The sequence below is a fragment of the Oncorhynchus masou genome, chromosome 29, assembly GCF_036934945.1.
Source record: "Oncorhynchus masou masou isolate Uvic2021 chromosome 29, UVic_Omas_1.1, whole genome shotgun sequence".
NCBI lineage: Eukaryota > Metazoa > Chordata > Actinopteri > Salmoniformes > Salmonidae > Oncorhynchus > Oncorhynchus masou.
Genome location: NC_088240.1, coordinates 52723094 through 52795182, shown reverse-complemented (window position 1 = coordinate 52795182; position 72089 = coordinate 52723094). Strand labels below are relative to the sequence as shown.

Genomic DNA, 72089 nt, shown 5'->3' with positions numbered 1-72089 from the left:
GGAATGGCTGTTACTCAATCCGCATGTTCTCATCCCCGACCTCCACAAACACAGACTTGCACACAGAGACGTATACACACACGAACAATCACCCACACACACATACAAACGCACATACGCGCATGCACAAACACCCACGCATACAACATGCACGCACACACACACAGATACGCACACACACATAGCCCTGGGCTACGCTTCTCTGCGTGGCCCACCCGCACCACACACCAGGAGTTTCCCTTACACACTCACCCTGGGAGAGAACGTGGAGCCAAAGTCTTCAGCAGACCCCGGTTCTCAACCCAACTCAACAACAGGCTGGAATCCACAACAGCAAATCACTCCAACAATGAATGCAGCCGTCTACCGGATCTACTCTGAGAGTATTTGGATGTGGGTGTTATGTAAAAGTGTGTGTGCCCATTTTATACTGGTATAAATGTAAATGTAAACGAATGAAGATGGCGAGGGAGTGATTGAGTAACTGAATGACTGACTGACTAAATGTGTGACTGTGTTCTTACATACTGTATAATGTATGTGTGGAGGGGGGGGGTGTTCAGTAGCTTGGTTTAGAGCTTTGTCTGGCGAGAGAAAGGCAGGCAGAGTGAGTGAGTGAGTGAGTGAGTGAGTGAGTGAGTGAGTGAGTGAGTGAGTGAGTGTGTGTGCGCGCGCGCGCAGGCCGGGGCTAGAGGGATTGAATGTCCGGGGCTCCAGGGTTCCCTTCCTGCCTCTCTCTATCGTGATATCTCCAAGACGCTTGTCAAACTCAAGGGGAAGGGAGACAGAGGGGGAAAAAACACTTTGTACTTGGATTCTGTGTGCTACTTCAATCTGCCTCCTTTTGTGCCTCTTTCTGTCTGCTCACAAAGAGAGTTGCTAATCCGGAGCTCAAAGGAGAGCTGGCTTTTCCTGTGTAATTACAGACACAACACAACACTCTATCTGCCAGGCAATTGCAGCTGCCACACGGGAGAGATGGAGGGAGAGAAAGTAAGGGGTAAAGGGGGAAAAGAGGTTGAAACTGAGCAATATTGAGTTCAGTCAAATTGCTATCAAAGGAATGTCTTGGCCACACACACACATGAACCCACACGCACGCACGCATGCACACGCACACACACACAATCATTGTGGGGACTTAAAATTGACTGCCATTCAACAACTGTTGCTTTCGGCACAAAAAATAAATAGGTACTTGCAAGCTGACGTGAATGAATGGTTATTACAGGGAGGATCATTAGCTAGCTACCTTTTGATACCCATTCTCAACTGGATCCACCTTGACAAGGTCAGAACTGCATTCTGAAATCTCTCTGAATTCTGAATATTGTGGTTTGCTTACAGCCAGGAAATGTAGATGGCCCGTTTCTATCAGTGAGATGCAGAAATGCTTGTATTTGCATGTAGGGAGGACATTTTCGATTTATATGACACATATATGTCAATAGCATATTAATGGACATATACAGTGAAAGAGCAGCAGGTGAAATTTCCCTTTAAGGTTAGGGTTAAGGTTAGGGTTAGGATTAACCTGAGGTTTAGGGTTAGAGGTTAGGGAAAATAGGATTTTGAATGGCAATCAATTTTAAGTTAATGACAGCAAGACACAGACCATGTTTATGCCCAGCTCCAGTATATTTATTTGCTCATCATGTAGTCATGGAAAGATTTAGCAAAGGTTCCTGGTGCTGAGCTCAATGTTTAATGCCACTGCAGATGTTGATGGAATCGGACTCTGTGAATAGAACACATAGGGCAGTCACGTTAGCCTCTGCGGTAGTTAATTAGCTAGCTTAACGGTTAGATATGTTCTGGTAGTCTGTAGCTAACGAGTCCAAGGTCAGCTGCTATTGCCCAACACAAAACGAGGTTCACGTTGCCAGTAAGATTCAGCCAACACAACATCCATATTCAGTTAGACTGATGTTGTAGTATAATATATAATGCCTAGTATACTCACAATAACATTGTGGTATAGATATTGCTAGCTATTGTACATATAGTGTCTTCGGAAAGTATTCAGACCCCTTGACTTTTTCCACATTTTGTTAAATTACAGCATTATTCTAAAATTGATTATATTATTTTTTTCCTCATTAATCTACACACATTACCCCATAACAACATAGCAAAAACAGGTTTTTAGAAAGGTTTGCTAATTTATAAAATGTAAAAAAAAAACTGAAATATAACATTTACATAAGTATTTTCAGGTCTCTTTTAGAGATGTTCGATCAGGTTCAAGTCCGGGCTCTGGCTAGGCCACTCAAGGACATTCAGAGACTTGGGTGTGTGCTGAGGGTCGTTGTCCTGTTGGAAGATGCAGGTTTTCATAAAGGATCTCTCTGTACTTTTCTCCAGCTGTTCTCTCATTTTCCCTTGATTCTGACTCATCTCCCAGCCCCTGCCACTGCTATAAAACCTTTTTCAGGTCTTACCACAGGTGTTCAAGTAGATGAAAGTGAAAAGTGAAAACTGTGAAAGTGAAAACTGTAACAGCCCCTCAGGAACGTTCACAGACTTCTTGATGAGCAACTACAGTGCTCATTGCCTTGGGTTTTATGTTGTGTCCTGCTGATAGGTGAATCCTTCTCCCAGTGTCTGGTGGAAAGCAGACTGAACCAGGTTTTCCTCTAGGATTCTGCCTGTGCTTAGCTCCATTTAGTTTATTTTTTATCCTCAAAACCTCCCCAGTCCTGAACGATTAGAAGCATACCCATAACATGATGCAGCCACCACTATGCTTGAAAATATGGAGCGTGGTACTCAGTAATGTGTTGGATTGGATTTGCCCCAAACATAATACTTTGTATTCAGGACAAAAAGTGAATTGCTTTGCCATATTAATTGCAGTATTGCTTTAGTGTGTTGTAGCAAACAGGATGCATGTTTCGGAAGTATATTTAATCTGTACAGCCTTCCTTCTTTTAACTGTCAATTAGGTTAATATTGTTATATATATACAGCAATGTTATTGATCCATCCTCATCCATTCTCCTATGACAGCAATTAAGCTCTGTAAAGTCTTAAACTTTTAAAGTTGCCATTGTCCTCATGGTGAAATCCCTGAGCGGTTTCCATCCTCTTTGGCAACTGAGTTAGGAAGGACTCCTGTATTTCGGTGTTGTCACGACTTCTACCGAAGGTAACTCCTCTCCCTGTTCGGGCGGCGCTCGGCGTCGCCGGTTTACTAGCCGCTTCTCAGAAATCCCTGCTCTCCTGCGCCTGACTCCTACACCTCTCACCGAGACGCACCTTATCACAGAATCCTGCACCAATAAATTATGGAGTCAGCAGGAGCAGACGCACTCCCAGGGTCCGTGGAGGAGCGAGTGCAACACCACACGGCAGTGTTACACCGGCTGGGGACTGCCATGGATCAGGTGATAGCGACGATGGAGAGATGGGAGAGAGGTGGCCTTCCCACACCTTTATCAGCCACACCCCAACCAGTACCACTACCCTCTCCTTCATTGCCTGAGCACAGTGGTATTTGACTCGCTCTCCCGAGGGAGTACGATGGGACGGCGGCTGGGTGCCAGGGGTTCTTACTCCAGATGGACCTATACCTGGCGACCGTTCGTCTGGCTCCTTCGGGGGGTGAGAGCGTGAATGCCCTCGTCTCCTGCCTCTCAGGTAAAGCCCTGGAGTGGGCCAACGCGGTATGGAACGATCCTGACTCGGCGAGGGACCACTACCCAGAGTTCACCCGCCGCTTTCGGGCCGTGTTCGATCACCCACCTGAGGGTCGAGCGGCGGGTGAACGGCTGTTCCATCTGAGGCATCTTGCTCTAGAGTTCCGGACCTTGGCTGCTGGCGCAGGATGGAACGACAGGGCCTTGATCGATCACTATAGGTGTAGTTTGCATGAGGACGTTCGTAGGGAGCTGGCCTGTAGAGACACCACCCTCTCCTTGGACCAGTTGATCGACATGTCCATTTGGTTGGACAACTTGCTGGCGACCCGCGGACGTCCAGATCGGGCTCTGTCAGTTCCATCCCCCAGCTCCACCACTCCAACACCCATGGAGCTAGGAGGTGCTGCAGCGAGGGCGACCAGAGGAGGGGGACTTTCCTGTGCCAGCTGTGGTCACAGAGGGCACACTCCTGAGCGGTGCTGGGGGGGTCCTCGAGGGAGTCGAGACGCCAGGCCGAGCACTGCCCGGACACCTCAGGTGAGTCAGCACCAGGCTCACCCAGAGCCCCCTGTTGGTCACATGTATGTATGGATTGTTTTTCCTGAATTTTCCCCTCTTTCCAGGCATAAGGCGCTAGTAGATTCAGGTGCGGCGGGGAATTTTATTGACCGCGGTTTAGCGCACAGGTTAGGGATTCCACTTGTTCAGATTGACAAACCCTTCCCAGTGCACGCCTTAGATAGCCGACCATTAGGGTCAGGGCTAGTCAGGGAGGCCACGGCTCCACTGGGTATGGTCACGCAGGAGGGTCATGAGGAGAGAATTAGTCACTTCATCATTGATTCTCCTGCGTTTCCGGTGGTGTTGGGGATCCCCTGGTTGGCCCGGCACAACCCCAGGATTTCGTGGCAACAGAGGGCTCTACAGGGGTGGTCGGAGGAGTGCTCAGGCAGGTGTGTAGGAGTTTCCATCGGTGCTACAACGGTGGAGAGTCCAGACCAAGTCTCCACCGTGCGCATTCCCTCAGAATATGCCGATTTGGCTATCGCCTTCTGTAAAAAGAAGGCGACCCAATTACCACCTCATTGACGAGGGGATTGTGCGATAATTCTCCTGGTTGGCGCTGCACTTCCCAGGAGTCACGTGTATCCCCTGTCACAGGAGGAGACGGTGGCTATGGAGACATACATATCTGAATCTCTGGGGCAGGGGTTCATTTGGCCCTCCATCTCACCTGCCTCCTCGAGTTTCTTTTTTGCGAAGATGAAGGAGGGAGGTCTGCGTCCGTGCATTGACTATAGAGGTCTAATTTCCATCACGGTGGGGTATAGTTACCCACTACCTCTCATTGCCACGGCGATTGAGTCATTTCACGGAGCACGGTTTTTCACAAAACTGGATCTCAGGAGTGCATATAACCTTTAGTACCACATCCGGCCATTATGAGTACCTCGTCATGCCGTACGGGTTGAAGAATGCTCCAGCAGTCTTCCAATCTTTTGTAGACGAGATTCTCAGGGACCTGCACGGTCAGGGTGTGGTGGTTTACATCGATGATATTCTGGTCTATTCCGCTACAAGCCCCGCACATGTGTCTCTGGTACGCAAGGTACTTGGGCGACTGTTGGGGCATGACCTGTACGTCAAGGCTGAGTAATGCTTGTTCTTCCAACAGGCCATTTCCACATTGGGGTTGGTGATGGAGGGTGACGGCATTGCAGCCATGCGTATTTGGCCGACTCCAACCACGGTAAAGGAGGTGCAGCGGTTCTTAAGGTTTGCCAACTACTACCGGAGGTTTATCCGGGGTTTTGGGCAGATGGCTGCTCCCATTACGTCACTGCTGAAGGCGGGGGGCGGCGCGTCTGGGATGATCGGCTGAGGCGGACAGGGCTTTTGGTCGCCTGAAGGCTCTTTTTACCTCGGGTTCCCGTGCTGGCGCATCCGGACCCCTCTTTGGCATTCATAGTGGAGGTGGACGCATCCGAGGCTGGGGTTGGAGCCGGGTACGCCCAGCGCTCGGGTACGCCACCGATGCTCCGCCCCTGTGCTTTCTTTTCTCGGAAGCTCAGCCCGGCAGAGCGAAACTATGACGTGGGGGATCGGGAGCTGCTTGCTGTTGTCAGAGCCCTGAAGGTGTGGAGACATTGGCTTGAGGGGGCCCAACACCCTTTTCTCATCTGGACTGACCACCGTAATCTAGAGTACATTCGGGCAGCGAGGAGACTGAACCCTCATCAGGCAAGGTGGACCACGTTTTTCACACGATTTAGGTTTACCATCTCCTATAGACCAGGCTCCCAGAACACTAAGGCAGACTGTCCCGACTATATGATACGGAGTAGCGGGCCATTGATCCTGCACCCATCCTCCCGGCTTTTTGTCTAGTGGCACCTGTGAGGTGGGAGGTGGACGCAGACATTGAGCGAGCATCACGTGTTGAGCCTACTCCACCACAGTGTCCAGCGGGATGGGTGTATGTTCCGCTGGAGGTTAGAGACAGGCTAATTTGGTGGGCTCGCACGTCCCCCTACTTTGGTCACCCGGGGATCGGTAGGACGGTGTGATGTCTTAGTGGGAAGTACTGGTGGTCCACTTTAGCCAAGGACGTGAGGGTTTAAGTGCCCTCCTGCTCAGTGTGTGCTCAGTGCAAGGCTCCTAGGCACCTGCCCAGAGGGAAGTTACAACCCCTTCCCATTCCACAGCGGCCTTGGTCACACTTGTCGGTTGACTTCTTGACCGATCTGCCACCATCACAGGGCAACACCACGATCCTGGTAGTTGTAGATCGGTTTTCTAAGTCCTGTCGTCTCCTCCCTTTGCCCGGTCTCCCTACAGCCCTACAGACGGTGGAGGCCCTGTTTACTCACGTCTTCCGGCACTACGGGGTGCCTGAGGATATTGTTTCGGATCGGGGTCCCCAGTTCACGTCCAGGGTGTGGAAGGCATTCATGGAACGCTTGGGGTCTCGGTCAGCCTTACCTCTGGGTTTCACCCCGAGAGTAATGGGCAGGTGGAAAGAGTGAACCAGGATGTGGGTAGGTTTCTGCGGTTGTATTGCCAGGACCGGCCAGGGGAGTGGGCGAAGTACATCCCCTGGGCAGAGATGGCCCAGAACTCACTCCGCCACTCCTCTACGAACCTGTCGCCCTTACAATGTGCGTTGGGCTATCTGCCGGTCCTGGTACCATGGCATCAGAGCCAGACCGAGGCTCCTGTGGTAGACGATTGGGTGAGACGCTCAAGGGAAACCTGGGAGGCCGCCCACGGGTACCTTAAACGGGCCGAAGGGCGGCAGAACGACCGTGCCGACCGCCACCGCAGCGAGGCCCCGGTGTACACACCGGGGGACCGGGTCTGGCTCTCAAACAAAACCTGCCCTTCCACCTGCCTTGCCAGAAGCTCGGTCCGCGGTTTGTGGGGCCATTCAAAGTCCTGAGGAGAATAAACAAGCTGTGTTATAGGTTACAGCTCCGCCCTTATTACCGTATTAACCCCTCGTTTCATGTGTCTCTCCTCAGGCCGGTGGTGGCTGGTCCGCTTCAAGAAGATGAGGTGCGGGAGGTCCCTCCGCCCCCCCTGGACATAAGGGGGGGCGCCGGCGTATGCAGTTCTGTCCATACTCGACTCGAGGCGTCGGGTGGGGGGTCTTCAGTACCTCGTGGACTGGGAGGGGTACGGTCCGGAGGAGAGATGCTGGGTGCTGGTGGAGGACGTACTGGATCCACCTATGCTAAGGGAGTTTCACCGCCTCCATCCGGATCGCCCTGCGCCTCGTCCTCTGGGTTGTCCTCGAGGCCGGCGTCGTCGCGCTGCGGGAGCCGCGTGTCAAGGGGGGGGGAGGGGGTACTGTTACGACTTCTACCAAAGGTAACTCCTCTCCCTGTTCGGGTGGCGCTCAGCGCTCGGCGTCGCCGGTTTACTAGCCGCCACGATCCCTTTTTCCTTTTCTGGTTGTTTTGTCTGTGTTCCTTTTCACACCTGGTTTCAATTGCGTGTATTTCTGTGTGTATACAGGGCACCTGTAGCCTGCAGGATTAAACTTGTGTGTATTTGCGTTCAATGATCTATGATGTTTATTGTTTTCGCTATTACGTACGTGTAGTTAAGTTTCGGGCCTGAGTTTGTTCCTCCATGCGTTTGGCACGAGTTTATGTATTGTCTTCACTATTTAGGCACTTGTATGTATTGTTGAAACTGTGGTTGTTCCTCCGTGTATTGGCACGAGTTTCTGTTCCTTCGAGAGCGTCGTTTTGGATTTTCATCTGTGCCAATTTTGTATTGGTAGACTATGCATATATATATAGATGAAGATGACTGCTATGGTGTGTGGTCATCCACACCCCCTCCCAAAATGGGTGCTGTGCCATTTTTCCCCCTTGCATTACTTGACATAGATCCAGAAAAACTTGATGTGTAAACCTAGTAAGTCCAGAACTGGCATAGTCCTTTAATGGGTCCTTTATATATATATATATATACATACAGTTTGCGACATTTTGCCACATTTCAGGCTTCAAACATAAAGATATAAACCTGTATTTTTTGTGAAGAATCAACAACAAGTGGGACACAATCATGAAGTGGAACGACATTTATTGGATATTTCAAACAAATCAAAAACTGAAAAATTGGGCATGCAAAATTATTCAGCCCCCTTAAGTTAATACTTTGTAGCGCCACCTTTTGCTGCGATTACAGTAGTAAGTCGCTTGGGGTATGTCTCGAGAGAGAATTTTTTCCCATTCCTCCTTGCAAAACAGCTCGAGCTCAGTGAGGTTGGATGGAGAGCATTTGTGAACAGCAGTTTTCAGTTCTTTCCACAGATTCTCGATTGGATTCAGGTCTGGACTTTGACTTGGCCATTCTAACACCTGGATATGTTTATTTTTGAACCATTCCATTGTAGATTTTGCTTTATGTTTTGGATCATTGTCTTGTTGGAAGACAAATCTCAGTCCCAGTCTCAGGTCTTTTGCAGACTCCATCAGGTTTTCTTCCAGAATGGTCCTGTATTTGGCTCCATCCATCTTCCCATCAATTTTAACCATCTTCCCTGTCCCTGCTGAAGAAAAGCAGGCCCAAACCATGATGCTGCCACCACCATGTTTGACAGTGGGTATGGTGTGTTCAGGGTGATGAGCTGTGTTGCTTTTACGCCAAACATAACGTTTTGCATTGTTGCCAAAAAGTTCAATTTTGGTTTCATCTGACCAGAGCACCTTCTTCCACATGTTTGGTGTGTCTCCCAGGTGGCTTGTGGCAAACTTTAAACAACACTTTTTATGGATATCTTTAAGAAATGGCTTTCTTCTTGCCACTCTTCCATAAAGGCCAGATTTGTGCAATATACAACTGATTGTAGTCCTATGGACAGAGTCTCCCACCTCAGCTGTAGATCTCTGCAGTTCATCCAGAGTGATCATGGGCCTCTTGGCTGCATCTCTGATCAGTCTTCTCCTTGTATGAGCTGAAAGTTTAGAGGGACGGCCAGGTCTTGGTAGATTTGCAGTGGTCTGATACTCCTTCCATTTCAATATTATCGCTTGCACAGTGCTCCTTGGGATGTTTAAAGCTTGGGAAATCTTTTTGTATCCAAATCCGGCTTTAAACTTCTTCACAACAGTATCGCGGACTTGCCTGGTGTGTTCCTTGTTCTTCATGATGCTCTCTGTGCTTTTAACGGACCTCTGAGACTATCACAGTGCAGGTGCATTTATACGGAGACTTGATTACACACAGGTGGATTGTAATTTATCATCATTAGTCATTTAGGTCAACATTGGATCATTCAGAGATCCTCAATGAACTTCTGGAGAGAGTTTGATGCACAAAAGTAAAGGGGCTGAATAATTTTGCACGCACAATTTTTCAGTTTTTGATTTGTTAAAAAAGTTTGAAATATCCAATAAATGTCGTTCCACTTCATGATTGTGTCCCACTTGTTGTTGATTCTTCACAAAAAAATACAGTTTTATATCTTTATGTTTGAAGCCTGAAATGTGGCAAAAGGTCGCAAAGTTCAAGGGGGCCGAATACTTTCGCAAGGCACTGTATATATATATATATATATATATATTAAACATGCTTCTCAGAAATCCCTGCTCTCCTGCGCCTGACTCATACACCTCTCACCGAGACGCACCTTATCACAGGTGTATTCATACACAATCGAAAGTAATAACTTCCCAATGCTCAAAAGTACATTCAACGTCTGCTTTTCCTTAACCCATCTACCAATAGGTGCCTTTGTGAGGCATTGGAAAACCTCCCTGGTCTTTGTGGTTGACTATGTTTGAAATTCACTGCTCGACTTAGGCACCTTACAGATAATTCATTCAAAAATCATGTTAAACATTATTAGTCCATACAACTTATGTGACTAAGCAATTTTGCACTCCTGAACTTATTTGGGCTCTCCATAAAAAAGGGGTTTAATACTTATTGACTCGATACATTTCAGATGGTCGGCTCCTTTCCTTGTTCAGGCGGCGTTCGGCGGTCGACGTCACCGGCATTCTAGCCATCGCCGCTCCATTTTTCATGTTTCCATTTGTTTTGTCTTGTTCCCTGCACACCTAGTTTTCACTCACCAATCAATCCATACGTATTTATTCCTCTGTTCCCCATCATGTCTTTGTGTAAGATTGTTTGTGTTACGTTTTTTTTGGAATTGTGGATATTGTTATGCGCATTTGTTTTTGTCTACGTTCCGTGTTTGGGCACGTTATGTTACTTTGTGCTGTCATTTTGGACCGGAATAAAAAAGTGTGCCTGTTCACTACACTCTGCTCTCCTGCACCTGACTTCGCCTCTAATACACACTCCTAACACAGATTTTCATTTTTATTCATTTGTAAAAATTGTGAAAAACATAATTCCACTTTGACATGATGGAGTATTCTGATTAGGCCAGTGAAAAAACATCTACATTTATTCAATTTTAAATTCAGGCTGTAACACAACAACAACAAAAAGTCAAGGTGTGAGTATACATTCTGAAGGTGCTGTAGCTACTATCTTACTGCTAAAAAATTTGGTTTATCATTTCAACTTGTATTTCTTGGCAAGTAAACATATTTCAATAAAACAGTAGCAAATAAATATAAATAGATTGTATTCAGATAATGCTCATTTGCTCAGGAGACCGAGGTGAGTTTACACAGCGATTTTATGGCAAACCCACATTCAACAGTTATGGCAAACCCACTGGCTCCAGGTCATCTACAAGTCTCTGCTAGGTAAATCCCCGCCTGGTCTCAGCTCACTGGTCACCATAGCAGCACCCACCCGTAGCACGCGCTCCAGCAGGTTTATCTCACTGGTCACCCCCAAAGCCAATTCTTCCTTTGGCTGCCTTTCCTTCCAGTTCTCTGCTGCCAATGACAGGAACGAACTGCAAAAATCACTGAAGCTGGATACTCGTATCTCCCTCAATAGCTTTAAGCACCAGCTGTCAGAGCAGCTCACAGATCACTGCACCTGTACATAACCCATCCAACTACCTCATCCCCATACTGTATTTATTTATTTATCCTGCTCCTTTGCACCCCAGTATCTCTACTTGCACATTCATCTTCTGCACATTTACCATTCCAGTGTTTAATTGCTATATTGTAATTACTTTGCCACCATGGCCTCCCTTATCCTACCTCATTTGCACATACTGTATATATAGACTTTTTCTACTGTATTATTGACTGTATGTTTGTTCATTCCATGTGTAACTCTGTGTTGTTGTGTATGTCGAACTGCTTTGCATATGGTGTGTTCGTGGATGCAGTGAGGTGTTCGGAGTCACTTTGATACAACAGGAGATTTCACATCTTATTTGTATCCAACATACTGTCCATTGTGTGAGGGATGTATGGCCCCAACAGGCAAGGGGATTCGGTGTCCTGTGCGTAGCTTCTCCCCACATAGAACTAACTCCAAAAAGAATCCGTAGGCCATCAAACGGTATTGCCTGTACGAGAATGACAATTAAACGCTACTAGACTTTCCTACTGTTGCAGCACAATGGTATTACACATCTCACAGACACACGTTAGTAATCTAGCTACAACATACAGGTATAGTTACTCAAAGACTAATATGTGTCATAAAACCAAAGACATTCCATAACTCTTCGTCGTCGTCATCATCGTCAAAACATTTCTCCAGTTTTGCTAATAAGAATCTCCTAATAAAATGCACTGAGGGTATCTAGGCTTGCTAATAACGTTAGCTAGCTATGTAGCTATAACATTAGGCTACAGTATATTTTGGGTATAGCAAACAATTCTACCTAGCTCAACTTGGCCAGCTTGCCTTGTAGTGGTACTAGCAAGCCCCGTTACGGCCGACTCAATCACGAAATTACACTGCACTGGAGAACAATGCCTCAGGTGAAAAGAGAGATTATAGTGCTAGCTAGCTACTGACAGCAAAACAACTTACTCATTTGTCATTTAACCTCCTGGTCAAGCTGGTCTAGGCTGCTGCCGCCAGTTGATCTTGGAGGTTCTGAAGAACGTCTCCAACACACCTCTATCTATATCTGCATCTGCAACTTTTGGGGATTTCCAGTACCCATACCCGGCCAGGTCGCAATTGTAAATGAGATCTCGTTCTCAACTGGCTTACCTGGTTAAATAAAGGTGAAATAAGAAAATAAATAAAAAATTAGGGTAGCAATACAAGCACACACATGCGCGCGCACGAACACGTGTAAGCACGCATGCATGCACACACACGCACACACAAACTGTCAACAGACATACATTTTCTGACAAGTAGCCTGAGATTTTCTCTGTGATAATCAGGGCCTGTGCATTGCTTCATGCTGATGTCACCGTTCAGAGTGCCTCTCTCTGATTTCATATTATTGTGTGCCGCCAGCTGCGGCTGAATCACCAAATCGCTTTACTCCCTCAGGAGGAGGAGCCCTTTCACCCCAAAACCCCTCGCTCTGATCTGCTAGATACTCTCAGGCTTTCATTCTGTGTGTGTGCATGAATGCCAAGGAGGGAGAACACTTCTGAGGTATTGCAGACATCTAAAAGTGTGTGGTGTGTGCAGTATGGGTGTGTGTGTAAGAGAGACAAATAATGCATGTGTGTATACGCGTGTGAGAAAGATTGAATGTGTACGTGTAGCAGAAAAGTGTGCATGTGTGTGTGTACGTTTGTATATGTGTGTGTCAGCGGGGGGGAAGCTGAGAAGCAGATAAGACATTAAACGGTGTCTTTAGAATTGCATGTGAAATCTCCAGCATTCCTCCTATGTTACAAACCCTGAGAGAGAGAGAGAGAGAGAGAGGGAGAGAGAGGGAGAGAGAGAGAGAGAGAGAGAGAGAGAGAGAGAGAGAGAGAGAGAGAGAGAGAGAGAGAGAGAGAGAGAGAGAGAGAGAGAGAGAGAGAGAGAGAGAGAGAGAGAGAGAGAGAGAGAGAGAGAGAGAGAGAGAGAGAGAGAGAGAGAGAGAGAGAGAGAGAGAGAGAGACCACACCTGGACACAGTAAGACGCGATGTGGAGAATCAAAGAAGGAAATTACAACCCAGTTAGACTCTGCTGTTCACTGCTCGTCCTGCCGCCACAGCTGGTCAATGTCTAAAGCCCAAGAGCACTATACTCACTGAGCTGTGTGTTAGTGTTTCTCAGTTGAATCCCATAGCCCTGCACCTGTCAACCATTGGTAATCTTGTGCTGTTGTTCATCATGTTTATGACTGCCTATAACAGATGTCATAATGTCTTATGTAGCTATTATAAAGACTTTATGAATGCATACATATGGGAAGATGCATTAAAGTGTTCCCAACCCTAACAGGTTAGAAGTTCTTAGCTACTGTAGGTCTGGCAATGATCGAAATGCTATCTACTACTTTAGAAGAAAACTGATTATTTCTAATGGTTTCAACGGTTAGTCACTCTGTTGTCCTCCGTTTGACAATAATTCCTGAGTAATTATGATGCCATCTTGATGCTTAGGAATGATTAGGGTGGGCAGGGAGGGACTGCTGGAATAAACTCAGTACTGTTCAGTGATTTTTGCACTGCTGTGACCTGTGACATCATCAGTTAGTGGAGCATTTATCTTTCCAAGCACAACTGTCTCAATCCCAGGAAGTTCCCGTTTAGCTTCAAAACATGTTATTCTCTACAGCCTATGTTCTCCATAAAGACCATAACACTACTATGGATGGTATCCTATACACGTGCCTAAGAATTGGTTTGTAGATATTTGACAATGAGTGATAAGGATGTTGTGTACTGTAGTTGGTGATATATTGTTGCATATTATATCTAAATAGTTGTAAATAGTTAATTGAATGTTGCAACTTATTCGTTTCAAGTTTTAATGTTACTTGCACAAGTGCAGTGAAATGTCTTTCTTGCAAACCAAAAACCCAACTATGCAATAATCAATAACAATGTATTACTAGAAAAAAAAACGAGAAATAAGAATAAGAAATATGAAATACACAATAAAGTAAGTAAGCATACTAAACTCAGCAAAAAAAGAAACGTCCTCCGCGTTTATTTTCAGCAAATTTAGCATGTGTAAATATTTGTATGAACATACTGAGACAACTGAGACAAAAACTGAAGAAGTTCCACAGACATGTGACTAACAGAAATGTAATCATGTGTCCCTGAACAAAGGGGGGTCAAAATCAAAAGTAACAGTCAGTATCTGGTGTGGCCACCAGCTGCATTAAGTACTGCAGTTCATCTCCTCTTCATGGACTGCACCAGATACAGAGCAGTATGGCTGGTGGCATTGTCATGCTGGAGGGTCATGTCAGGATGAGCCTGCAGGAAGTGTACCACTTGAGGAAGGAGGATGTCTTCCCTGTAATCACAGCGTTGAGATGACCTGCAATGACAACAAGCTCAGTCCGATAATGCTGTGACACACCGCCCCAGACCATGACGCACCTTCCACCTCCAAATCGATCCCGCTCCAGAGTACAGGCCTCGGTGTAACGCTCATTCCTTCAACAATAAACGCGAATCCAACCATCACGCCTGGTGAGACAAAACTGCGACTCGTCAGTGAAGAGCACTTTTTGTCAGTTCACTCCTGTGTTCCAATGGCACGTTATGTTAGCGAATCCAAGTTTATAATTTTAAAAGGCTAATTGATCATTAGAAAACACTTTTGCAATTTTGTTAGCACAGCTTAAAACTGTTGTTCTGATTAAAGAAGCAATAAAACCAGCCTTCTTTAGACTAGTTGAGTATCTGGAGCATTAGCATTTGTGGGTTCGATTACAGGCTCAAAATGTCCAGAGACAAAGAACTTTGCGAGAAATTGCCAAGAAACTGAATAGGTGACTCCGAGATACTGGCCTTCTAGGCAGAGTTGCAAAGAAAAAGCCAAATCTCAGACTGGCCAATGAAAATAAAACATTCAGGTGTGGCAAAAGAACACAACAGACACTGGACAGAGGAAATCTGCCTAGAAGTTCAGCATCCCAGAGTCGCCTCTTCACTGTTGACGTTGAGACTGGTGTTTTGTGGGGTACTATTTAATGAAGCTGCCAGTTGAGGACTTGTGAGGTGACTGTTTCTCAAACTAGACACTCTAATGTACTTGTCCTCTTGCTCAGTTGTGCACCGGGGCCTCCCACTCCTCTTTCTATTCGGGTTAAAGACAGTTTGCGCTGTTCTGTGAAGGGAGTAATACACAGCATTGTACGAGATCTTCAGTTTCTTGGCAATTTTAAAGCAATATCAGTGGGTTTTGTGACAAAGGAACCATCTGATTCAATGAATGATGGAGCGGAGTTTTTGACCAAAATTTCATTTAAGGTGCTCCAAAGCTTCTTACTATCATTCTTTATGTAATTTATCTTTGTTTCATAGTGTATTCCTCTTATCTAGGTGGGTGAGGGCACCGTGGAGAGCAATTGAAATTGCGTCATCTATGGATCTGTTGGGGTGTTTGCAAATTGGAGTGGGTCTAGGGTGGCTGGGATGGTGGAGTTAATGCATGCCATAACTAGCCTCTCAAAGCACCTCATGATTACAGAAGTGAGTGCTACAGGGCGGTAGTCATTGTGGCATGAAGCCTTAGAGTTCTTAAGAACAGGGATGACTGTGATCATCTTAAAACGTGTGGGGATTACAGACAAGCAGAGGTTTAAAATTACTGTGAATATATATGCCTCCCAGCTGGAACGCGCCCTGGAATACTGCTAGGGTCCGCGGCCTTGCGGGTGTTGACCTGATTAAAGACCTTTCTCACGTCGTCCTTGGAGAGCGAGATCACCCAGTCCTCTGGGTCGGTGACGGCCCTCACACCCGACTCAATGTTGTGATTTTCAAAGCGGGAATAAAATGCATTGAGAACGATGTGTTGAACATTGCAGTCGTATCCAACTTGATAATTTGAGAATAGAACTGTCCCCCCCCCGTTCAGGCTCAGATGATGCCAGAGTCTCGTTGGGTCCAGCAGAGATGTTGAGACATGTTTTATGAGGGGCCAGATGTCTTTAGAGTGGAGCCAGGCACTAGGTTGGTCTAGAGGGTGTGTGTGTGTGTGTCTTCCTGAGTTACCACACAGAAAGTCCAGCTCTGCCTAGGACCACACTGTCTTTATTTATCTCAGCGGTTACTTAGATATCTGCCATGTCATATTTCTACCTGGGTAGCCTGCCTGTCTCCCTTTCACTCTCAAGGTGAGAAGCGTCATACCAGAACGGACTGACTCAAACCTCCCACGTCCTATTAATACTGTTCATACTCCTTCCATCTCTCTTTCCTTTCCTGCACCCTATCTGTGCACACACTCCCTCTTTTCTCCTCATCTGCAGACTCCCTTTCGTTCCCTTCTGAGTCCATCTCTGGTAGTTACCCTTCTGGAGAGTTATTCAATTCTGACAGACACTGTAAATGTACATTCGTGGAGTACTAACAACGTGCCATTCTAGCTTACCTCCGTAGCTTTTCACAGTAAGAAATAGAGAGAGATGCATTAGGTGCTTGTGTTGGAGATGTAAATGACAGCCCACTCATGCAGCATAAGAAAATCATATGGTTATTGTTTTGCTCAATGGGAGTGGCAAATTAATCTGTTTTTGAAACTTCTCTCTCAACATCTTTCTCAAGGTTTGATAACATTTATGTAATATCCTGCTTTGATTAACACAGATTAACAGCAAAAAGGAAAGGCGAATTGCGTTATTCCCTTGTAATTTAAATAATTTATTTACCACTAGAGTACAACAACAATAATGTGTTACAATACATCATAGTGGGTCAACAACAACAAAAACATAATCATCATAAACAACAACAACAACAAAAATAATAGCTCTATCATGACAATATTGGTGCCTCGCTCCACTTCCTGGTTTTCCAGGAAGTCCTCTGGCGCGGGTGCACAAAGGGGGGTGGGGTTAGGGGCAGGGTAGTGTCACCTACACTTCCTGCTCTAAGTCACATCATCAACACTCCTCATTTAATAAGGGGGAAGTAACGACTATTAAAAAATACAAAAATAAAAAACAGAATCAAAATAGCGTCAGTGCAATTCTTTGTATCCAACAATTTTTATTCCACAAAAGGACAAAAACCTATGACTGAATAATGGCTTTACACTATGAGGGAGGCGGGCGAGACAAAGCTTTTCGGATGCAAATGAGCAGATACAATGCTGGTGTCCATAACAACTACTGCACACCTGTAAATATGACCTTTTGACCTCTGACCTAAAGTAATTTCAGACCTAATGGAATGGTCTCAAAGGTACATGGATAATCTCTGAACCAGGTCACATCTACTGTCCATTCTCACCTATTGTATCCCTTCTCTCTAATTGTCACGACAACTCTAGTATACCTCCCTAACTAACATACTTCCACATTCCCATACCACTGCATCATATAGACAACGACAACCCGGTTCTACTCAGAAAAATCCAACATATCCACAGAAATCTTAAACGTGTGTTTATGATGACATACCTTGTGTAGTTGATGGAATCACTGTTGGGCTTCCTAAAGCATTCAAGATTCAATGCACAAGGTAAACAGAGTTCAACATTACTTTGGGACACTTTTCTTGTTTAGTTGTTTTGTTATCAAAATGTCAGGACTGTTCATTCCAGCAGAGTTTGAATATGTTGCCTACTGCAGTGTTTGGGATGGGTGTGTGTGTGTTTTCTTTTTGAGTATGCCTGTGTGAGGATGAGTCTCTGTTGAAAAGGTAGGCATGCAAGGTGTGCTTATTTTCTTTTGTTCTCTGTCTCTCTTTTACAGTCTCCTAGCCTCTTTCTGCCTAACGTGGCTGTTACAGCACATATAAACAGCATATGGGATGCGATTATAACATTACTATGTTATAACATATTAATAAACTGACATTGGGAAGTGGATTCATCCACCACTTCTCGAGAGAGTTGAAAATGTGTTGGGGGCTAACCATAAAACACAGGATATTAAATAGGCAATACAATTATCAAAAATCTAAACAAAATATAAAATTACAATAGTTTCAAAAGGATGCAAAACGAGACAAACAAAATCAAGGAGATGGCTTGCTTTGAATGTTGAAACCGGGGGGGTCGTCTTTGTTTCTCAGACACGTATTATTTCACATATAGACACGTATACTTTTTTCCAGTGTTTGCCGTACTCTTGTGTCTTTGTGTGACAAGTGTGTGAGGTGAGGCATGTTAACAGGGCCTTTCTAAACACAAAAACACAGGCACACCTGTACAAAAGCCACAGCTGTGTGTGTGTGTGTGTGTGTGTGTGTGTGTGTGTGTGTGTGTGTGTGTGTGTGTGTGTGTGTGTGTGTGTGTGTGTGTGTGTGTGTGTGTGTGTGTGTCTGTGTGTGTGTGTGTGTGTGTGTGTGTGTGTGTGCGCATGGATGTTTCGGGAGACATGTTTTCTGTACCTAGATCTGCTCAGCACCTTTTCCACTTGTGCTTGTAGGAGATCAAATATGTCTGTACAATAGTGCAGGAGACTAATAGTGTAACGGACTGTGTGAATGTACAGTATGTGTTTGTTGATGAATGTGTGTATGTGTATATGTACAGTATGTGTATTTATATGTGTGGGTGGGTGGGTGCATACACGCGTGTGTGCATGTGTGTGTGACTGAATGTGTGTGTGTGCATGTGTGTGTGTGTGTGTGTGTGTGTGTGTGTGTGTGTGTGTGTGTGTGTGTGTGTGTGTGTGTGACTGAATATGCACAGTTCCTAGCTGCACTTGCAGGACTTGACGATCATGTTGGAGAGCTGCTCTATCTTGGGGGTCTTGCCGATGTAGTAGAGGATGGTGAGAGGTTCCAGATCCTGAGACACACAGCAGGGCGATGCTGACGCCTCCGGGTTGATGGTGTTGTACAGGCCTAGCACCTGAAGCGAAGAATCACACACAGAGGTATGAGTATGAGGCTTGATGTTGACAAAGGCAATGGTCTTTGACCAGTGCTGCTTTGAAACTATGAACAAACTAAAAAGAGGAATGAGACGATCTACAGAAGAACTCCACTGCACAATGCTGCCACAATGACCACTACTCCACACTGCTACTCTCACCACTTCTCTACTTCCACTCTGACCTCTGCTGGCTCTAAACCAATCCCTTTGGATTATTTAACCTTTGACCCTTGACTTCTCACCTTGGAATGCTGGGTGTCAGCGCTCCATAGATAGGGACAGGCCCCGGCACAGAAATTAGCATTGTAGCCCTTGGGCTCATGGATCCACCTCCAGCCCAGATCTTTCTTGAAGTCGATGTAGAGCGACCGCAAGCAGCAGTTATCCTGGACATTTCTGTGCGTAGGAAGACAGAGAGAGTTAGGAGTGAGGGATGGATACGGTTCTGTGGGAGCCACACGTGTGTGTGTGTGTGTGTGTGTGTGTGTGTGTGTGTGTGTGTGTGTGTGTGTGTGTGTGTGTGTGTGTGTGTGTGTGTGTGTGTAAGAGAGAGTGAATACATGCATAGCTGTGAGCAGAGAGAGTTCTGCAATAAGAACAACTGCCAAGTGTGTGTGTGTGTGTCACTGAGAGGGTGAGCTGCTGACAGAGAAGGTAACAATTTACTCGGTGTGTACAGTATCTATTAGCTGTGAGTGTGCATGCACACCTGCTTGTGTATGTGTGTTGAGTTCCCCCCAGCAGAGTGGTGTCGAGGTCAGGTGAGGATCAGTGGGGTCAGTAGGGGTCATTATGGGGCAGTACCTGGAGCAGAAGGCAGCATCCAGGGCTCGTTTGGAGCGGTGGCTCTTGTGCTGGGACTCTAGGCGGTAGGAGGGCAGCAACATCATGAGCAGGTGTGGAGCCTGGGCGCTGTGGCGCCGCTTCCGATACACTTTCAGGTCTCCGCTGTGGTGGAAGCTGTCATCTATACCTGTCAATCACACACATACATATCATCAAAATCCATCATGTTCATACAATGTCAAATCAAGTTAGGGGAAATCAAGTGTGACATTTTAAAGTGGAAATTACACTTTTTAAAAGCTTTTTAAAACCTTTGGAATATACTACAATTTGCATTTCCTGCTGTGTAGAGTGATCAAATTAAGATAGAACATCTGTGTAGGACCCATAGGGCTCTGGTCAAAAGTAGTACACTATATAGTGACTAGTGTGCCATTTGGGACATACTCCAAATCATCTGTACCAGTGAATCACACAAACTGCATATCTGCTACTTACTGCACTTCTTATTTACACTTGCCAAACACATTGCTGCATAAGTATTCATGTCAGTTAGCTACATATGAAGGAAAGTAAAATACAATGTACTTATCTCTCAATGTACAAATATTCTATCTTTATTTGATCACTCTGTTGTCGCAGAAAATGTTCCTGCACTGCAGGAAATGCAAACGGTAGTGTTCAAGGCTTCTAAAGTTTTTAATTTCCACTTAAACATTTCAGACTTGATTTTCTCGAATGAAAAATGTATCATCCCCTTCAAAAAATGTCCATAATAATTCACATTTCCTTTAACTGCAGGATTCTTCCCATGCCGTGAGAAACTAGTCGAATTAAGACAGCATCTGTATGCCTGTAGAGTAACACACATATACTGTCCAATACATACCTGCAAAGCGGGTTTCCAGCTCCTCACTCTTATTGGGGATGATGTAGTTGTTTGAGGGCACAAATGTACAGCACGGACAGTGCAAGCTGATCTTGAATCCACTGTTTCTGTCTGGGGGGAAAAATAGACAGGATTGTTAATATACAACAGGCCAATGAGATTTCCGCATCATGTATGATCAGTGATTCAGCTGTAGTATAGGAGGTCAAAACCTCTGCGTCCTACCTCTATGAAGCAACCATTCACTGACTGCCTCTGTCACGTCAAAAGACAGCCACTCCCCCTCCGTGCGCGTACGCACCACCTTGCTGTCAATGTAGCGCTGCGTCGGGGACGCCAGGTCCTTGTGACTCAAAATCTGTGGAAACAACACGTGTCCTATGTATGAGAACAACCTGGAGGGAAATTCTGGCAAGAGTCCCAGAAGTCACTCCTGGTTCAGTTACTCGGGTCTAGTAGTGGTCCCCCCAGTCTCCAAGACTGCTCTCTCCCTGATCGATTGAGCAGGTCTAGGAGGAGCTAAACTGGGCCGGAAACAGATGCCGGACAGAGCGTTGTTATTCTGCTGTCCTTCATAACCATGTATTTATGTTGGCCATGCTCTCCTTAATGTGAGAAACACTGCTTCTCTACTCCACCACTGTCTGCTACACCACTGTGATCTACTGCTGCTGCAGGGAAGCCTAACGAGAGAGGGAGGGAGAAGAGATAGGGGAAAGGCAAGAGAGAGGCAGAGAGAGATAGAGTGAGAGAAAAAGGAAAGAGAGGTTGAGACTAGTCAAAATCTCTGAAAAGTAAGCTTACAGAGACTGGGGCCAATTGCTTACAATTGAGATGTAAGAGATGAGAGACTGACAAGGGGGCCCATCTACCTGGATGGTCACTTACTTCAACATATATAGGTCCTAGCTATCTTTCCTCTAGGCCCTGGCTAGTCTTCACTAGGCCCTGGCGAGTGAACCATCTCAGGGCCCGATTACTCCTCAACAGTCATGGCAAAGAGAGAACCTTCCTAGTAGTTAATGTATAATTACACTGTATCTCTGAGACACACATCATCGTGTATCGGCTCAATTCCACTCTGTATCTGAATGTGTGTGGAACTACACACGTCCGTGTAATGTTTTGGGTGTCCAGTTCATGTACAGAACGACTTGAATGTATTACTGAAGGTTATCAGTTCATCTCCTTGGAGAAATTCTCCCTGGTTGCACCGGCACTATCTGTCCTCCCTCACACGCTTTCAACCGCCTGTGTTGGCGTGAGAAAGTCCACCATGTTGAGCTGTGTTTAGGTCACCTGTCATTCCCCTGGCTGGACATAAACACCACCACGTCCTGGGAATGGGCTGGTGCCGACGGTCCTACACCGTGTGGAGGCAGGAGACGCTGGGCCGGAGCGCAGCCCCCGGAGACTCAGCACCGGCTCTAAATCACCGCTCTGCATTCCACACTCCTCTCTCCACTCACAAATAACGCTGGACTGATCCATGCGCTGCCCAGCTCCCGACACTACTGACTCACACATTTCTAACAGGCCCACACTGAACTTCATAATGTGTGTGTGTGTGTGTGTGTGTGTGCGTGCACACATGTACACTCAAGTATGGCATATACTCATTTAGTGGTAAGCATTTAGTCATCTATTTCATACTGGTCTCAAGTGGTAAAACTTAAAAAACTAAAGTTGTATATTTGTGGAATGCACCATATTATCATTCATCCTGTGTCAGGTGTGCTAATAGTGCTAATTGTTTTTATTTGTCAAATGGCAGCCAAGCATCGATGATCATGTCACCAGAATAAGACCCTCAATGTTTATTGGAAAGGAGCATCAAGCTCATCACATTGCACTTTCACAAACCTGTGAAGTTCATCATCATTTATTTAATCTGTAACTTAAAGACTCCGGTTCTATTTTGTGGGTTTTTCTTCTGAACTTGGGCCATGATTGAGAGGGACGGCTGGGGGCATATGTATTTTGCAGCTCGAGGTGAAATTCTTGGACCTGCGCAAGACAGATGAAAGCATTTGCCAAGAATGTTTTCATTAGTCAAGAACGAAAGTCGGAGGTTTGAAGACGATCAGATACCGTCGTAGGTCCGACCATAAACGATGCCAACTAGTGATCCGGCGGTGTTATTCCCATGACACGCCGGGCAGCATCCGGGAAACCAAAGTCTTTGGGTTCCGGGGGAGTATGGTTGCAAAGCTGAAACTTAAGGAATTGACGGAAGGGAACCACCAGGAGTGGAGCCTGCGGCTTAATTTGACTCAACACGGAAACCTCACCCGGCAGGGACACGAAAAGTATTGACAGATTGATAGCTCTTTCTCGATTCTGTGGGTGGTGGTGCATGGCTGTTCTTAGTTGGTGGAGCGATTTGTCTGGTTCATTCTGATAACGAACGAGTCTCCGGCATGCTAACTAGTTATGCGGCCCTGAGCGGTCGGCGTCCAACTCCTTCGAGGAACAAGTGACGTTCAGCCACACGAGATTGAGCAATAACAGGTCTGTGATGCCCTTAGATGTCCGGGGCTGCACACGCGCCACACTCAGCGGGTCAGCGTGTGTCTCCCCTTCACCGAGAGGCGTGGGTAACCCGCTGAACCCCACTCGTGATACGGATTGGGGATTGCAATTATTTCCCATGAACGAGGAATTCCCAGCGCGGGTCATAAACTCGGGTTGATTAAGTCCCTGCCCTTTGTACACACCGCCCGTCGCTACTACCGATTGGATGGTTTGGTGAGGATCTCGGATCAGCCCCGCTGAGGTCGGTCACGGCCCTGGTGGAGCGCCGAGAAGACGATCAAACTTGACTATCTAGAGGAAGTAAAAGTTGTAAAAGGTTTTCCGTAGGTGAACCTGTGGAAGGATCATTAACGGATTGCCAGCCGCAGGCATGGGGCTGTGCTCCAAGAACAAAACTGCTGTATATTGGGTAGGGTGCTGACGCCCCCTGGCTCTCCCTTCCCTCGGCATGGGGCTCTTGACCTGGAGGGTGGCTTCGGCCCCAGCCTGAGCCCGGTTCCCCGCATCACCATGTCGCCTGGGTTGCACCTGACCGGCTCCATCCCCCCTTTCCCCATTAGGCACGGCCACATGGGCAGGTGCGTCGGTCACGTCCAAAGGGGATTGGGGGTTGCCGGTGAACCGGGTCTTCATGACTCGGTCTCCATATTTAAACTGCTTGGGTCTCACCCAGGGCCCTCGCGAGGCTCTGGAAACCCAGCCAACCGCTCTGCGCCCCGGTGCAGGTTTAATGTCTCTCCTCCCGGATGTTTTTCGTTCAACCTCAAACCTTTTTGCTCCGTAAACTGTGGCCTCTTGCTCTGGCGACAGCCCGCCTCCGGGCCTCGGCTGTCTCTCCTCTCCCCCGTGCTCTCTTCTTTTCCCTTCCCACCTCGGCGGGAGGCGCCCAGGTTCCCAGCATGGTCGGGCGCTGCTGCCGGTAGACTCTGTCTTTCTGTGCTGCCCACATTACGCATGCAGTTCCCGGGGTAGCGCTCGGGGTTAGGTTTGGGCCGTGGAGCTCCGACCGCCGACCTGATCTGGATTGAGAAGATGACCCCGAAAGCCCGGCCACACTCCATTCACTTTGACTACGACCGCAGATCAGACGAGACAACCCGCTGAATTTATGCATATTACTAAAGCGGAGGAAAATAAACTAACCAGGATTCCCTCAGTAGCAGCGAGGGAAGAGCCCAGCGCCGAATCCCCGTCCGTCCTGCAGGTGTGGGATATGCTTTTCCGGACAAGTCGTAGTGTGAGTACCACACAACATGTCATTGCGTGACTCCAACTTTACTTCGATATGATGGTTATTATATCAATATTTGTGAATAAAAGCATTTCCACTGACATTTCTCGCATAATTAATTATACTGACACAAAAAGATGCCAACTTGTCTAGCATACTTTGTTTAGTCTACATCTGGAAAGTTTACCAACAAATTTTCTGTTTACATCAGGCAGGTCCTACTTTTTTTATCCAACATGTACTTCACTCACATCAAAAGGTTGGATTGGCCTACCGAGTGGCGTCACTACAGACCTAGGTTCGATCCCAGGCTGTATCATAACCTGCCTTGATCGGGAGTCCAATAGGGCGGCACATCGTATCCGGGTTAGGGGAGGGTTTGGCCGGGGGCGGCTTTACTTGGCTCATCGCGCTCTAGCGACTGCTTGTTGCGGGCCGGGGGCCTGCAGGCTGACTTCGGATGTCATTTGAACGGTGTTTCCCCCGACACATTGGTGCAGCTGGTTTACAGGTTAAGTGGACGGGTGTTAAGAAGTGCGGTTTGGCGGGTCATGTTTCGGAGGACGCATGACTGGACCTTTGTACTTCCGAGCCCGTTGGGGATTTGCAGCGATGAGACAAGATCAAAATTGGGGAGAAAAAGGGGGTTAAAAAAGTTTTTACTAAGAAAATAAAAAAAGGTTGGATGGAAACCTGGTTAGAGATGAGGACAGGAGGGAGGTTTACCTGGTACAGTTCAATCCTCTGTTCAGACACGCGGGCCTTGGGGTTCTGGAGGCGGAAGACTCGTAGCTCAGCCTTGACCAGGTTAGAGGCATTCTTCTCCATGGAGGTCACGTCGAAGGTGAGCCGTCTGTAGTACGGGTTGTAGTGCGTGGGAGAGATAACATCTGAAACAAAGGAAGGAGGACGGAATTTAGCAACACGACTGACGATTTTGTTTATGTGTGTGAAAAGACAGACCAATCCAAATGTAAGGGCTGACAGGGTGGAAATTCTTCCCTACTTTTACTCTTCCCCACTCACTGTGTTCAGTTGAGAGGTTATAAAAAGACAAAGAATGGTCAAATTCTCATAGTTTCACAGCATTTATCAAAATGGCTCACACACCAGATTAGAATTTGATGCCATTCGCTCACTTGCAATGTTAACACACACATTTCCCTGTCTCCCGCGTGGGTCACTTGGGGGTAATGCTGCAGTTCACATGGTTCCTATAGGAACCCGGTACCATGGTAATGCTCATTGAATACTCCCGAACATGTGCGTAAGTATCTGATACGGGACCTGCACAGTAGTACTGTAACGCTCACACAACTCAAAACCATGTGTGGTGGAAGCGTGTGTTTGACAGAAGCTTACACAGTAGAACCGGGTGACACGCTTAGCACTGACAACCTTGTGTGTAGTGGTGTGCCTGACAGTCGTGTGCTTGGGCGCAGAAAGTAATGCAACACACGTAATGCTGGGAACCATGTGTGCGGTGGTGTGTGCTTGACAGTTCCCTACACCACGGTGTATTAGGAGGCCCGGAGCCTTAAATTGATGGCTGCAACGTTAGGCAGAAGCCCAGGATTAGCCAGCCACCATTGTTTGTTTAAAGAGAGTATACAACCGCAACGACCATCAGGACAGGATGGAGAGAAGGGGGAAAGAAACTGCTAAGCAGTTGTACTTGGAGCCAGACCTTAAAGGACAACGACAGCCAAAATACCATTTACTTTACTCAACACTGAAATGAATTAGTTGAATTATAATAGCTTGCGTGTGTGCGGTTTGTGTGCGTGTTAAACACAAAGCTGTGACAATGCTCTTGTGTCAGAGGGAGCATGTGTGAGGTGACTGTGTCTAATGACCCATTCAGGTCTCTCACAGGCACCTACCAAATACCCGTCACAGGGTCATGTTTCAGAGCAAATCCTGTCTCTTTTTTTTTATCAGTCTATCAATCTTTTTTCTCTCTCTCATTTTCTCTCTCTCTGTGTTGCGCCAGTGACCAATGGTCTGGGCGCGCCAACACTAACCCTTCTCTGTGTGACCAGAGAGTCAGATGAGCCAAGACTAACTATGCTCTTGCTCGCTTCCTTCCCATCTGTCAACAGAGAAAGTCACACTTCCAAGTCCCAATGGGCCAGCTTAAGGCAGTGTGTAACTTCTACACAGCGGCGCTGCCTCATGAATGATGCCGCTGTGCTTAACACAACACTGGCCGCATTGACTGAGGGCACAGGAAATAGGGCAGCTGGACTAACCACAATGAACATACACTCACCTAATGTACAGGTCTGGATATCCATTCGCACACATACAATCTATTTGCATACACTTCAAACAGACATATACTACAAGTCAAAAGTTTTAGACCACCTACTCATTCAAGGGTTTTCCTTTATTTTGACTATTTTCTACATTGTAGAATAATAGTGAATACTTCAAAACTATGAAATAACACATATGGAATCATGTAGTAACTAAAAAAGTGTTAAACAAATCAAAATATACTTTATATTTGAGATTCTTCAAATAGCCACCCCTTTGCCTTGACGACAGCTTTGCACACTCTTGGCATTATCTCAACCAGCTTCATGAGGTAGTCACCTGGAATGCATTTCAATTAACAGGTGCGCCTTCTTAGAATTTAATTTGTGGAATTTCTTTCCTTCTTAATGTGTTTGAGCCAAGGTAGGGGGTATACAGAAGATAGCCCTATTTGGTAAAAGACCAAGTCCATATTATGGCAAGAACAGCTCAAATAAGCAAAGAGAAACAACAGTCCATCATTACTTTATGACATGAAGGTCAGTCAATAAGGAACATTTCAAGAACTTTGAAAGTTTCTTCAAGTGCAGTCGCAAAAACCATCAAGCGCTATGATGAAACTGGTTCTTATGAGGACCACCACAGGAATGGAAGACCCAGAGTTACCTCCGCTGCAGAGGATAAGTTCATTAGAGTTAAAAACCTCAGAAATTGCAGCCCAAATAAATGCTTCACAGAGTTCAAGTAACAGACACATCTCAACATCAATTGTTCAGAGGAGCCTGTGTGAATCAGACCTTCATGGCCGAATTGTTGCAAATAAACCACTACTAAAAGACACCAATAAGAAGAAGAAACTTGCTTGGTCCAAGAAACACTAGAAATGGACATTAGCCCGGTGGAAATTTGTTCTTTGGTCTGGAGTCCAAATTTGTGATTTTTGGTTCCAACCGCCGTGTCTTTGTGAGACGCGATGTGGGTGAAGGGATGATTGTGTATTTCCCACCGTAAAGCATGGAGTAGGAGGTGTTATGATGTGGGGGTGCTTTGCTGGTGCCTCTTGTCTGTGATTTATTTAGAATTCAAGGCACTCTTAACCAGCATGGCACAGCATTCTGCAGCGATACGCCATACCATCTGGTTTGGGCTTAGTGGGAGTATCATTTCTTTTTCAATAGGACAATGCCCCAAAAACACCTCCAGGCTGTGCAAGGGCTATTTGACCAAGAAGGAGAGTGATGGAGTGCTGCATCAGATGACCTGGCCCCCACAATCACCCGACCTCAACCAAATTGAGATGGTTTGGGATGAGTCAAATCAAATCAAATTTTATTTGTCACATACACATGGTTAGCAAATTTAAATGCGAGTGTATCGAAATGCTTGTGCTTCTAGTTCCGACAAATCAATAATAACCAACAAGTAATCTAACTAACAATTCCAAAACTACTGTCTTATACACAAGTGTAAGGGGATAAAGAATATGTACATAAAGATATATGAATGAGTGATGGTACAGAGCAGCATAGGCAAGATACAGTAGATGGTATCGAGTACAGTATATACATATGAGATGAGTATGTAAACAAAGTGGCATAGTTAAAGTGGCTAGTGATACATGTATTACATAAAGATGCAGTAGATGATATAGAGTACAGTATATACGTATACATATGAGATGAATAATGTAGGGTATGTAAACATTATATTAGGTAGCATTGTTTAAAGTAGCTAGTGATATATTTTACATCATTTCCCATCAATTCCCATTATTAAAGTGGCTGGAGTTGAGTCAGTGTGTTGGCACCAGCCACTCAATGTTAGTGGTTGCTGTTTAACAGTCTGATGGCCTTGAGATAGAAGCTGTTTTTCAGTCTCTCGGTCCCAGCTTTGATGCACCTGTACTGACCTCGCCTTCTGGATGATAGCGGGGTGAACAGGCAGTGGCTCGGGTGGTTGTTGTCCTTGATGATCTTTATGGCCTTCCTGTAACATCGGGTGGTGTAGGTGTCCTGGAGGGCAGGTAGTTTGCCCCCGGTGATGTGTTGTGCAGACCTCACTACCCTCTGGAGAGCCTTACGGTTGTGGGCGGAGCAGTTACCGTACCAGGCGGTGATACAGCCCACCAGGATGCTCTCAATTGTGCATCTGTAGAAGTTTGAGAGTGCTTTTGGTGACAAGCCGAATTTCTTCAGCCTCCTGAGGTTGAAGAGGCGCTGCTGCGCCTTCTTCACGATGCTGTCTGTGTGAGTGAACCAATTCAGTTTGTCTGTGATGTGTATGCCGAGGAACTTAAAACTTACTACCCTCTCCACTACTGTTCCATCAATGTGGATAGGGGGGTGTTCCCTCTGCTGTTTCCTGAAGTCCACAATCATCTCCTTAGTTTTGTTGACGTTGAGTGTGAGGTTATTTTCCTGATACCACACTCCGAGGGCCCTCACCTCCTCCCTGTAGGCCGTCTCGTTGTTGTTGGTAATCAAGCCTACCACTGTTGTGTCGTCCGCAAACTTGATGATTGAGTTGGAGACGTGCGTGGCCACGCAGTCGTGGGTGAACAGGGAGTACAGGAGAGGGCTCAGAACGCACCCTTGTGGGGCCCCAGTGTTGAGGATCAGCGGGGTGGAGATGTTGTTGCCAACCCTCACCACCTGGGGGCGGCCCGTCAGGAAGTCCAGTACCCAGTTGCACAGGGCGGGGTCGAGACCCAGGGTCTCGAGCTTGATGACGAGCTTAGAGGGTACTATGGTGTTAAATGCCGAGCTGTAGTCGATGAACAGCATTCTCACATAGGTATTCCTCTTGTCCAGATGGGTTAGGGCAGTGTGGTTGAGATTGCATCGTCTGTGGACATATTTGGGCGGTAAGCAAATTGGAGTGGGTCTAGGGTGTCAGGTAGGGTGGAGGTGATATGGTCCTTGACTAGTCTCTCAAAGCACTTCATGATGACGGAAGTGAGTGCTACGGGGCGGTAGTCGTTTAGCTCAGTTACCTTAGCTTTCTTGGGAACAGGAACAATGGTGGCCCTCTTGAAGCATGTGGGAACAGCAGACTGGTATAGGGATTGATTGAATATGTCCGTAAACACACCAGCCAGCTGGTCTGCGCATGCTCTGAGGGCGCGGCTGGGGATGCCGTCTGGGTCTGCAGCCTTGTGAGAGTTAACACGTTTAAATGTTTTACTCACCTCGGCTGCAGTGAAGGAGAGTCTGCATGTTTTTGTTGCAGGCCGTGTCAGTGGCACTGTATTGTCCTCAAAGCGGGCAAAAAAGTTATTTAGTCTGCCTGGGAGCAAGACATCCTGGTCCGTGACTGGGCTGGTTTTCTTTTTGTAGTCCGTGATTGACTGTAACCCTGCCACATACCTCTTGTGTCTGAGCCGTTGAATTGAGATTCTACTTTGTCTCTATACTGACGCTTAGCTTGTTTGATAACCTTGCGGAGGGAATAGCTGCACTGTTTGTATTTGGTCATGTTACCAGTCATCTTGCCCTGATTAAAAGCAGTGGTTCGCGCTTTCAGTTTCACGCGAATGCTGCCATCAATCCACGGTTTCGGTTTCTGGTTTGGGAATGTTTTAATCATTGCTATGGGAACGACATCTTCAACGCACGTTCTAATGAACTCGCACACCGAATCAGCGTATTCGTCAATGTTGTTGTCTGACGCAATACGAAACATATCCCAGTCCACGTGATGGAAGCAGTCTTGGAGTGTGGAGTCAGCTTGGTCGGACCAGCGTTGGACAGACCTCAGCGTGGGAGCTTCTTGTTTTAGTTTCTGTCTGTAGGCAGGGATCAGCAAAATGGAGTCGTGGTCAGCTTTTCCGAAAGGAGGGTGGGGCAGGGCCTTATAGGCGTCGCGGAAGTTAGAATAACAATGATCCAAGGTTTTGCCAGCCCTGGTTGCGCAATCGATATGCTGATACAATTTAGGGAGTCTTGTTTTCAGATTAGCCTTGTTAAAATCCCCAGCTACAATGAATGCAGCCTCAGGATGTATGGATTCCAAAGAGTCAAATAAAGTTTGTTCAGAGCCATCGATGTGTCTGCTTGGGGGGGAATATATACGGCTGTGATTATAATCGAAGAGAATTCTCTTGGTAGATAATGCGGTCAACATTTGATTGTGAGGAATTCTAAATCAGGTGAACAGAAGAATTTGAGTTCCTGTATGTTTCTGTGATCACACCACGTCTCGTTAGCCATAAGGCATACGCCCCCGCCCCTCTTCTTACCAGAAAGATGTTTGTTTCTGTCAGCGCGATGCGTGGAGAAACCCGCTGGCTGCACCGACTCCGATAGCGTCTCTCCAGTGAGCCATGTTTCCGTGAAGCAAAGAACGTTATAGTCTCTGATGTCTCTCTGGAACGCTACCCTTGCTCGGATTTCATCAACCTTGTTGTCAAGAGAGAGAGAAGAATGCTAGGGAGTGGTGCACGACGTTTCCCTTTTTTACGGAGTCGTTTTTTTGGGTCGCCGACTGGGATCCATTCCGTTGTCCTGGGTGAAAGGCAGAACACAGGATCCGCTTCGCGAAAGTCATATTCTTGGTCGTACTGATGGTGAGTTGACGCTGATCTGAAACCTAAGATGACCTGGGGTACTAATGTAAGAAATAACACGTAAAAAAACAAAAAACTGCATAGTTTCCTAGGAACGCGAAACGAGGCGGCCATCTCTGTCGGCGCCGAAAGTTAGACCACAGAGTGAGGGAATAGTGCTCAGCATATGTGGGAACTGCTTCAATGCTTATTCACCTGGAATGCTTATTCCAGGTGAATAAGCAGCTGGTTGAGAGAATGCCAAGTGTGTGCAAAGCTGTCATCAAGGCAAAGGGTGGCTATTTGAAGAATTTAAAATATAAAATGTATTTTGATTTGTTTAACACTTTTTTGATTACTACATGATTCCATATGTGTTATTTCATAGTTTTGATGTCTTCACTATTATTCTACAATGTAGAAAATAGGGAAAATAAAGAAAAACCCTTGAATGATGAGTAGGTGGTCTAAAACTTTGACTGGTAGAGTACATACCTCACCAGACACGCCACAACGGGTTTCTTCACGGTACACAAACCAAAAACAGATTTAATGCATTGCTCAGTTATGTATGGAGCCATGTCATCGTGAAATGCTCTGCCACCAGATGTTACTCAAGCAAAACGCCAATTAAGCTTAAAAAAAACGGATTAAAAATACATGGTGTATCACAGCACCTCCTCTTTCTAAAGATGTAATTTAACTGTACTGTGTCTAAGAATATGAATATGTATATATGAATAGTGTGTAAATAGTATTTTTTGTTGTCTCCATATGTCTTTCCTATATAACATTTATTTAATATTTTTTATATATAATTTTGTGATATCTCATGTTGTTCTTGTCTTTAACTGTTCTGTACTTCGTTACGTATTTGTAGGTTTTATATGGAGTAGTAGTACCTGCTGCATGTACAGTAACTAATGGGGATCGTAATAAACTAAACACCACACGCAAGCACGCACACACACAAAGCTACTGTATATCCGTTATATACATTTGGAATGCTCTCTCACACACAACTACTGCACAATAGGTCATTTTACTCAACAAAACATAAACAGTCAAGCAGACACGCACACGCGCGTACACACACACACACACACACACACACACAATACAGTAATACATCCTCCCTCAAGTCAACTGGGGAATTCTGGGTGACTCAATAAGCCAACCACTGGTTGACAATGAGGTTCAGTGGCAGAGAGAGCGAGAGAGAGAGTCAGTCAGACCACAGTAACACTGATTTATACAAACGTGACACCAAAATGATCCACCACAACTGGCGCCGCTGTGGTCTGTCTGTGTGCACTGCACCCGGGCTCATTTAGGGAATTGAGAAGCGAGGAGGCAGTGGTGATGTCACACACGGGAACGGAACACACCAAGCGCAGGCTCATTGGGAGGGGGTGAGTAGGTTGGTTAGAGGGATGGCACTATACTTTCATTAACCAGACCAAGGCCTCCGTTCCCTCTTTCCTCCCAGAGCAGCCTGATGTCACATGAGAGCTGTCACACACAGCGTATAGACAGCCCCCTGATCCCTCTAATCATTCCCTTCATTCATTACTCATCACTTCCATGACATCACAAGCCAATGGCAAAATAGTCAGGCATGTGCTGCTGGGAGAAAAAGACTATACTGCCCCCTCAGAAGCCAAGCAATGATTGTCACAGACTTTTCAAAAATAAACAACAAGCACATACTCTTTACATATTTATTTATTATCACATTTTTCAACCGGGCAAGTCAGTTATTTTTAAAATTGTTATTTTACCTTTATTTAACTAGGCAAGTAAGTTAAGAAAAAATTCTTATTTTCAATGACGGCCTAGGAACAGTGGGTTAACTGCCTGTTCAGGGGCAGAACGACAGATTTGTACCTTGTCAGCTCGGGGATTTGAACTTGCAACCTTCCAGTCACTAGTCCAACGCTCTAACCACTAGGCAAGTCACACAAGCAACTGAGGGAGGAAAAGAAATAGGCCCATCTTTCAGGGATCATACTGTTTCATAATAATACAGCAGGAATTTCTTCCTGAGCGGGGAGGAAGAAACTTGTCCTAGGATACTTCAAACATCAGCTTCCTTCCTGAGAGGAAAGAGAGGGCAGTGTGCTGGGCATGGCTGGACTCTCTCTCCACCTTGTGCTGCCGACACAGAGTATTGCCATGGCAGGTTAAAGCAACACCAGTGGGCTGGTGTGGTTACAATGGCTGAGTTAGCTGGAAGAGGGTGCCTGTGACACCAGGGTAGTGGGGTGGGTTCTTGTATATTAGGCCACATCCAAGACTTAGACAATTTAATGTGCCCTATTATAACAAGCATTGATTCCAACCTATATACAGTGCCTTCGGAAAGTATTCAGACCCCTCGACGTTTTCCACATTTTGTCATGTTTTTCCTTATTCTAAAATGGATTAAATAAATAAAAAATACTGAGCAAATCTACACACAATACCCCATTATGACAAAGTGAAAACAGGTTTTTAGAAATGTTTGTACATTTCCTACAATGAAAAACAGACATACCTTACTTACATAAGTATTCAGACCCTTTGCAGTGAGACTCGAAATTGAGCTCAGGTGCATCCTGTTTCCATTGATCATCCTTGAGATGTTTCTACAACTTGATTCCACTTGTGGTAAAATCAAATGATTGGACATGATTTGGAAAGGCACACATCTGTCTATATAAGGTCCCACAGTTGACAGTGCATGTCAGAGCAAAAACCAAGCCATGGGGTCGAAGGAATTGTAGAGCTCCAAGACTGGATTGTGTCGAGGCACAAAGCTGGGGAACGACGCCAGGACAGCGGAGTCAATCACCACCTTCCGGAGACACCTGAAACCCCACCTCTTCAAGGAATACCTAGGATAGGATAAAGCAATCCTTCTCAGCCCCCCCCCCCTTAAATGATTTAGATGCACTATTGTAAAGTGGCTGTTCCACTGATGTCAGAAGGTGAATTCACCAATTTGTAAGTCGCTCTGGATAAGAGCGTCTGCTAAATGACTTAAATGTAAATGTAATGTAATGTAAATGTAAGGGTACAAACAAATGTCTGCAGCATTAAAGGTCCCAAAGAACACAGTGGCCTCAATCATTCTCAAATGTAAGAAGTTTGGAACCACCGAGACTCTTCCTAGAGCTGGCCGTCTGGCCAAACTGAGCAATCGGAGGAGAAGGGCCTTAGTCAGGTAGATGACCAAAAACCTGATGTTGACAGAGCTCTAGAGTTCCTCTGTGGAGATGGGAGAACCTTCTAGAAGGACAACCATCCCTGCAGCACTCCACCAATCAGGTCTTTATGTTAGAGTGGCCAGAGGGAAGCCACTTCTCAGTAAAAGGCACATGACAGCCCGCTTGGAGTTTGCCAAAAAGGCACCTAAAGACTCTCAGACCATGAGAAACCAGATTCTCTGGTCTGATGAAACCAAGATTCTGAATTTGGTCCTGAATTCCAAGCGTCACGTCTGGAGGAAACTTGGCACCATCCCTACAGTGAAGCATGATGGTGGCACCATCATGTTGTGATGGTGTTTTTCAGCGTCCTACGACTGGGAGACTAGTCCGATCAGGACAAATATGAACGGAGCAAAGTAGAGAGATCCTTTATGAAAGTTTGCTCCAGAGCGCTCAGGACCACAGACTGGGGCGAAGGTTCACCTTCCAACAGGACAACGATCCTAAGCACACAGACAAAACAAAGCAGGAGTGGCTTCGGGACAAGTCTCTGAATGTCCTTGAGTGGCCCAGCCTGGACTTGAATCCGATAGAACATCTCTGGAGAGACCTGAAAATAGCTGTTCACTGAGCAAAGGGTCTGAATACTTATGTAAATGTAATATTTCCTGGGGTTTTTTAAATCTAAAAACCTGTTTTTGCTTTGCCATTATGTGATATTGTGTGCAGATTGATGAGGGGAAAAAAACAATTCAATACATTTTCGAATAAGGCTGTAACTTAATAAAATAAGTCTAAAACCTAATAAAAACCTAATAAAAGTCAAGGGGTCTGAATACTTTCTGAAGGCACTGTATATACTTGCTCACCAAACATCTAATTCCAAAATTATGGGCATTAATATGGAGTTGGTCCCCCCTTTGCTGCTATAACAGCCTCTTCTGGAAAGGCTTTCCACTAGATGTTGGAGCATTGCTGTGGGGACTTGATTCCATTCAGCCACAAGAGCATTAGTGACGTCGGGTACTGATGTTGGGCTATTAGGCCTAGCATGCAGTAGGCGTTCCAAATCATCCCAAAGGTGTTCAATGGGGTTGATGTCAGGGCTTTGTGCAGGCCAGTCAAGTACTTCCACAACAATCTTGACGAACCATTTCTGTGTGGACCTCGCTTTGTGTACAGGGGCATTGTCATGCTGAAACAGGAAAAGGCCTTCCCCAAACTGCTGCCACAAAGTTGGAAGCACATAATCAACTAGAACATCATTGTATGCTGTAGCATTAAGATTTCCCTTCACTGGAACTAAGGGGCCTAGCCGAACCATGAAAAACAGCCCCAGACTATTATTCTTCCTCCGCCAAACTTTACAGTTGGCACTATGCATTCGGGCATGTAGCGTTCTCCTGGCATCCGACAAACCTATATTTGTCCGTCGGACTGCCAGATGGTGAAGCATGATTCATCACTCGCGTTTCCACTGCTCCAGAGTCCAATGGCAGTGAGCTTTACACCACTCCAGCTGAAGCATGGCATTGCGCATGGTGATCTTAGGCTTGTGTGTGGCTGCTCAGCCATGGAAACCCATTACATGACGCTCCCAACGAACAGTTCTTGTGCTGACGTTGCTTCCAGCTACACCATGGTGCTACCCTAGAAGGTGCTGTTGAGGCTTCTGTAGACATTCATTGCAAAACAGTGAGTTTTATCAGTTATTTGGTGACGTGATTATATTTAGTGTAGTTTTATCTAATAAGGATAACTTGTTATTCAGCCACACTATTTAAATTTCTATGAAATTCACTGAGTATGATGGTGCCCCCTTCCTCCTTTGAAGAGCCTCCAGGAGCGTTAATCTTGGGGGAATTACATTAAATGTGCATCTTTCCCACGGCTCCAGAGGCGGGAGGCCTGTGAACTGCTCAATGTCTGCCGTGCAGTTATCAAAACAGCAGAGTCACAGGGACCTGTGCCAACCAATGCAACCCCTCCCAGCGTCCTTCACTCCTCACACTGTCACTGACCTCCATTGACCCTACACACACTTCCTGCGCCCTGGCTCCACCCACTTGCTTCCTGTCCCCGGATCGGTTCCAGAACTGCAGCTAAAACTGGCCTTAATTGCAGACTGTTTGACAAAGAGCGATGTTTCAAGCTGTGTCTGGCTCCTACTTAACAGAGCGACATTAAGGAGATTTTGTTTTACATGAAAGGGACTTCACGGTGCTTGGCACAGCTCAGTGAAACACCTGCAGTGGGCAAACATTTGACCTTCGAGAAAGAAAAAAAAACAATTTAAGGCCAAACTGTTTCATTTGGAGTTGGTCTGTGCTGGTTTCGGCTGAGCCCACTGCTCCAGCATTACTAGACTCCTTTTGCTAATGGTTAGCCAATAAATATGTCTGTACAGTTTTTTACTTAGGATCTACACACTATATTAAAATCTCATTCAACAAGCTCTTTCGTCTCCTTAACTGAAGACAAGTAGATTTTTCCTGCCCTCACTCCCTGATAATAAACAGTGCAAATCAGTGAAAAACAGCTGAAGAGTGCCTACACAAGTTAAAATACCTAACTCACAAGGTTCTGCTCCGGAGAAAACTTGCCTGGTCCCAGATCTGTGTGTGCTGTCTTGCCAATTCCTATGATCATTGTCATGCCAAACATTTAGCATGACAACAACCAGAAGTTAGCTATACAGCACAAGCAGATCTGGTACCAGGCTAAAAACTGCGGTTTCAATAAAATCCTGTGATATTAGCACAGGCTATTAGGATTTCATAACAACACCTGCAAGTGTTTTAGCAGATAAATTGGCATGGCGCATGCAAACACAGTCGCACACACACACTGGGGGATATTACAGGGTGTTTTGTGTAATATTAAAACATTTGAGTTGCCTGGAGACCTTTATGGCATAACATGTGGCTTTAATAAAATATGACATTAAGTGGTATATATTTTACGAGGAGACATTCATTTTCTTCATTGTTGGAATGGTCCTACAAGCCATGAATTACGAGGAAAATATCAAAATGTTTGTTCAAATTCCCCAAAAGTCTGATTTATGACTTTTGTAAAATTACCGGATGCAACTGTTTGCTACCTCAGAGTCATTTTTACCATTTGAAAATGGAAATTGAGACCAAATATTGGTTTGCAGGGCTGAGATATCCCGGGACAGACCGAAGGGGAAATTATTTGACCTACTTTGGAGCATTTCTCACTTCTATAAGACATGCTCTCAGATTCCCCAGGTTTCCTCTATGCACGGACAGTCTGTTCTCTCTCACACACTCTGGACCGGCAAGTGGTACCGATGCACCGAGTCTGGAACCAACAGGACCCTGAACAGCTTCTACCAGGAGTAAGCCATACGACGACTTAATAGTTAACTAAAGAGCTACCCGGACAATCTCAGGACTTTACAGGATGACCATTTTACTCACATATGTGCCTAAACATTTTCCTGTGCAAACTGGAATTTTTATTTGAGGAGCACCAGTGCGCCTAGAAAAATGAAGGAATCTAGCTTTATTACCTTAAATATTTATCATTGTGTTCCAACATTTCTTTGTGCCAGTCTACATTTTCCCACTTAGGCACACACGTGTTCCTTGTAAAAGAAAAGTCAGCATAGAGCCCTGTATCTGCATTTGACTCTCTTCGCACTAACTCTTTTGACTCATCACATACACTGCTGCAGTTACTGTTTATTATCTATCCTGTTGCCTAGTCACTACCTATATGTACATAAAGTGCATTCAGAAAGTATTCAGACCACTTGACTTTTTCCACATTTTGTTACGTCACAGCCTTATTCTAAAATTGATTAATATGTTTTTCCCCCCATCAATCTACACACAATGCCCCAAATGTATTACAAAGGAAAAACTGAAATATCACATTTACATAAGTATTCAGAACCTTTACTCAGTACTTTGTTGAAGAATCTTTGACAACAATTGCAGCCTCGAGTCTTCTTGGGTATGACGCTACAAGCGTGTCACTCCTGTAATTGGGGAGTTTCTCCCATTCTTCTCTGCAGATCCTCTCAAGCCTTGTCAGGTTGGATGGGGAGCGTCGCTGAACAGAAATGCTAGATCGGGTTCAAGTCTGGGCTCTGACTGGGCCACTCAAGGACATTCAGAGACTTGTTCCGAAGCCATTCCTGTCGTTGTCCAGTTGGAAGGTGAAACTTCACCCCAGTCTGAGGTCCTAAGCGCTTTGGAGCATATTTATTTAATTTCTGTTTATTCAGTTTTACACACAAGACAACACAAAACAATATAAATAATATACTCACCTAGAACAAATACAAATAAAAAAGAATAGCTTTAAAGATACCGTACTTTAGACAAGTTAAACACACCGGGCAGAAGGCTACAAAGGTTAAAGGGCAGTAGTACAGGGACAGAGCAGACACCTCACCATTGTTCCATTGTTCCTGACAGTTTAGTCTCCGACCGGGCAAGATGAACAAGGCATCCGCAGGTAACAATCAATAAGCACATCATCAACCTTAATGCCCCCCCCCTCACAGGGGACTCAAATACAGTCTTATTTTCGTTTTAATATGAATGCCATCAGAGGATGGACTGTTTAAAGTAAGACTGGAATGGAGCCCAAGCCTCATAAAACAGTTTGGGGTTCCCACGTGTATTGAATATAATGTTTTCTAGTTTCAGAGAGCACAACACATCTCTCACCCAATATTTATAAGATGGGGGAACTGCCATCTTCCAGTTCTGTAGTATTAGCCGTCTAGCTAAACGAGTTGTATAAGCAACAGTGTCCGACTGGATTCTTGACAGGGGGCAGTGGGCAGTACTCCAAAAAGGGCTGTAAGGGGAGACGGATCTATAACAGTGTCATATATATCAGAGAAACATTTAAATATTAATTCCCAGAAACCTGACAGTTTGTGACAGCCCCAAAACATTTGATACAGTCTGGCTGGTTCCATTTTACATCGGACACAGGTAGGATCAAAATCAGGGAATATTCTTCCTAGTTTGGCCCCGGACCAGTGGATACGGTGAACCACATTGAATTGAATGAGGCTGTGTCTAGTGCTAAAAGAGGATGAATGCACCCCGTGCAGCACAGATTCCCAGGTGTCTTCCCCAAGTTCCTCCCCTAAAATCCTTTCCCCATCGAATCTTTAAAGGCACCAAACGGGGGTTCTGTAAGTCATTAATCATTGCATATACATCTGATATTGCGCCCCTAGGAAGCTTGTTCAGCACCAAGATGCTTTCTGTAGCTGTATTCGCAGGCCTATGGGGAAATTCAGGTGTGTTAGCTCTAATAAAGTTCCTAGTCTGGAGATAGCGGAAAAAGTGGGATTGGGGAGGTTGAACTTTTCCTGTAGCTGAGCAAAAGAGGCAAATGTATCATCAAAGAATAATTGGGCGGGCGAGGAGAGGCCTAGTGAGTGCCGGATGCCAAAAGCCCCATCATTTAAAGATGGAGGAAATAAAATGTTCTGATTGATTGGGCCTGATAGAGAAAAGCTTCAGAGGCTGAAGGCTAAACGGAACTGACACAAAATTTTAAGAGACTGCTTTACAATTGGGTTTGACACACCTTTTGCCTGGGGACACTGGGAGAGACGAGCACAACACAGAAGAAAGTGCAGCAGGTTTACACGATTCAGACTCCATCTGGACCCAGAGTGGTCTAGGTCCAGTAGGCTCAGTCTGCAGCCAGTACAGAAGGGCTCTGAAATTTGCAGCCCAATAGTATGTCTGAAGGTTTGGTAGAGCTGAACCACCCAATGCCTTAGGCTTCTGTAAATGTTTTCTACCAACCTGGAGCAGATTTTCATCAACGACCTCTCTGTACACCATCCATCTTTCCCTCGATCCTGACTAGTCTCCCAGTCCCTGCTGCTGAAAAATCCCCACAGCATGATGCTGCCACCACCATGCTTCACCGTAGGGATGGTTCCAGGTTTCCTCCAGACATGACGCTTGGCATTCAGGCCAAAGAATTCAATCTTGCTTTTATCAGACCAGAGAATCTGGTTTCTCATGGTCTGAGAGTCCTTTAGGTGCCTTTTGGCAAACTCCAAGCGGGCTGTGCCTTTTACTGAGGAGTGGCTTCTGTTTCTCCCATCTCCACAGAGGAACTCTGGAGTTATGTCAGAGTGACCATCGGGTTCTTGGTCACCTCCCTGACCAAGGCCCTTCTCCCCCGATTGCTCAATTTGGCTGGGCGGCCAGCTCTAGGATGAGTCTTGGTGGTTCCAAACTTCTTCAATTTAAGAATGATGGAGGCCACTTTGTTCTTGGGGACCTTCAATGCTGCAGAAATGTTTTGGTACCCTTCCCCAGATCTGTGCCTCAACCACAATCCTGTCTCGGAGCTCTATGGACAATTCCTTCAACCTCATGGCTTGGTTAAAAAACATTTTTTTCTTTGTCATTATGGGCTATGGTGTATAGATTGATGAGGAAAATGTTTTATTTAATCGATTTTAGAATAAGGCTGTAACATAACAAAGTGTGGAAAAAGGGAAATGGTGTAAATACTTTCAGAATGCACTGTGTCTTCCGCAATTACCTCGTACCCATGTAGATCAACTCGGAACTGGTACCCTGTGTATAAAGCCAAGTTGTTGTGACACATTGTGTATTCATCACTTATTATTTATTCTATATTTTTCTCTGTATTGTTGGGAAGGGCCCATAAGTAAGTATTTCACTGTTAGTCTACCCCTGTTGTTTACGAAGCATGTGACAAATAAAATGTGATTTGAGATGAGGAGACGTGGACAGGAGAGAAAAGATAGAAGGGAGGAACGCAAAGGTGAGCGGGAGAGAGGGAGAGACAGATCCTGTGTGGAATCAAGACGACCATCTGAGGATTAAAAAAAAGCATGCGCAATAGGAAAGGAGAGAAACGTTAGTCAAGAAATGGTAACGAAGAGGTCAAGGAAAGGAGAGGAGAGGAGAGAGGAGAGGAAAAGGAGAGGAGAGGAGAGAGGAGAGGAAAGGAGAGGAGAGAGGAGAGGAAAAGGAGAGGAGAGGAGAGAGGAGAGGAAAAGGAGAGGAGAGGAAAGGAGAGGAGAGAGGAGAGGAAAAGGAGAGGAGAGGAGAGAGGAGAGGAAAAGGAGAGGAGAGGAGAGAGGAGAGGAAAGGAGAGGAGAGAGGAGAGGAAAAGGAGAGGAGAGGAGAGAGGAGAGGAAAGGAGAGGAGAGAGGAGAGGAAAAGGAGAGGAGAGGAGAGAGGAGAGGAAAAGGAAAGGAGAGGAGAGGAAAAAAGGCGACTGGCTGAGAAAGTCAAACTCGTCAGGCGGAATAGGAGAACAACGAGACAGCGATAAAGAGAGAAGTTGAGAAGGAAATAGGGACAGACAGACAGGAGATCACAGAGGAAAGAGTGGGGGAAGAGTGAGAGTAAAGGGGGGGGAAGAGTGAGAGTAAAGGCGGGGAATAGACGACAGAAAGAGCAAGAGGGAATGTGAGACGGAAGAGAGCTCCCGCCTGTCTCGTTCCCTGCAGACGCCTCCGCCCAGCCACTCACCTGCCAATAGCAAATTGAAAACAACTCTGCACATAATCCCTGGGAACTAAAAATACCCGGTGCTTTGAAGCCCCTTCCACGAAGGCCTGTCAGTCTCCACAGGCCTCTTTCCCAGTAACAGACCAACACACACACACAGAAACGTATATACACACATACACAGAAACACACAGTGTGAGAGTGTGAGAGAGAGAGACAAAGACTCTGAGAGGGGCTTTTGGGCTTCAGCCAAGAGACAGACACATGGTCCCTCTCCACTGTTGCTGTATGGCAACCAGAAAACAAGCAAGCAGCATAACAGAGCAGCGAGGGAGGAAGATGAGGTGAGATAGTGTAAGAGGGAAGGAGAAAGAGAGAGACCCCATGGCGGTGTGTGTATGTTTGTGTTTAAATGTGTGTATGAGAGAGAAAAGCGAGAGCGAGCAAGAGAGTGAGAGTGAGTGAGAGTGAGAGAGAAAGAGGGTGTGCATGCATGCTGGGTAGCAGTGGCCTGGTCCAAACTCAGTGGGAGAATACCTCACCTCATTAATCGCTGAATACATAAACCTTCGGAACACTATGACACACACTGCAATTCACTATCCTCTGCTCGACGATTGCATAACATTACAAACCGCAATCACACATTCAACAATCCCATAAAACGTGCCTCTCTGCAGTACACATTCACTAAACTGCCCTCCACTAATAACAGCACTAGCTCTCACTCCCTTCTATCACTGTCATGTTAGAGTAGCATCTTACACGGGAACCTGTCCCATTGTTGTAAACAACACCAAACGTCATTGGAGGAACCGTGGTTACTCTTTCTCTCTCTTTCCCCCGTTTCTTTTTCTCTCTTTCCCTCGGTTACGCAATGCTGCTTGGCCACGGTTGTCCTCCAATTCAAATGGCAGCAGCGTCCAGGTCTTGCGTAAGTTTAGCGGAGGATCAAGCCCCATTCTCAACAACAACCCCACAGTGCTGCTGCTGCTGATGCCTCCTGGCTCTCTCTCTCTCTCTCTCTCTCTCTCTCTCTCTCTCTCTCTCTCTCCCTTCTCCCTCTCCAAGAGCACCAATGAGACATCAACAGGGTGCACAACAGCAGAGAAACTGAACACTGACAAAGACCTACTGTAGACCTCAAAGAACTACACAACACCAAGGCTACATGGCATTATGATTACATAGCAAACACAGTTTCATTATGATAGAACTCAGCTCCATGACACAGCAACAATAAAGCCCCCAGTACAAAGAAAGACATAAGATTATCTATCACAGCCATATACCTAAAAACAGGGATACAGGGGCAACACGTTGACTATAGGAGTTGCTTTCGGACAATATCCCTTCAAGACCGAAGTGCAATTGCTTGAGGTACCGTGGCACCAAACCCAGGAAAGTCCCTCTCCCTTGAAACAGCTTGGTGAAAGTCAGATGCGGCTAAAAAAAATAGTGGCAAGCAGCGTGAGGCTTTGACCTGCCACAAAATAGTTCAAACGGGCCCGCTCTCCACAGTGTGTTTGTGTTCATCTGTTTGGCTGTTGTTTGTACAGTCCTCTCCTCACAAAGCAGCAACACGCGCGCGGACGCACACACAGACACACGCCCATGTTTTTTTACAGCAGTGCAGGGGAGACAGGCAAGAGTGGTCACTTACACTAAACACAATCCATCACACACATCGAGCCACACCAGGATCAACACATACGAGGCCTTCAACATACTGAGCTAACACATCCGAACACACAAACACCAGGAGTCAAACACAAACTAACAACGATGCTGATATTATAGAAAAGGTCCAGTGCAGAGTCAAAATCTAGATTTGTCTGTACTTCATATTTCTGCACTACGAGGGAATAATACTGTGAAATTGTGCAAATAGTGTAAGAGCTGTTTCAAAAGACCGCCTGAAATTTCTGCCTGTTTTGGTGGGATGGATTTTTGGCCTGTCTGGTGACATCACCAGGTGGTAAATTAGTTAATAGCCCAATAAGAAAGATAGTTTCAAACCTCTCTGCCAATAACAGCTTGTTTTCCCTCTCCCCTCTCAGCCCACTGCCAGACAGTCCTAGCGAAAATCTTGCTTGAGAAATTGCTCTTTGCTAAGATGCTATTTTAGTTTATTTTTGACCATTTTAATTTAAAACAATCTCAGTAATGTACTTAATTGTTACCCAAAAAATTATTTGATATTAAGATATAAACCGGCTGTATTGGACCTTTAACATACTAGACAGGCACACAGACATACTGTACACACACAGACAAGAACACAAGCACATACAGTACCAGTCAAAAGTTTGGACACACCTACACATTCTTTATTTTTACTATTTTCTACATTGTAGAATAATATTGAATAAATGAAAACTATGAAATAACACATATGGAATCATGTAGTAACCAAAAAAAGTGTTAAACCAAAATATATTTTAGATTCTTCAAAACAGCCACCCTTTGCCTTGATGGCAGCTTAACACACTCTTGGCATTCTCTCAACCAGCTTCACCTGGAATGCTTTTCCAACAGTCTTGAAGGAGTTCCCACATATGCTGAGCACTTGTTGTCTGATTTTCCTTCACTCTGCAGTGCAACTCATCCCAAACCATCTCATATGGGTTGCGGTTGAGTGATTGTGGGGGCCAGGTCATCTGATGCAGCACTCCATCTATCTCCTTCTTGGTCACATAGCCCTTACACAGCCTGGACTTGTATTAGGTCATTGTACTGTTGAAAACAAATTATAGTCCCACTAAGAGCAAACCAGATGGTATGGCGTATCGCTGCAGAATGCTGGGGTAGCCATGCTGGTTAAGTGTGCCTTGAATTCTAAATAAATCACTGACCGTGTCAGTAGCAAAACACCTCCACACCATCACACCTCTTCCTCCATGCTTCATGGTGGGAACTACACATGCGTAGATCATCTGTTCACCTACTCTGCGTCTCACAAAGACACGGCGGTTGGATTCGAAAATCTCACATTTGGACTCATCAGGACAGATTTCCAACGGTCTATTGTCCCATTGCTCATGTTTCTTGGCCCAAGCAAGTCTCTTCTTCTTATTGGTGTCCTTTAGTTGTGGTTTCTTTGCAGCAATTCAACCATAAAGGCCTGATTCACACAGTCTCCTCTGAACTGTTGATGTTGAGATGCGTCTGTTACTTGAACTCTGTAAAGCATTTATTTGGGCTGCAATCTGAGGTGCAGTTAACTCTAATGAACTTATCCTCTGCAGCATAGTTAACTTTGGGTCTTTCTTTCCTGTGGCGGTCTTCATGAGAGCCAGTTTCATCATAGCGCTAGATGGTTTTTGCGACTGCTCTTGAAGAAACTTTAAAATTTCTTCTAATTTTCTGGATTGACTGACCTTCATGTCATAAAGTAATGATTGACTGTTGTTTCTCTTTGCTTATTTGAGTTTTTCTTGCCATAATATTGACTTGATCCACATCTGTATACCACCCCTACCTTGTCACAACACAACTCATTGGGTCAAACACACTAAGAAGGAGGCACACCTGTTAATTGAAATGCATTCCATGTGACTATCTCATGAATCTGGTTGAGAGAATGCCAAGAGTGTACAAAGCTGTCATCAAGGCAAAGGCTACTTTGAAGAACCTCGAAAATAAAATATATTTTGATGTGTTTAACAATTTTTTTGGTTACTACATGATTTCAAGTGTTCGTTTGTAGTTTTGATGTCTTCACTATTATTCTACAATGAAGAAAACAGTCAAAATAAAGAAAAACCCTTGAATGAGTAGGTGTGTCCAAACTTTTGACTGGTACTGTACATGCTTGAATGCACATAAGCACACATGTAAACAAACATGGACACACACACATGCATGCCCACAATACACACCATTACATCTTAATAAAAGCAATGCTATTCATAAATGTGCATTTGTCTTTAAGACCTATGTAAGTCTGACATGCTTCCCACAGAAAGTTTAAAAAGCTGATTAGATGTCATTATGTAACTCAAACACTTGGCACACACACACTGGGCCGTTCTTATTATCTGGCCCCTCTGCAAACTCTCACCAGAAGAATGTCTCTACACAGCGCTAGGCTAGCTAGCTCACCTTGGGAGAGTTATATTATGAAGAACAAAAAACTGGACAAAAGCAAAATATCAAATCAAATCCAATTGTATTTGTCACATGCTTCGTGAACAACAGGTATAGACTAAGTGAAATGCTTACTTACGGGCCCTTTCCACATTTTATTATCTTACAGCCTTAATCTAAAATGGATCAAATTGGTTTTTTCCCCCACTCATCAATCTACACACAATATCCCATAATGACAGAGCAAAAACAGTTTACCCTTTACTCAGTACTGTGTTGAAGCACCTTTGGCAGCGATTACAGCCTCGAGTCTTCTTGAGTATGATGCTACAAGCTTGGCACACCTGTATTTGGGGAGATCCTCTCATTCCTCTCTGCAGATCCTCTCAAGCTGTCAGGTTGGATGGGGAGCATTACTGCACAGCTATTTTCAAGTCTCTCCAGAGATGTTCTATCGGGTTCAAGTCCAGGCTCTGGTTGTGCCACTCAAGGACATTCAGAGACTTGTCCCGGAGCCACTCCTGCGTTATCTTGGTTGTGTGCTTAGGGTTGTTGTCCTGTTGGAAAGTGAACCTTCGCACCAGTCTGAGGTCCTGAGTGCTCTGGAGCAGGTTTTCATCAAGGATCTCTCTGTACTTTGCTCCATTCAGCTTACTCTCGATCCTGACTAGTCTAGCAGTCCCTGCCGCTGAAAAACATCCCCACAGCATGATGCTCCCACCACCATGCTTCACTGTAGGGATGATGCAAGGTTTCCTCCAGATGTGATGCTTTGCATTCAGGCCAAAGAGTTCAATCTTGGTTTCATCAGACTAGAGAATCTTGTTTCTCATTGTCTGAAAGTCCTTTAGGTGCCTTTTGGCAAACTCCAAGCAGGCTGTCATGTGCTTTTTCCTGAGGAGTGGCTTCCGCCTGGCCACTCTACCATAAAGGCCTGATTGGTGGAGTGCTGCAGAGATGGCTGTCTTTCTGGAAGATTCTCTCATCTCCACAGAGCAGAGAAACTCTTGAGCTCTGTCAGAGTGACAATCGGGTTCTTGGTCACCTCCCTGACCAAGGTACTTCTCGCCCGATTGCTCAGTTTGGCCGGTTGGCCAGCTTTAGGGGAGTCTTGGTGGTTCCAAACTTTTTCCATTTAAGAATGATGGAGGTCACTATGTTCTTGGGGACCTTCAATGCTGTAGAAATGTTTTGGTACCCTTCCCCAGATCCGTGCCTCGACACGGTCCTGTCTCGGAGCTCTACGAACAATTCCTTCGACCTCATGGCTTGGTTATTGCTCTGACATGCACTTTAAGCTAATGGACCTTATATAGACAGGTGTGTGCCTTTCCAAATCATGTCCAATCTATTGAATTTAGCACAGGTGGACTCCAATCAAGTTGTAGAAACATCTCAAGGACGCACTTTAACTCAATTTTGAGTCTCACAGCAAAGGGTCTGAATACTTATGTAAACAAGGCATTTCTGTTTTTTAAATTTTTTAATACATTTGCAAAAATAAAATGTCTTCCTGTTTTCGCTTCATCATTATGATAAATTGTTAGTAGATAGATGAGAGGAAAAATGTATTTAATCCATTTTAGAATAAGGCTGTAACGTAACATAATGTGGAAAAGGGGAAGGGGCCTGAATACTTTCCGAATGCACCGTACACATACAGTAGGTAGGGATAAAGACAACAGGATAGATAATAAAACAGTAGCAGAGCGTATGTGATGAATCAAAAGAGCTAGTGAAAAAGGGTCAATGTAGATAGTCTGGGTAGCTATTGGTTAACTAATTTACTAATTTAGCAGTCTTATGGCTTGTGTGTAGAAGCTGTTCAGGGTCCTGTTGGTTCTAGACTTATTAATCAGCATCATAGTTTGTCACAGATTAGCAGCATGGACATTGTTCTATCAGGTTAATTTTCAATTAATTTACCTTAGTAGATTTGTGTTACTGCACCCCAAAAAAATGGTTACTTAACTTTACTAAACTACAGCGTATATCAATGAGGCTTTCTGAGCAAATAACACCGGTGCACTCCAAATCTAAAGTGATTCAAACTAATGCCTTTTATTTGAACCATGTAAAGTTTGATGTTCAGAACCTGTTCGAAGAGTAATGTACTGACGTGTTGTTGAAAGGCTAGGTAATTAGTGCTCCTTTGAATCCACATGACTGAAGAAAAGGCAGAATCAACATGTGGTCTCTATTTACGCTGGTACAGCACTCACTGTGTTAGCTGACCTCTCTTAAAACACTTTGAAATGTTTGCCCAACAACGACTCATTAAATTGCAAATATGTCTAGTGATTTGCTGTGAGTACAACATATCAATGTCTACTGCATTGAGTGTGGTTTAGATAGTGTAGTACAATTTACTACACTATATACAATGTAATCGTGTTTTCTACAATGTACATTTCCAAAGTTAACGTTAATGTAAATCAAATGCCACATATAGTTTAATACAAAACACTTCCAGTGATATGACCAAAATGATGGGAGGAGTAGGCTGCTCTGAACGAGGATTGCACTTCTATATTGTACAAAAATATAAACGCAACATGTAAAGTGTTGGTCCCATGTTTCATGAGATTAAATAAAATATTATAGAAATGTTCCATACGCACGGAAAGCGTGTTTCTCCCAAATTTTGGGCAGAAATTTGTTTACATCCCTGTTAGTGAGCATTTCTCTTTTGCCAAGATTATCCCTGCACCTGACAGGTGTGGCATATCAAGAAGCTGGTTAAACCGGCATGATCATTACACAGGTGCACCTTGTGCTGTGGACAATAAAAGGCCACTCTAAAATGTGCCGTTTTGCAATTGGCATCATCACTGTATGAATGCACACCAGAGCTGTTTCCAGATAATTTAATGTTGACTTCTCTACCATAAGCCACCCCCAATGTCATTTTAGAGAATTTGGCAGTACGTCCAACCGGCCTCACAACCTCAGACCATTTGTAACCACGCCAGCCCAGGACCTCTACATCCGGCTTCTTCACCTGAGTGATCGTCTGAGGGGTGCTGAAGAATATTTATGTCTGTAATAAAGCCCTTTTGTGGGGAAAAACACATTCTGAAAGGCTGGGCCTGGCTTCCAAATGGGTGGGCCTATGCCCTCCCAGGCCTACCCGTGGCTGCGCCCTTGCCCAAGTCATGTGAAATCCATAGATTAGGGCCTAATTTATTTATTTCAATTAACTGATTTCCTCATATGATCTGTAACTCAGTAACATCTTTGAAATTGTTGCGTTTATATTTTTGTTCAGTATATAATGAGCAGAATGTTCTATATTCAAGTACAGCTGTAACAGTTTGCATTGTAAAGTTTGCATTGTAAAGTGTAAAGTGCTTAAGTAAAAAATACTTTAAAGTTTTTGGGGGTATCTGTACTTAACTTAACTATTTATATTTTTGACTACTTTTACTTTACTACATTCCTAAAGAAAATAATGTACTTTTTTACTCCATACATTTTCCCTGAAACCCAAAAGTACCTGTACTACATTTTGAATGCTTATCGGGACTGGGAAATGGTCCAATGCACACATTAATCATCCCTACTGCCTCTGATCTGGTGGACTCACGAAGCACAAATACTTTGTTTGTAAATTATGCCTGAGTGTTGGAGTGTGCCCCTGGCTATCCGTAAATGTAAAAAAAAATTGGTGCCATCTGGTTTACTTAAAATAAGGGATTTTAAATGATTTATAGTTTTACTTTTATTTTGATACTTAAGTATATTTTTGCAATTACATTTACTTTTGATACTTAAGTATATTTAAACCAAATACTTTTAGGGAAAGGGAAAAGGGGACACATATAGTTTAAAAACTGTATGCATTCAACTGAAATGTGTCTTCTCAACCCCTTTTACTCAAGTAATATTTTACTGGGTGACTTTCATTTTTACTTGAGTCATTTTCTATTAAGGTATCTTTACTTTTATTCAAATATGACAATTGGTACTTTTTCCACCACTGCTAAATTTAAACCAACCAGCAATCCTGCCTTATCACAAGGACAAGACAACATAGGTGATGCTACTCTCACGATGCCATCCTTCTAAGGCTATAATGCTTTCTCCTCTCCAACCATTTATCATAGTCAATAAAGGTTTGCACTTGAAGAACAAGTCAGAATTCATGTGCGGATAAATTATAAGGTCATTCGTTTAACCCCTGACTTTGAACAATGCTGTGTGCATGACATCATCTAAATCCCATTTTATAAAAGCAAGCAACACATATAGTTTAAACATATATACACCCCGGTAAAAGGGAATGGCAAAACTATCCCCAACAGACACAGACACACAGACACAAACACACACACACACACACACACACACACACACACACACACACACACACACACACACACACACACACACACACACACACACACACACACACACACACACACACACACACACACACACACACAAACACACTCGGGTCACTGTGAGAGCTCTAGTCCACAGGTCCACAGGAGAGCTATAGCACACTGGAGACATACAATAACTTAGAGAGTAGGCAGGGCAAATGCTAAACAAGCATTTCTGTATCGGGCAATGAGGGCATGCTAACAGGCCAATGTTGTATCAGCTTCTACAGTGGCAAGAAAAAGTATCTGAACCCTTTGGAATGACCTGGATTTCTACATAAACTGGCAATCAAATTTGATCTGATCTTCATGTAAGTCTATTAACAACAATAGACAAACATAGTGTGCTTATATTACCAACACAAATTATTGTATTTTTGTTGTCTATATTCAATACATCATATAAACAGTTACAGTGTAGGTTGGAAAAAGTATGTGAACCCCTAGGCTAATGACTTCTCCAAAAGCTAATTAGAGTCAGGAGTCAGCTAACCTGGAGTCCAATCAATGAGACGCAATTGGAGATGTTGGTTAGAGCTGGCTTGCCCTATAAAAAACACTCACAAAATTTGAGTTTGCTATTCACAAGAAGCATTGCCTGATGTGAGCCATGCCTCGAACAAAAGAGATCTCAGAAGACCTAAGATTAACAATTGTTGACTTGCATAAAGCTGGAAAGGGTTACCAAAGTATCTCTAAAAGCCTTGATGTTCATCAGTCCACGGTAAGACAAACTGTCTATAAATGGAGAACGTTCAGCACTGTTGTTACTCTCCCTAGAAGTGACCGTCCTGCAAAGATGACTGCAAGAGCACAGCGCAGAATGCCCAATGAGGTTAAGAAGAATCCTAGTGTCAGCTGAAGAAATCTCTGGAACATAATAACATCTCTTTTGATGAGTCTAGGATATGTAAAACACTAAACAAGAATGGTGTTGATGGGAGGGCACCACGGAAGAAGCCACTGCTGTAAAAAAAACATTGCTGCATGTCTGAAGTTTGCAAAAGTGCATCTGGATGTTTCACGGAGCTACTGGTAAAATATTCTGTGGACAGATTAAACTACAGTTGAGTTGTTTGGAAGGGGCTGCTTTGCTACCTCTGGGGGTGGACAGCTTGCTATCATCGACAGAAAAATGAATTCCCAAATTTATCAAGACATTTTGCAGGAGAATGTTAGGCTATCTGTCCACCAATTGAAGCTCAACAGAAGTTGGGTGATGCAACAGGACAACGACCCAAAACACAGAAGCAAATCAACAATATAATGGCGTCAACAGAAGAAAACACGCCTTCTGGAGTGGCCCAATCAGAGTCCTGACCTCAACCCGATTGAGATGCTGTGTGGCATGACCTCAAGAGAGCAGTTCACACGAGACATCCCAAGAATATTGCTAAACTGAAACAGTTTTGCAAAGAGGAATGGTCCAAAATTCCTCCTGACCGTTGTGCAGGTCTGATCCGCAACTACAGAAAACGTTTGATGGTCAACCAGTTATTAAATCCAAGGGTTCACATACTTTTTACCACCCTGAATGTTTGCACAGTGTGTTTAATAAAGACATGAAAACATATAACTGTTTGAGTGTTATTAGTTTAAGCAGACTGTGTTTCTCTATTGTTGTGACCTAGATGAAGATCACATTCTATAACCAACTTGTGCAGAAATCCAGGTATTTCCAAAGGGTTCATATACTTTTTCTTGCCACTGTACAGTCCATAATGCAGCATCATGAGAGACTGTCCCATGACATAACCTAGGTGACAGTGTTGAAAAAGATGCAGCACACCTACACGCAATGCATGCAGCACGCACACACACACGCATGCATACCTGTACATATGAGATTGGGAAAGGGGGCGTGAAAGAAGGCAAACATTGTGAAGAGTTTAAATGGGGGCCAATGAGTATCAATGAGGGGCAAAACATTAGTGGGGAGATGAGAAAGAGAGAAGAAGAGATTGGGATGGGGGAAGGATAGGTTATCTTTCTACCAACCACTCCACAGCCCAGAAACAGTGCGTCTCCTGCTGGAATTGTCCGTGCAGCAAGTGGCAGAGCAGAGCCCAGGGCAGCATTCGGTATTATATATATAATGCCTGCTTGCTGGTTTAAATAGTGTACTGTGGGCCTGCCAGGCTTCTGTCTCTGCCCCCACTACACAGCCCCTCAACCCCAGCCATCCCCCCCTTGTCCAATCCACTCCACAGCCCATCCTCTCCCCTGTGCACATTTTAGTGTGAGTTCCAGTGCCAAGGTGCCCCACAGTGCTGCCTCTGAGGACTTCCTGGCACTATACCAGATAAGATTGATACCCTTGTGTGTATGTGTGTGCATTATTAGCTGGCAAAGACATTCACACTTTGACACTGGATCACACACACACACACACACACACACACACACACACACACACACACACACACACACACACACACACACACACACACACACACACACACACACACACACACACACACACACACACACACACACACACACACACATACACAGTCGACTGTTAAAAAAATAGCCATCCGTATCGTCTTTGGCTGTGCATTTTGGGACTAACAACTGGTGGTTTGACTCCCTCTCCCTCTCTCCTGTCTCTCTCTTTGTCATCTTTCCTCCCAGGAGCTAAAGAGTAGAGCAGCATCAGAAGTGAAGATTAAAAAGGATAAATAAATAAAATAATTCTGCCTTTTTCTCTGAATGTTGACTCAGGATTATTTATACCCTGTAAATGCCTTCCTGACTGCGCTTGGCACATCGCCTGATCTATACATATTTAGGTGTATTTATACAATGGGCAGGGCCAAGGATAATATTTAATGCAAAATATACCTTGGGCATATAAAATATATCCTAATTAATTTTTTCTCCGTGCCGTGTACTCACATTTGATCTGGAGGAGAAAAAAATGATTACAGAATAAATGGCACAATAGCAGTGTTTAATATGATTATGTTTAGGCAACCATGACTTTGAAAACACGAATGTGTGTGTAAAAATGTAGTTAAAAACACAGTGGTTTATTACTTGAAAGCAGTGATGGGGAAAAAACAACTTTAAATTAGGTAATTGTAGTGACTCTGGGAGCCCAGGGTTAGCCGTCTCAGACCCCTATTAATCCAATCCAATTTGGGAGTGTAGGTCTTCACATAAAACACACACACACCACTTTCTCAATATCACCCCCTGCCTCCTGAGACAAAAGGAATAAAACTTGATATCTCAAACCTGTTCTGACAATATTTTAGATTGCCCTGCTCTTCATGTTTTTGACATGTAAACAATGAAGAACTTGCCGTGGGAGTGTATTATCAATTTTGATAGGGTTTATAGCAGTCAGGGAAAATGGGAATTAAGAGGCGGCCCACTGAGAATAAGAGGTTATCACTGATATAATCCACTCTTTCAATTGAAAAGAGTTTCAATTAAATACTCATAGGCCTCTCTATGAGGTCAATGAGTCCTTGGAGCTCACCCTGTCCCTATCTACAAAGCAGCTCCAGGCTGGAGAGACTCAGGCAAGGACATGCTGAATTAACATAACATTAGGGAAAACTTGCGTGTTATGTTACAAATGTACCAACATACACAATACGAACTCTTTCTTTAGCGTGAGATGTGGGGAGGGGGTAAATATTGAATCAGTGTTTCATTGTAGTCTGCTTCTACTACCACATAACTATGCAATAACACATTGTCAAGGCGGCGCCTAGAGTCAGCCTGGGAGGAAATCGATCCCCCTATCCCACGAGAGGTTCATGTCAGGCTACTTTTTTCGATGACAGCTCTAGCAGCACAGGCCGACCTGCAGGGTTCGCATTATCGTTGTTTTGCTTGCATGGCTGCAACAGTGCCAGGAATAGTTTGTATAGTTTCCCCCAAAATAATCACAAACACACATGACGTACATAAAGGGAATGGGGATCTTTGAAAACTTTGCAGATAATACTACACTGAGCAACAACCTGCTGAATCAACGTTGTTTCCATGTCATTTCAACCCAAAAACTAACAGGGGAAAACTGATTGGATTTGCAACTTTTAACCTAAATCCAATGACATGGTGACATGTTTTGTTGATTTCACTCTAGCTGTCAACTCAACCAAATGTAAGTTGAACTGACTTCTGTGCCCAGTGGGTAATTACTGGTTATTGGAGCTTTTCAATTATGCATTAAACCGTTACACAGGTGCGCGTGCGCTCTGGCACGTATTCAGGCGCCCACACACACACAAACACACACACACTTACTCTCAGAGGGGTAGGGGGGTTGCATGTCGATTTTGTGAACCTCTTTTGCGTAGTACTCCTCCTCGCTTCGTTGGCGCTCACACGTCGCCGCCCGATCGTTGGCTTTCTCCTGCAACAGGTCTCTCGTGCTGTTATAGATGGCGATGATATCCCGCGACACCTCCTCGGGCTTGGGGTATGTTTCCGGGGGGCTCGTGAGCTTCAACTTGCTCAGTATCTGTCCACGAATGGCTTCTATGCGCTTTTTCATAAACTGATCCATGTCCAGCGTACTGCATGTAGACAAACTGACGGCCACAGTGGCTAAATCCATGGTCAGGAGAAGACTTAAAACGCAGTAGTTCATTGTGAACTCTAAAAGTAGACTATAGCAGCGTATTGAAATCTTGACAACAAAAAAAAGATAAAAGCGGCCTTGGAAAGGATATTTAAATATAACGGAAAGGCAATATAAACATGAAAAAAAGCCTAAATATTGGATATATAGGCTTGCACACTTAACTACTTGTGGCCTAAATATTGTGATCCCAGTTTCAGCACAGTATTTGAAATTGTACCTGGAAATCCATTCAACCATGGAAGTGAACTAATCTGTAAAATCCGTTATACGGGCAGCGGGGAGCAGACAGCAGCAGTAGGCAATGTATGATATTACCAATCACTTCACAATAAACGCATACTAAACGCGCGTAAAGTTACAATTGTCCAAACGAAAAAGACCGAATTGTGGCCATTAAATGCCAATCAAGGTTTAATATAAAAACCTTGAAGCAAAAACAAACTACAACCAGCGAGCTCGCTATCTCCAGTTGTGCAGAACAGACGTGTAGCCTGTGGGTTAGCGCACACCTCTACCGCATCAGAGCGCTGCGAGCTTTCCAACTGTGGCCAGTACCGCGCTCAGCACAAGTCCGTCTTTGATTTCTCTATCTCAAGATCAAGGTGGGCTTCGCTGAGCAGTTGCATCGCGGTTCTTGACAGAAGAACATACAACAGTGCAAAAATCAACCCGTCCTGGTACTCGCAAGGTGTCGTCTCGACGAGATATAACCTATTAAAGTTGTTATAACGCATGTGTTGGGTCAATGTAAATTGAGAAAATGCGGGGAAAAAGTGTATCAAAAGTATGGCAAGTAGGTTGAAGTATAAAGATAATCGGTATTTCCTTTTAATACAATGGTAGACCGTTGACGCGTTCCTCCATCTCTTCTTGCTCTGAAAATCGGTCCGCAGAGCTGATGTTGCCAGTGGCACAACAGCATGCGGCCGGTTGTAGAGGGATATTTATAAGACGTACTTAACCACGTGCTCCTTCTTCTTCAAATGGATGTTGTGGTCGTCACTTTCAGGCCGGGGGACTCCTTCAACTTCAGGTTACGAGACGATTTATTGTAATGAGTGTTTAGTGTGCCCATCCGGACAATGCAGCGGGCAATGTCCCTGCGCGCAACCACGGGGTCCTAACGCCAGATGGATAATTTGGCGTCCACTCGCTCAATAACCATATCCACAAGTCCGGGGTAAAAACATACACTTATTTTGGTACCGCATTTTGCAATGGATAAAGTAGACAATAAATATTTCAGATTCGAGCTGGGATGGTTTTAAAGAAACGTCTTGCAGATGAAAACTTACAAGAACATTACAATAACATAAAATTGAGCTTCCTGAGAAATTATATGAACGGGATAAATACGTGATAAAGGCTGATTTGATTTGTGGGTTCCGGGTATGCATGCTCTTTTCTCAATCCTCCTCAATAACACGACAGAAGTTGGCAAGAATACTGCTTCCCGTAAGGTTTGAATAACTTCAATAAAAACAACATCACCACTACAAGTAATTTGTTATGCCCATTATTTTTAAAACCCTTTATCCAGCTCTTAAATGGGGGATTTTTAGAATGGTTCTCCCTGGGTCTTTGGAGTGGTACACTACAGCTCTCTTGTCATCTCTGCACCTGTTTTAGGGGGACTGCACCATGTCAGCCATGAGAGTTAATGGGCATTCCCGCATCCACTCTGTTTCTATTTTCTTGGATTCTCACTCTCACAGTCATAATGCGCCAGGTTGATTTACATTTACGCTCCCAAGAAAGCCCCACTGTTTTCATCCTTTGCCAAGGCTTTTTTTCCTGTCTCTGTAAAACCTCTCTCTCACCCTGCCCCCACACCTCCGACCCCACTCCACCCAAACCAAAGCCTGCAATTCATCAGCAATGACAGGCTCTCAGAAACTCTCTCAGAGCCCGGATTTACTGGTGTAAACCAGATGTTGTCACTAAATCAATACCCACACAGACATCTTAGGCCAACAAGAGGTGTGAGTGTGTGTGTGTGTGAGATGCATTGGGAATAGAGGTAGATATCTCACACAAGGAAGGCAGTTCCTGCATGTCCTCTCCGACACCTGCTCAGTGTTGAACACACCATGACCGGTCAGAGTATACGGTACAGTAACACAGGCAGAACACCATTATTACTTTAAAGCCCACTAAACATATGTAGTGAGTGACCCTGTCATGTTTAATCTCCTTCTGCACCTGTAGATATCCCTATATCATTCTTTTACACCCAGTGAACCTGTATTAGTAACTCCATCTCTACAATCCCTGTACACCGGGTCAGGAAAACCCTTGGGTCGTGTTCATTTGAGCACACTGACAAAATGACAGAAAACAAGTGTGTCTTATTGGGCACATTCAGGTAGTACCTCGCTAATTACCTACATTTTCTTCCACTTTGTGCCTAATGAACATGGCCCAGGTCAGAGCAGCAAAGGGACAGCTGGACCTAATAGAGAGGGACAGAGGACAATACCATATAGACTGAAGAGGATGAGATGACATAGCAGGCTGGTTCTCTAGCAGTGTGTCAACAGAGCCAGGAGAGCCCTGGCATTCCATAGTGGCAGGTCGCAGTGTTGCCATGACGAATGGGCGCTATAAGCGGTGGAGACAGGTCGGCTGAGACGTGGCGGCATTCTCCTTGCGGCGATAAGGGCGCTTTGCAAATAATTCCACTACTTGTGTGAGTGTGGCAAGGGTCAGACAGGAAGATTTTTTTTTTTTTAAAGAAGCAAAAGGGAGAGAAAGAGAAAAGAGGAGTAGGCAGAACTGCCACTGGGCAGTCGCCACATCAACTTGGCGCTCAGGGTCACTCCGATGTGAGGGCTGTCACCTTGGCAACCGTCCAGTAGACACACGCAGGCAAGCAGTGTGTAAAACGGGGTGGGCGCCACAAAACGAGAGGTTTATGTAGTGGGACAGCATCTCAATGTCACCAGCTGTTCTGTGCTCTCTGGCACACACACACACACATTTCCTCTCCGAGGGGTCATCAGTAGGGCATTTCACATTCTCTGAGTCAGGGAGCATGTCTACTACATCTTTTGTTTGTCATATGATCACTACAACCATACCACGTAAAACCCAGTGGTGTCAAGTGCTTAAATAAAAAATACTTTAAAGTACTAAAGTAGTGTTTTGGAGAACCTGTACTTTCCTATTTATATTTTTGACTGGTACTTTACTACATTCCTAAAATAATGTTTTACATTGTACTCCACACATTTTCCCTGACAACCAAAAGTACTAGTTACATTTTGAATGCGTAGGACAGGAAAATTGTCAAATTCATGCATTTATCAAGAGACTCACTAAACACAAATGCATCTTTTGTAAATAATGTGACCCTTGTGACACATACATTTTAAAAACAAGAAAATGGTGCTGTCTGCTTTGCTTAACATAAGGAATTTTTTATTATTTATACTTTTAATACCCCCCCCCCCGACCTCAGAACAGCCTCTACAAGGTGCAGAAAGAGTTCCACGGTGATGCTGGTCCATGTTGACTCCAATGCTTAACACAGTTGTGTCAAGTTGTCTGGATGTCCTTTGGGTGGTGGACCATTCTTGATACACACAGGAAACTGTTGAACGTGAAAAACCCAGCAGGGTTGCAGTTCTTAAATCTTATATGTCTGGCCCATTCACCCCCTGAATGGAACAAATACACAATCCATGTCTCAATTCTTAAAAATCTTTCTTTAACCGGTCTCCTCCCCTTCGTCTACTCATTGAAGGGGAATTAACAAGTGACATCAATAAGGATCATAGCTTTCACCTGGATTCACCCCGTCAGTCTCATGGAAATAGCAGGTGTGCATAATGTTTTGTACACAGTGTATAAAAACATCAATAAGTCTTTAGTTAAACTAGTGCTATAACTCAGTTCACCAAAAACTATTAAACACAAAACTGAAAAGGGAAATGTTTATCAACTGGCTTTTTATTGAGGGACATGCAACTGTTAGGGGGGAAAAGGGTCTATATACACAGCAGAGTTCAGATGGAAAAATGTTCAGTGGGACCTTGACAAGCCAGAGAGCACCAGCATTACACAAACTAGGTATCCTGACCCAAAGCATTGTGGGCCAGAACAGGACCTGGACCGCAGTCTTTCTTCAGCTCCTTGTTCCATATAGAAAATTCAAAGAGGGGTCTTTGGGCCTGGCAGAGCTGCCTCTGGGGGAAGAGGAGAGGGAGGCTGGGTTGAGCCGATCTCAGCGATGCAGGACCCTTCAGCTCCATTCCTCACAGTGGACTCAAAAGGCAAGGTCTTGTGTACACACACAGTCCTGGGCGTGCTCAGTCATACACACACTTAGATGGGCCAGTCTGCTCAGTCCGACTCGCTGTTGTCGTCCTCCACACCCTCTGGTGCCCCCTGCTCGCCCCCCTCCTCGTCGCTCTCCTTGTCCCAGTCCTTCATGGAGGCTCCCATCATAAAGTCGTCTCTCAGCACGCTCCAGGCTGGCTTCTCTTCTGCCTCCCTGCCAGTCTATACACAAACAAAATATATCAGCTTTTTACAAAGATGGTACTTATTACCCATACATGATCCGTTTCTTATAGAATAGACCACCACTATAACTCCCAACTCCTCAGTCTCATAACAATAGTCTCCAAGAAAGTTTCACAACATCCCACAGCCAACAGTGCCACCATGTGGACATCAAGGGAAACCACTTCACAACAGGCCACTCCAGAGAATATTTATTAAATTATTACATTAAATAAGCGGTTATGGTGACAATTATTACAGACCTGCCCTATACAAGACGCATTTTATTAATGGTAAAATCCCATGTCAATCACCAGAAAAATATCCTGGGTTTGGGCGCCTGAAAAATTTCCTAGACGCAATAGATGGTAGTTTGATGCCAATCTAAACCCTTCAATCTCCAGTGCCAGCCCAGCTATAACACTGATCCTCTAACCCTGAAGCTCAGAGGCCCTGTTAGTATGTCAGACTGTCCCTATGGTGCTGCTGTTAGTATGACAGCAGCAATTTTCTCTCTATATTTATTAGAGGTTGACCGATTAATTAGGGCTGATTTAAAGTTTTTATAACAATCGGCATTTGTGGACGCCGATTACATTGCATTCCATGAGTCAACTGAGTGGCAGGCTGCCCACCTGTTACGCGAGTGCAGTAAGCCAAGGTAAGTTGCTAGCTAGCATTAAACTTATCTTAGAAAAAACAATCTTCACATAATCACTAGTTAACTACACATAATTGATGATATTACTAGGTTAATTAGCCTGTCCTGCGTTGCATATAATCAATGCAGTGCCTGTTAATTTATCATCGAATCACAGCCTACTTCGCCAAACGGGTGATGATTTAACAAAAGTATATTGCTGAACAAAGCACAATCGTTGCACAAATGTGCCTAACCATAAACATCTTTTGCCTTTCTTAAAATCAATACACCGAAGTATATATATTTTTAAACCTGCATATTTAGTTAAAATAAATCTCTTTTCCAAGAGAGACCTGGTACAATAGCAGCAGGGGGAACAACGTTTCAGACAAAACAACTTACATACACTACCAGAACATTAAACAAAACTATAAACACACATACAGCACAACAATTATATATATTACATTAAAAATACAAACATCTTGACCAAAAACAGCTGGCCTAAAAACAATTACACTCTTCTATGATTATATACATCGATCAAGTGTTTAAACGATCAAGTGTTTTAAAATGTTCAGGAGAGAATTCCAGGACCACGGAGCTAAGTAACTAAAACTATTTCTACCATGAACTTAAACGTAAGCTTTTTTACATGGCACATATTGCACTTTTACTTCCTTGTCCAACACTGTTTTTGCATTATTTAAACCAAATTGAACATGTTTCATTATTTATTTGAGACTAAATAGATTTTATTGATGTATTATATTAAGTTAAAATAAGTGTTCATTCAGTATTGTTGTAATTGCCATTATTACAAAAAAATAAAAAAACATCTACCGATTAATCGGTATCGGCTTTTTTGGGTCCTCCAATAAATCGGTATCAGCGTTGAAAAATCATAAATCGGTCGACCTCTACTTTAATGTACTACTTAAGTAGTTTTCTTGGGTATTTGACAACTTTTACTTCACTACAATACCTAAAGAAAATAATGTACTTTTTACTCCATTCATTTTCCCTGACACTGAAAAGTACTCGTTATATTTTGAATGCTTAGCAGGACAGAAAATTTGTCCAATTCACACACTTATCAAGAAAATATGCCTGGCCATCCCTACCGCCTCAGATCTGGCAGACTCACTAAACACAAATGCTTAGTTTGTAAATTATGTGAGGGTTGGAGTGTGCCCCTGGCTATCCGTAAATTTAAAAAACAAGAAAATTGTGCTGTCTGGTTGGTTTAATATAAGGAATTTGAAATGATTCAGTTTCACTTTTATTTTTGATATGTAAGTACATTTAAAACCAAACATTAAGACTTTTACTTTTTTATGAAGGCATCTTTACTTTTACTCAAGTATGACAATTAGGTACTTTTTCGACCACTGCATATTGGAACGTTTGCACGTAGCCTACTGCCGCGTGCGGATTGCTTACAATGTAAAAAAATAAAAAGTTCATCTAAATTAAGCTGAAGTTGATCTATTGCTTAAAAAAAATATTGAAAAAAATATGTGTAGTGGTTGTATGAATGGGATCCATCGTCCCACAACTGCCCCAGAGTCTGATTCAAATGTTTTTTTCTCGCACAGAACGACAAGCTAACCAATAGATTAGGTTAACTTTCCTACTATGGGGTATAGAACATTGACATAGGCGAGTGATATTGCTGTTTGTTTACTTGTCTTGTTGGCCGAGGAAAAGCAAATGTGGACAGTTCTTCTAACATCTTCAAAGTGCGCATCAGAATTCGATAAGAAGTGTGTCTGTCTTCACTTGTAGGCTACTTCGGACCTGCTAGGCCTGTGAGAAGTACAAGACTAATAAGAATGAATTTAGGGGGGGTGAATTTAGCACCTGCCTTAAGACCAACTCTGGGAAAACAACACATCAGTGGGAGAGAAAGGTATCGGGGATGAAACTCACCATCTGTCTCTCTGTCTTGGTGACAACCTCGCTGCCTCCCTCTGTGCCACGCAGCACGTTGATGAAGTCTTTCTTGGAGACAGAGGAGAGGAGCTTGGCTTTCTTCCTCTCCGAGCCGCCCGCCTCCTTCACCTTCTCATCCACCGTTTTCTGGTGCTTCCTCACAGCGTTGAACAGCTGTACTACCCCCCTGTGGAGAGGAGAGGTACACACACACTGTCATTCTGGTAGAATTTAAAGCCAATTCACTGTAAGATTAATTGTAATATTTTGTGGCGCTTATATTTAGCACAAAATCATAAATGCATGGGATTTTTTCCTGATCTAATAATTTTGTTATCGCCATCCTCAAATGGCAGGCATTGTATCATCATTAAGCGATATTGCTGTTGAATTACACCTTTTGTTGTTACAGCGTGAATTCAAAATGGTTTAAATGTGTTTTTTTCCACCCATCTACACACAAACCCCCATAATAAAATGGAAACAGGTTTAGAAATATTAACTAATTTATTGAAAATTAAATAAAAAATAACCAATTTACATAAGCATTCACACCACTAAATCAATACATGTTAGAATCACCATCGGCAGCAATTACAGCTGTGAGTCTTTCTGGATAAGTCTCTAAGAGCTTTGCACACCTGAATTGTACAACATTTGGCCATTATACTTTTCAAAATTCATCAAGCTCTGTCAAGTTGGTTGTTGATCATTGCTAGACAACCATTTCCAGGTCTTGACATAGATCTTCAAGGAGATTTAAGCTGAAACTAACTCGGCCATTCAGGAACATTCACTGTCTTCTTGGTAAGCAACTCCAGTGTATATTTGGTCAGATTATTGTCCTGCTGAAAGGTGAATTAATCTCCCAGTGTCTGGTGGAAAGGATTTTGCCTGTGCTTGGCTCCATTCTTGTTTAGTTTCTCATCCTGAAAAACTCCCAGTCCTTAACGATTACAGGCATACCCATAACATGTTGCAGCCACCACTATGCTTGAAAATATGGTGCATGGTACTCAGTAATGTGTTGTATTGGACTGTCCCAAACATAAACATGTTGTATTCAGGACAAAAAGTGAATTGCTTTGCCACCTTTTCTGCAGTATTACTTTCGTGTGTTGTTGCAAACAGGGTGCATGTTCAGGAATAGTTGTATACTGTACAGGCTTCCTTTTCACTCTGTCAATTAGGTTAGTATTGTGGAGTAGCTACAAAATTGTTGATCCATCCTCAGTTTTCTACTATCACAGCCAATAAACCAACCGTTTTAAAGTCACCATTTTAAAGAGAAATCCCTGAGAGGTTTCCTTCCTGTCTGGCAACTGAGTTAGGAAGGACTCCTGTATCTTTTTTTGTGACTTGGTGTGTTGATACACCTTCCAAAGGGATATTAAATGTCTGCTTACATTGTTTTTTTTTGTATACCAATAGATGCCCTACTTTGTGAGGAATTGGAAAACTTCCCTGGTCTCTGTGGTTGAACCTGTTTGAAATTCACTGCTCGACTGAGGGAGCTTAAATATAATTGTATGTATGCGGTACAGAGATGCGGTAGTCATTAAAAAAATGATGTTAAGCACTATTATGGCAGAGTGAGCCCATGCAAGTTATCATGCGACTCCTTACAACAATGGGGTTGAATACAGTACATTCAGAAAGTATTCAGACCCCTAGACCTTTTCCATGTTATGTTACAGCCTTACTCAAAAATGTATAAAATCCAAATCCCTCAATCTACACACAACACCCCATAATGACAAAGCAAAAACACAAACACCTTATTTACTTAAGTATTCAGATCCAATGCTATGAGACTAGAAATTGAGCTCAGGTGCATCCTGTTTCCATTGATCACCTTTGAGATGTTTCTACAAATTGATTGGAGTCCGCCTGTGGTAAATTCAATTAATTAGACGTGATTCTGACAGTGCATATCAGAGCTAAAAACCAAGCCACGAGGTCAAAGGAATTGTCTGTGGAGCTCCGAGACAAGATTGTTTTGAGGCACAAATCTGGGGAAGGGTACCAAAACATTTCTGTAGCATTCAAGGTCCAAAAACAGTGGCCTCCATCATTCTTAAATGGAATAAGTTTGGAATAACCAAGACCATTCCTAGAGCTGGCTGCCAGGCCAAACCGAGCAATTGGAGGAGAAGGGCCTTGGTCAGGAAGGTGACTCTGGCAGAGCTCCAGACTTCCTCTGTAGAGATGAGAGAACCTTCCAGAAAGACAACCATCTCTGCAGCACTCCACCAATCAGGCCTTTATGGTAGACTGGCCAGACAGAAAGCCATTCCTCAGTAAAAAGGCACATGATAGCCCACTTGGAACGCCTAAAGGACTCTCAAGACAATGAGAAACAAGATTCACTGGTCTGATGAAAACAATATTCAACACTTTGGCCTGAATGCCAAGTGTCATGTCTGGAAGAAACCTGGCACCATCCCTACAGTGAAGCATGGTGGGGGCAGCATCATGTGTGGGGATGTTTTTCAGCAGCAGGGACTGGGAGACTAGTCGGGATTGAGAGAAAGATGAAGGGAGCAAAGTACAGAGAGATCCTTGATGAAAACCTGCACCAGAGTGCTCAGGACCTCTGACTAAGGCGAAGGTTAATCTTCCAACAGGACAACGACCCTAAGCACACAGCCAAGACAATGCAGGAGTGGCTTTGGGACATGTCTCTCTGAATGTCCTTAAGTGGCCCAGCCAGATCGGGCTTGAACCCAATCGAACATCTCTGGAGTGACTTCAAAATATCTGTGCAGCAACGTTCCTCATCTAACCTGAAGGAGCTTGAGAGGATCTGCAGAGAAGAATGGGAGAAACTCCCCAAATATAGGCATGGCTAAGCTTGTAGCATCATACTCAAGAAGACTCAAGGCTGTAATTGCATCACCAATTACTGAATATTTATGTAAATAAGGTGCGTTTTACTTTTAATACTTTTGCAAAAAATTCAGAACTTTTTTTGCTGTCATTATGGGGTGTTGTGTGTAGATTGAGGGGGGTAAAAACAATTAAATCAAATTTAGAATAAGGCTGGAACGTAACAAAATGTGGGAAAAGTCAAGGTGTCTGAATACTTTCCGAATGCACTGTACTTATTGATTCAAGACATTTCAGCTTTTCATTAATTTGTAAAAAACAAAACAAAAAAACAACATAATTCCACTTTGACATTATGGGGTATTGTGTGTAGGCCAGTGACCAAAAATCAAAATTGAATCCATTTTAAAATCAGGCTTTAACACGACAACATTTGGAAAAAGTCACGTGGTGTGAATACTTTCTGAAGGCACTTTAGGTTTGTAAGCGGCACACGTGTGTTTGTACCTGGTAGCAACTCTCTGCAGGTTCCTCTCATTCTCTCGGTCTTTTACAACGTCTGGTTTCTCTCGACACATCATCTCCCAAGCTCGCTTCTTATCAGTCTGGCGGCCAGGAAAAAAAAGTTATTAAGCACGTACATACAGGCAAGCTGTACTGAATAAATGCCATGGGAGCAATTTAACGGCAGGTGAACTGGTCTAAGGACATTTCTGTTATCAGGCTATCATCTGATTTCAATAACCAGTTTAATTCCTGTGTTCATTAAAGTGAGAAATTGACATACAGGTACATACACAGAAACATGTACAGACATGAAAATAAACAGTACCTGTTTCTTCCTCTCCAGACTCTCCTTCTTCTCCTTCTCCTTCATCTTGTCCAGCTCTTTGTTCTTCAGCAGGATGCTGGGTTTGCTCGCTGGCGTTTTCTTCTGCAGAATCTTGGCCATGGCCTCCGCCCATCCAGCATTGGGGTTGGTGTCTACATCATCTGCTTCTCTGTTGCCTTCACCCTCTTCTTTCTCTCCTTCGCTCCCTCCATACTTAGCCTGCTCCCCATCACTCTCTCCATCCTCTTCTCCGTCATCACTTCCTCCATCCTCTGACCCCTCTCCATCGCTCCCTCCATCCTCTGACCCCCCGCCATCGCTCCCTCTGTCAGAATCATCACTCTCAGCATTGTGGTCCTCCTGGGGCTCAGAATCCTCTTCTGATGTGTGAAAATAAGGCATTTATCATATTGACCTATACAAATAATAGCTAGGCTTAAATAGGTTGCAAATTCAAAACAATTTAGCTCTGTCATTTCAGATCTAGCTTAACCCAGCAGACAGTTAATTAACACCTAATGTTAGCATTGTTCATGCTTCTCTATAAACACTAGCCACAATCTAAGGCTGGGCATTAAGTATTGATTCGATCAAATGTTTAGCTTACACAGACAGCTTGCTAACCAATTATCTAAGTTAGCTCCCTAAACTAGCCAAGTTACGTCACATAGGCTAGCTACTTTTTAGGTTTTGGTTTATTATTTCACTTTATTAACTAGGGAAGTCAGTTAAGAATAAATTCTTATTTACAATGGCGGCCTACACCGGCCAAACCAGGAAGACGCTGGGCCAACCTATGGGACTCTCAATCACGGCCGGTTGTGATACAGCCTGGATTCGAACCAGGGTGTCTGTAAGTGACGAATCAAGCAATGAGATGCAATGCCTTAGACCGCTGCGCCACTCGGGAGCCCCCCCCCAAAACCGGGACCTTTCGCGTGTAAAGCGAACGTTAATGCCATTTGATATTTCAAATGCAGAGCGAAGACGACTAAAAGCAAGTACCATAGCTAGCTAGTACGTTGATCTGCCTACTTAAGTCTCCACAGGGTTTAATGTAACTTTTTAGATACTTAACGTACAGCCATAGATTATCTGATCATGCTAGAGTGCCAATGCTATAGCTAGCCTAGCTACCAGGCTTGAGTCCAGTCTATTGAGTCTGGGAGAGACCAACGATACAAGGTTAATCATCTAGCTAGCTGCCTATACTTATTTTGAACTATTCTAAGAAAAACGATTAAAGCTTACCTAATATCACAGCTGAGTTCTCCACATGTGCCTTTTCCACAGATGCCATTATTGTGCAGCACTGAAACCATTCCGTGAACAACGTTCCGTGATGTTTAGTTCCGTATAAAAAGTTCCCACTTGACTTGACTGTAGTCCAAAGGACGGCAGATGGCGATATTGAGCCGTTTCATCTTACCATCCAAATGGACTGCATGCAGCCAGCTATACACTTGTATCCCCTGTGGACCGGTTCATACGTAAAACATTCTCCATTCAGGCTACGAAGGTGTCGATTTCCTCCTTAAGTCGATTTAATGGTGAATTGGGGAAATATATGTACTTTCTTTATGAAACTTCATCTTCCACCATCATGCTTGGCTAATGGATAGGAATGCTCGACCCAGATGTTGCGTATCGCGCTCAGCGATTTGGTCCAGTACGGACCGACAAAATGTGGTCTTGTTTAGTGCTGGAGCTCATTCAAAAACAAATACCCAGTGCTTTGCAAGTGTTAATTTTTACATTTACATTTGTCATGTAGCAGATGTTTTTTTATCCAGAGCGATTTGCATTAAACTAAGTTGCTATAGCTAGCCGACCTACCTACCTACCATTAGCCACTCTAGCATGGTGGTGGAAAATGGTGTTTCACAAACAGTATGCAGCCTGAATGGAGAATGTTTTATGTACGAACCAGGGATATGAGTGCATAGCCGGCTGCATGCGTACCCCAATATCGCCATCTGCCGACCTTTAGGCAAACTTGACTGAAGATTATTATTGGCTAATTTAACTGAGGTTCTGCCTTCCGACTCTTGTGACATTTGTACTATACAAAAAACACTGCCTTTCAAGTCACCCCGAGGGTCCTTGACTGCTCCAAACACGCACGCACGCACGCACACACACACACATGCAATTTTGTCAAGTATATTGCGGCGGCAGGTAGCCTAGTGGTTAGAGTGTTGGACTAGTAACCGAAAGGTTGCAAGATTGAATCCCCAAGTTGACAAAGTAAAAATCTGTTGTTCTATCCCTGAACAAGGCAGTTAACCCACTGTTCTGAGGCTGTCATTGAAAATAAGAATGTGTTCTAAACTGACTTGCCTAGTGAAATAAATATTGCACAATCCAGATGTGCACAGCTCTTTGGGATTTACGCAAAAAGACTCACAGCTATAATGGCTGCTAAAGGTGTTTCTAACATGTACTTTAAAATGTTTCCACTTAGAATATTTTGTGAAGATCATGAAAAAAAAATCTAAATTAAATCAATTTGAATCCACTTTGTAACACAATGAAATGTGAAAAAGGGGGTTAATACCTATGGGCACTGAAGGCTAATACCCTACACATATTTTATGTGTTGTACTTTGTTAAACCGGTGGACTCTGTGAATATGTGAGAATATGTATATAGAACTATAACCACAGATGTTTGGTTCAGATTTGGTCCGGTCTGGAGCGGCCTTGATTTGGCCCAAACATAGACCTGTCTAGGGTTGGTTCCGATTTGGTCTGAACCGAAAAAAATTGGTCTCGTTTAGGGATGGAGCTCATTTAAAAAAATAAAAAGAGTGCTTTGCAAGTGTTCATTTTTGTATTTACATTTTGGTCATTTTAGCAGACACTTTTATCCAGAGCAATTTACAGTCAGTAAATTGGATCTAGGTGTGACTGTTGGCATGAGTGTCATTTACCGTTTGTGTTCTCATGCCACTTACCTGAGGTCCTCCTGTGTGTTTCAGTCTCTATGATTGCTTTGTAACTCTGCGACCAATGTCGAATCATATCCTGTAGTCGTGTAAAGTGGAGTTCCTCCTCCACCAATCCCTCAGGGTTGCAATGTTAAATGTCGAACTACATCCTCTTATAAGCGGAGGTGAACTGACAAGACAGTGGACCAGCAGCTGTCAGTATGTAACCTGACACCACTGGAAGTCTTGATGGTATTTGTCTGAAACAAAAAAGAAGTTGATAGTACAAATTGAAAACTTTATTGAACTATTTACAGATAACATATACAAAAGAATACAAATAAATAGGATTAGATTAGCATATATTAAACAATGCCTTCAGAAATTATTTCACACCCCTTCTCTTTTTCCACATATTGTTGCTTTACAATGGATTAAATTACGATTTTTTTTTGGGGGGGGGGTCACTGGCCTATGCACAATACCCCATAATGTCAAAGTGGAATTATGTATTCAGACATTTTTGCAAATCAATTATAAACGAAAACTGAAATGCCTTGACTCAATAAGTATTCAAATCCTTTGTTATGGCAAGCCTAAAGTTCAGGAGTAAACATTTACTTAACAAGTCACATAATAAGTTGCATGGACCTACTGTATGTGCAACAATAGTGTTTAACATGATTTTTGAATGATTACCTCATTACCCCACACATACAATTATCTGTAAGGTTTACAGATTTACTCACACAGACCTAAGACCTCGCAAAGAAGGGCACCTATTGGTAGATACATAAAAAAATCAAACATTGAATATCCCTTTGAGCATGGTGAAGTTATTAATTACACATTAGAGGGTGTATCAATACACCCAGTCACTGCAAAGATGCAGGTGTCCTTTCTAACTTAGTTGATGGAGAGAAAGGAAACCGCTCAGGGATTTCACCATGAGGCCAATGGTGACTTCATGACACTTACATTGTTTAATATCTGTGATAGGAGAAAACTAAGGATTACATTGTAACATTGTCATTTCTCCACAATAGTAACCTAATTGACAGAATGAAAAGAGGAAAGCCTGTACAAAATTCTAATATTTTATAACATGCATCCTCTTTGCAATAAGGCACTAAAGTAATACTGCAAAAAATGTGTCAAAGCAATTCACTTTTTGTCCTGAATACAAAGTGTTATATTTGGGGAATATCCAATATAACTCATTACTGAGTACAAACTCTCCATACTTTCAAGCATAGTGGTGGCTGCATCATGTCATGGGTATGCTTGTAATCGTTAATCGCTTTCCACCAGACACTGGTGTCACGACCTGGTCGAAATATATTATGTTTATTCTTCATTTATTCGGTCAGGCCAGGGTATGACATGGGTTATTGTGGTGTGTTTTTGTCTTGGGGTTTTGTGGGATGTCTAGCGTTAGTCTATGGCTGCCTGAGGCGGTTCTCAATCAGAGTCAGGTGATTATCGTTGTCTCTGATTGGGAACCATATTTAGGCAGCCATATTCTTTGTGTGTTTCGTGGGTGATTGTCCTTAGTGTCCTTGTTCCTGTATCTGTGTTAGTTTACACAAGTATAGGCTGTTTCGGTTTTCGTTACGTTCTTTGTTTTGTAGTGTTTGTATTTAGATTTGTGTTACGTTTTGTTCATTAACCATGGATCGCAATCTACACGCTGCATTTTGGTCCGACTCTCTTTCACCGCATGAAAGCCGTTACAACTGGGAGATTAATTTGCCTTTCAACAGGACAGTAACCTAAAACACAAGGCCAAATCTACGCTGGAGTTGCTTACCAATAAGACAGTGAATGTTCCTGAGTGGCCGAGAGAGAGTTTTGAATTAAATTTGCTTGAAAATCTACTGCAAGACTTGAAAATGGTTGTCTAGCAACGATCAACAACCAATTTGACAGAGATTGAAGAAATTTTAAAAGAATAATGGGAAAATATTGTACAATCTAGGTGTGCAAAGCTCTTAGAGACATACCCAGAAAGACTAACAGCTGTTATAGCTGCCAAAGGTGATTCTAACATGTATTGACTCAGGGGTTTGAATACTTATGATAATGAGATCTTTATGTATTTAATTTTCAATACATTTTTAAAAAATTCAACAAATATGCTTTCACTTTTTCACTTTGTATGTAGATGGGTGAACAAAATAAATACATTGAATCAATTTTGAATTCAGGCTGTAACACAACAAAATGTGGAATAAGTCAAGGGGTATGAATACTTTCTGAAGGCAGTGTACCATTTTGAATTTGTGTACATTTTGTAAAAATCACTGATTATTTGACTGATTAATTGTGACACAGCTCGAATACTTTTCATTTTGTAACAAGTCATATGTATTGTTATGATTGCATTGTGTTGAATAGAAAATATCATACAACTGCAAGGTCTCCTGAGGTGCATCCACATCCCTGGCAACACTGGCAGAATGCCTAAAAGCTTCATGTGCTCATGCTTGTGATGAAGTTGCTACTCGGGCTAATGCTAGTGCTGTTCCTGTACTAGTGCACAGACAGAGTAGTCCCAGTGAAATCGGAACTAGCAAGATGGCAGCAGCCACGAATTAGTATATGCGACCGTGAGTAGATTACGTTGTAAACAACAGGCAGGCACCTTGGAGGTTGTCTCTAGCTCTTATTATTGCTGCCTTCAAGACAATTGGGAACTCTGAAAAAAACCTCCAGTTTTCTGTGGGTTAGGAGAATATTCCATCAACGTCCCACCAAACAAATACAGAAAATGGTTGCCATGTTCTCAGAACATTTATTTTATTTATATCACCTTTATTTAACCAGGTAGGCTAGTTGAGAGCAATTTCTCATTTACAACTGCGACCTGGCCAAGATAAAGCATAGCAGTGTGAACATTGTCTGCAAAAGGCATAAGGGGGTAGGCAATAAATAGGCCATAGGAGAGAATAATTGCAATTTAGCAGATTAACACTGGAGTGATAAATGATCAGAAGGTCATGTGCAAGTAGAGATACTGGTGTGCAAAAGAGCAGAAAAGTAAATAAATAAAAACATTATGGAGATGAGGTAGGTAAATTGGGTGGGCTATTTACAGATCGACTATGTACAGCTGCAGCGATCGGTTAGCTGCTCAGATTGCAGATGTTTAAAGTAAGATATTAATGTTCTAGCCACGTTAAATGAGAACTTTGCAAGAACATTCATGTGTCCAGTTTTATGTGGGTTAGGAGAATACTCCAGCAACGTCCCAGCAAACATACACAGAACATGGTTGACATGTTCTCAGAATAGAAGATACATGTTCTAGACACGTTTCATGGGAACATTGCAAGAACATTAATGTGTCCAGTTTTCTGTGGGTTAGGAGAATATTCCATCA

At 43.9% G+C, this 72089-nt stretch overlaps 2 protein-coding genes across 3 annotated transcripts; both read right to left on the bottom strand.

Moving 5' to 3' along the window:
- Positions 1 to 16822: 16822 nt before the first annotated feature.
- Positions 16823 to 56073, bottom strand: LOC135519979 (transforming growth factor beta-2 proprotein-like). The gene is made up of 7 exons (XM_064945267.1): positions 54694 to 56073; positions 25185 to 25348; positions 20918 to 21050; positions 20693 to 20803; positions 19822 to 19990; positions 19260 to 19413; positions 16823 to 18993 (listed from the first exon to the last, which is right to left on the bottom strand). Exons 1-7 carry the CDS (start codon positions 55268 to 55270, stop codon positions 18835 to 18837), a joined length of 1467 nt encoding a protein of 488 aa, XP_064801339.1. The 5' UTR covers positions 55271 to 56073; the 3' UTR covers positions 16823 to 18834.
- A 2890-nt stretch (positions 56074 to 58963) lies between these two features.
- Positions 58964 to 68945, bottom strand: LOC135519978 (RRP15-like protein). 2 transcript variants are annotated; one of them, XM_064945265.1, is made up of 5 exons: positions 68735 to 68945; positions 65779 to 66158; positions 65454 to 65551; positions 62115 to 62304; positions 58964 to 59536 (listed from the first exon to the last, which is right to left on the bottom strand). In XM_064945265.1, exons 1-5 carry the CDS (start codon positions 68799 to 68801, stop codon positions 59378 to 59380), a joined length of 894 nt encoding a protein of 297 aa, XP_064801337.1. In that variant the 5' UTR covers positions 68802 to 68945; the 3' UTR covers positions 58964 to 59377. The 2 variants fall into 2 exon arrangements, with proteins under 2 accessions (XP_064801337.1, XP_064801338.1); XM_064945266.1 differs by lacking the exon at positions 68735 to 68945 and adding an exon at positions 67030 to 67121.
- Positions 68946 to 72089: the final 3144 nt, after the last annotated feature.

Excerpts from the sequence above, each read along its gene's own strand:
- LOC135519979 (XM_064945267.1), bottom strand. The coding sequence starts at position 55,270 with ATGGTTGAATGGATTTCCAGGTACAATTTCAAATACTGTGCTGAAACT. Across the intron at positions 25,349-54,693 it reads ACCCCCCTACCCCTCTGAGA|ATGTTATCTCTCCCACGCAC; the intron begins GTAAGTGTGTGT and ends CCTTTGTTTCAG. Across the intron at positions 19,414-19,821 it reads GATGCTGCCTTCTGCTCCAG|AAATGTCCAGGATAACTGCT; the intron begins GTACTGCCCCAT and ends TCCTACGCACAG.
- LOC135519978 (XM_064945265.1), bottom strand. The coding sequence starts at position 68,801 with ATGATTCGACATTGGTCGCAGAGTTACAAAGCAATCATAGAGACTGAA. Across the intron at positions 65,552-65,778 it reads GTCTGGAGAGGAAGAAACAG|ACTGATAAGAAGCGAGCTTG; the intron begins GTACTGTTTATT and ends CCTGGCCGCCAG. Across the intron at positions 62,305-65,453 it reads CTGCAGAGAGTTGCTACCAG|GGGGGTAGTACAGCTGTTCA; the intron begins GTACAAACACAC and ends TCCTCTCCACAG.